Below are 72089 nucleotides of genomic sequence, written 5' to 3'. Positions count from 1 at the left end.
TACCACTGTACTTTCTATGGAGGTGCTGGGTCAGAATGACTCAGCAGTAATGTGCTGTCAGTTGATTGGCTGTCATCAGTTTAAAAGGGAAACCTGTCCAGCAGTAAGGTGGTGGCGTAGAAGAGTGTGGTCAGAGAGAGAGAGTTAGGGGTCTTCCTATTTGCCTTAAGGTGCAGCCAGGTACTCTGTTGGACTGTATGAACTGCTCGCGTATTATAGCCTGTAGATATCTGTATATATAGCTCTCAATAAATATACCGCACTGAAGAACCTGGAACTCTGAGCATTTCTGCTAAAGCGCCGCAAAGAATTCGTGACAGCCCTCACCCCCCCCCTCACCCCTTCCTCTGCCCCTGCCCAGCTCAATCACTGAGGTCATCTGCAGGATCATTTCTGGTTGTCCCCCTGAGTTGGTGGGGTTCATTTGGCATGGACATGAAACCGAGCCTTTGTGTCAGGGGCCGAATCCTGTGGAATGCTCTTCCAATATAGAAGAGTAGGCATCTTCTATAAAAGGAGTGGGCAGCCTTTTTGATTCTATGGGCTAGATTCTTCTTAGGATCAACCTCGTGAGCCAAATCTTACGGTGGTTGGGCCAGCCACCTGTCAACCATCAGACATTCCAAGGACATCAGGTAATTTAGTGCTTTGGTATTTTTCAGGGCAGGGATCCTGCTCAGTGCTGGGTTCCTGCTTTGCTCAGCACTTCAAAGTGTCCCAACAAACTTTTGACCAATCCCCACCCTTACTTGTATGACATCTGCAGGCAAACGAGGAAGCCACTGTCTCAGACATTTTAACTAACTGTAGCCTTAAACAGTGAGTGGCGAGAGCAGAAACGTGTTTTGGGTGTTCATCTTCATTTTTGTCTCTTGATCTTCCCACTCAAGGGAAACTGCATTGCCCCTAGACGAAATGCAAGCAAATCAATAGCCATTTCAGACACTGTTGTGTTAGTTAACAAGATATTTTATTAAATTAGGGCAGCTTGTAGCAGAGCTGTTCTTTGTTTTATAAATTATGGAACTGTTGTTTTCAAATTAAAATAGCACACTAGCTTTCTTTCTAAAGAGAAAATACAAGACCTTTATTTCAGCTGGCTCTGCTTAGCAGTCCTGATGACTCAGCCAAAGTGTCAGTCCATCTTCTCAAGGGAAATCATGCAGCTCAGCTGTTTAGTAATTGGGTGAAATAGTTAAAACAGGTTAACCTTTGAACTACTGATTCCAATTGCAGATGCCCCCTAACTTCCCTCTGGGGTTCATCAGACAGCTGATATCTCCACATCTGAGAGGCAAAGTATAGCAGTGGAGATTCCCTGCACATAAAAAGAAGTCTTTTCTACCCTCACTGCACAAAATAAGTGATGTTGGGCACTCAGGACTACTAACACAGTTCCAGGTGAGAACCCAAGGTAGACAAGTCAACAGTTACCCTGCTTATACCCATATTTGAACCATGTATCATATTAATCCTTAGTGGCTGATAAGGAGAAATCCTCCCCTTATTTAAAATGGTGCCCAGATGGGCACCCTGCTGTTATGAAAGGGTGCTTGTTGGTATCCCACCACTGCTGTGCTTTGTTTTCTACTTGTTCAGAGTGCTTGATATGTAGCCCACAACAAGCTATCATTGGGTGGATGTTTACTCAGTACATTTCTATTTTCCTTCCTCTAATTCTAAGTAGCAATATTCCACCCACCCCCAGCCAGCTGGTTTTAAAATGAGCATTTTAACATGTGTCCTCCCAGGTTCAGTCTCTCATGTTTTACACTCAAGACCAAGGGCAGCTCTACTATGAAACTAATGAAGCTTAAATTTCAGACCCCCTAATCCCAGAGGGGCCATGGAAGGGTCATCAGTCCACTTTGAAATGTTGGATCTAGTAGACCCAGTTTGTGTCAGATGACTCAAATTGATTTTTAAAAATTGTATATATTTTTCAACAATCCCAAAGTTTGAGAGTCAGTGGCACAGATGTTGTAAAGGTCATTGTAAATAACCCCATTGAAGAAGTTAGAAGTGGTTACCCAGACCTCATTGCTGGTTGTGAAGGGTCCCCCATGACAGTTCGAGCTTCAGTGCCCCCAAAATGTCTGTCCACCACTGCTCAGGACTATCCACTAGCAAAATAAATCTAGGACCTACACTTTATTGGGAACATGGGTTTTGGTCACCAGTGTTGAAGCAATAATTCTTCACCATCAACATCATTGGACTGGTCATGTTGTGCGGATGCCTGATGATCATCTTCCAAAGCAACTACTCTGTTCTGAACTTAAAAATGGAAAGTGTAATGCTGGTGGTCAACAAAAGAGGTTTAAAGGCTGTCTCAAGGCAAATCTTAAATAATGTAGTATAAACACCAACAATTGGGAAACACTTGCCTGTGAGTGCTCCAGTTGGAGAACAGCCTTTACCAAAGGTGTCACGGGCTTTGAAGACACTTGAACTCAGGACGCAAGGGAGAAATGTGCTAAGAGGAAGGCATGCTTGGCAAATCCACACCATGATCAACTCCCGCCCAGAAACCAATGACCCCACTGTGGAAGGATGTGTGGATCCAGAATTGGCCACCACAGGACTCATTGTTAAACCATGTTTATGGAAGACAATCTTACTCAGCTATGAGTGATCGCCAAAGAAGAAGACATACCCTTAGTATCTCCCTGATAATGGTTGGCAAAAGATATGTATGACATGATGTCACTGCATCTAATATTTCTTCTCTCCCCACTGCAATTCATTGCAGGTGAGGTGGTGGGAACGTTGAATACAAAGATGTCTCATCACAGGTTGATTTTTGCACGTTACAAGGAAGATGCATGGGGGTTGGAGGCAGGCATGTGTTTCTGTAGCACATACTTCACATTTCCTTATCTCAAGTCCCTGCTGTAATCATTTGATAAATTCTCCAAAGCAGATTATAAAATTTATCAGCTTTTATAGAAAGATAATCCTGACCGTTAACAACTCACCAAGAGGCTGTTGTCAAAAGCGAGACAGATGAAAGGTTGGAGTTACATGGATTATAAATCTGACAGGAAATGGTGACTTGCACATATATAAAAATTTGGATGGTTTAAAGAAATTTGTCAAATGGAATTATTGCCTACCTATCATACATAAGATCCCTTTTAAAAGCTGTTGATATCCTGCACTTTTCATATGACAGCATCCATTTACTCACCAACGCCTTTCTGATCCAATGTCTTATAACATATGAGAAATCACCAGAGTGAAATTATGGCTAATAGAAAACTGCCAATCATTGGCTATTCCTCCAACAAGATCTGACTACTTTTAAAAAAAAAAAAATCTTACAAAATATTGGATTATATTGATTTTCAGAAATGCCTTTTCTTCCCATTGTAAACCTTTCCAGGGAATTATTTTTTTAGCAGATAGTACGTAAAGCTATTTTTAAAAATACATTCACTTACTGTCTGATATATTCATATGTGTCTTACTGGCATTTCCCATTCAATCTAATCATATTTTATTAAAGTAACAACACTCTGTGTTGTAAATGCACAACCATGCCTATCGAAAGGCGTACAATCTCATATACTCTGAAAGCTGATCCATGCTCTATGAAAGAAGGTATATTTGCTGCATACCAGAAGATAAAAAGTGTAGAGAAATATCCATCTTCAAAGGTGTAGGTAGCATCTCCACAGCAAATGTCTCTGAATGTTTGAATATATGCATCTCCCCACTTCAAGCATTCCCAGTCAAAAGAAGAGTCATAAACAGCACTACTGTAATGCCTCATTTTGATTTTCAGATAAAAAATGATGAGGTAGGGTGAAATGTTTTCCTCTGTAACCTAATTGTTCACCTTTTTTAAAATTAATTTTTGCTGGCATTGTATCTTCTATCTGTTCCTGCTTTGGTGCCATCTTCTTCTCAGTTCTAATCTTTCTTCTTCCTTGGTTATTCACATAGTGAGGTCCCCATAGAAAATGGGATTTAGTGACATTACATCCATGAGGGCAAACCATTAAAATTGAGAGTCAGGGCAATGCTTCTTGGATCAGTCATATGGCACCACCTAGTGCATGGGTAGCCAACATGGTGCTATCTAGATATTGTGGAGACTACAATTTCTATCATCACTCATCATCAACAGTGCTGACCAGGGCTGGTGGAAGTTGTGTCCACATCATTAGGAAGAGATGTATCACATTGCATAACCTTGACATAGTAAATGTGATAACATCAGGATTGTCCTGTGTCTCCCAGATTGGGGTCCCAGATGAAGATAGGTTTAAACCAAGGCACTTGCTGTTAGGATGGAGGTGTCATATTTCAGAAAGCAATACTTAGATATCATTTACAAATCTGAGAAAAAAGTTGTTTTTAGCTTGACAATGCATTCTTTTGCTGATTAGCATTTTAAATTTAATTTTAAAAAATGCTGGAAGTACTGGAAGCTTTAACACTCCTAGGGCTTTTGAGGCTAGTATGGATTGAAAATCAAAATAAACAAGCTGACTGAGCACTGAGGAAAATTAATTATAGGGTGACAGTTGTGACTAAGGGTGAGCTGACTGAATCACACTCTGACACTACAACACAAAATTTTCGGGAGAAGAGTTTCTGTAAGATAGAAAATGGTTCAGTAGACTGATTTGAAACTTGGAAGTCTCGAGATGTATGTTTCAGGATGGTCAATGCCAAATTTAGAGTAAAAAGAATAAGGAATTGCTTTTTTGAATAAGTTTCATGACATTGAGAAACGGGGGGGTGTTTTTACTACCATTGACTTTGCTGGGACAATTTTTCAGGAACCTCTGTTTGGATTGTGCTCTTTGGGAAATGGATGATTGGTTTAGGTCAAGAGGAATATCTAGTGTGTGCTTTTATCTAATTGTTGTAGAACGTGCTTCTGTTTAAAAAAAAACTTATTTTTTTGGCCAATGTTAGTCAGTGGGGATTCATAAGGGTGTCCTCTGCACATGTACAAACCATCCTGTTTCCACAGGAACTAGGTTAAATGTGTGAGGAGTTAAATAGAATGTGGACTGAGAATGAGTGTCAAGCAGTGTGTGCCTCTCTGAGGGTAAGGAAATGACTGTGGGCAGGAGGTGAGAGAGATATGAAAGTACTTGCAGACCAAGCCTCAACCTTTACGTTCAGATAGGTAGGGTTGCCGTATGTCAAAAAGTAAAAATCAGGACCCCCCCAAAATTGTTGAGCTTTTTCTTCCAAAAACACTGTGATTTGCCTAAGATCCAAGACAAAGCACCACCTTTCCAAAATTCCCCCCGGACATCAATTCCACCTTCGAAATCCCGGTAATTTCCAGGGAAATCCAGGCGTATGACAGCCCTAACATGGGCCAAAATGTAAAACATTTTTAATCACCACCGCCATACTGTGGGGACTAACACCTGCCAGCAAATACTTAACCAGCACATCAGGAACATGGTTCCAGCTACTTCATACTTCTTTCGTTTTCAACTTGTAGAGACTATTTTGAAAATTATTGTGATAATTCAAAAGCATGAGACACACATATCTAGCATCTGAGGTAGAACGTTTTACCACCTCAGAATTCTCACCACATTCTCTTCCATGTGTAGATCAGGCATCACATGAGGAGGGTTAAGTCCAGAAATGACTGAGAGCTTATACATACAGTAATCCAATTTTAATTTTCAAATTATTTTCTCTCAATGATGCACCACCCCGAAATGAATATGATGTACAAGGGCTCCCTCTTTTTAAAAAATACAAAAAAGGTTTAGAAGGCTTCATAGATATAATTCAAGATATAAAGGTCTTAGATTTATATCTGCAATAAGAGTTGCCACAAGGCTTGTAAAGAAAATATGGTGTGGTTTTAAAAAAAAATTGAAATGCTGCATTCCACTCCAATAAAGCGTTTCCTCAACATTACAAATCCTACCAATACAGCAAAAAAGGAATATTGTGCTAGTGGAAAATTGGAAATGAAGTTACCAGGGAGGGACTGTAAAGAAGTCAGAGTATTAAGTGGAGGCTTCATAAATGTCCTTGCAATGGGAGGCACTGGAGAAAAAATATGGCATCTACACTAATGCCGGCTAAGCCTCAGTTCATCTAGATAAATCCAGGGCCTGGGGAGTCAGGCAGAGAAGCTGCAAAGCAACTGCATTGCTAGACAAAGATGGTGGTGAGTCATTTGTGAGCAATAAAAGAATCTGAAAGGAACATTCTGTGAGGTAATGGATGGACATGTTTTCTCGAGGGAACAGAGCAACCTTTACCAACCAGGTGCCCTCCAGATATTTTGAACTATAACTCTCAGCAGTCTCAGCCAGCATGAGCTCCTTGACAGTTTGCTTCACTTGTGACTCCCAGAAGCTGGTATTCAGAAGCATACACACTGGAAGAAGAACGTGGCCATCATGGCTAGTAGCCATTGATAGCCTTGTCCACCATGGGTTTGTCTAATTCTCTTTTAAAGCCATCCAAGTTGGTGTCCATTATTACATACTGTGGGAGCACATTCCATAGATTTACTATGCACTACCGGAAGAAATACTTTCTTTTGTCTTCCCTGAGTCTTATAGCATCCAGCTTCATTGAATGGCCCCTGGTTTTAGTATTATGAGACAGGGAGAAAAACCGCTTCCGATCTACTTTCACATCACCTTGAGTAATTTTATAAACCTGTATCATGCCCCTCACCTTACTTGCCCTTTTTCTAAACTAAAAAGGCCCAAATGTTGAAACCTTTCCTCATAGGTGACCTGCATCCCCTTGATCATTCTGGTTAATAATAATAATAATAATGTTATTATTTATACCCTGCCAATCTGGCTGGGTTTCCCCAGCCACTCTGGGTGGCTCCCAACAGAATATTAAACAGAATAAAACTTCAAACATTAAAAACTTCCCTAAATAGGGCTGCCTTCAGATGTCTTCTAAATGTCAGGTAGTTGTTTATTTTCTTGACATCTGATGGGAGGGCGTTCCACAGGGCGGGCGCCACTACTGAGAAGGCCCTCTGCCTGGTTCCCTGTAACTTCACTTCTTGCAGTGAGGGAACCACCAGAAGGCCCTCGGCGCTGGACCTCAGTGTCTGGGCAGAATGATGGGGGAGGAGATGCTCCTTTTATGGATCTTTTCGAACTCTACAATATCCTTTTTGAGATGGTGTGACCAGTATTATACACAGCATTCCCAGTACACTTGTACCACAGATTTGTATAACAGCATTATTATATCAGCAGTTCTTTTCTAACCAATTTTCTGATGATCCTTAGCAAATAATTAGATTCCCCCCCCCTACACACACACTTTATAACTGCTCTACACTGAGCCGACATCTTCATTGAGTTATCCAATACATCCTCAAGGACTTGTTCCCAGTTAGTCCACAACATCTGCAGGGCACCACAATGACTACCCCTGCCAGTGGTGAACTGATGTCTCAAAATAAATCATTATTAATACTAATAATAACAACATTATTACGATAAATAGGATAAAGATCAGTTCAAGTTTTAAATTTAAAAACACCATTTAGATTAATTAGAATCTAACCTGGCAGAAGTCCCCACATTAGCCTCAGATATAGATCTACTCTCATATTAAATTGTATCAAAAATTTGTGTAATTCCATGCTAGGTGCTGGGAAATGAACACATAAAATATAAATATCAGTGTTGAAATAGAAAATGCTATATTTTGAATATCAAATATTACTGAAGATAAAATATAGGCTATTGAGACACATCCTGACTGACTATTACCACATATTATGAGAATGTCTGAAGGAACCCTTGGCTTTTCAGTTACCATCTTCTTCAGTAACCAAGATCTGCCATCACTGAAGACACATAAAGTCTCCAAAATGAATGACTCTCTTTATTCATATCCAATCCAAACATTTAAAGAACTTTATTTAAAACAGCTATCTGGGGAGAAGAGTAAATGAATCTCTAGAGTGTTAAACTCCCATCTGCCTCATTTAGGCAGTTGATGGCCAATAAATGCTGGGAAAATGGATTCAAAATGAAGAAAAACTAACATAGCTTCTTAAGCACCAGCAGAAATGATATGGCAGCCATTTGCCACTGTTTGATTGGAGTAAGAGTTACACAGACTTTCTACAGGAGTGCAGCATGCATTTCCTTGCTATTTGTTGCAGGACTGTGACTTACAAACTTCAACAGAATTTATTTTGACCGTCCCTTAAGCAACAGTTCTAAGTATATGTACTTGCAAGGAGGTTCTGTGCTATACATGGCAGATTCTTTTCCCCAGGAGAGTAAAGTGAGAGAATTAATTCATGTCATTCTGCTGCTAAGAAGAAAGTGAAAAGGAGGATTCACATAGAAAGCTGTCCTATAAGGAGTCAGACCATTGGTCCATCTGGCCCAGTACTATCTACACAGACTGGGATCGCTAACAGACCTACTGGGAGATGCCAGGGACTGAACTTGGAATCTTCTGCATGCAAAGCAGGTGGCCCTTTCCTCTAATGTGATTAGGATTGGGCAGCATGGGACCAATCCATCCAAATGTAAGCCCGTTTAAGAACTATCTGTTTTACTGAGCATGTTAAATAGCTGCAGACTGGGCCATGATTTCAAATGGACAGGTTTAAATTTATATATTGAATTTTTTTCAGCAGTATCTTCAGTTCCTTCTGCCAACTTGTGCTCAGTGAAGAAGAAATATAAAGATAAGGAAGACAAATACTGTTGAGTTTAATCAGATATTGAATGTTTTAAATACCTGTGTTTAAATGTTTTCATTGAATTTTAATGTTTTATATTTCTGTAAACTGCTTGGAGGTTTTCTTTCATGTGTGTGTGTACTGGAAGGCATATCTTCCATTTTAACTGAAGTAATATCTTCAATATCTTCAATTAGAGTTGACCCACTCCTTGTTTTTCCTACCACAGATTCTGTACCTTCAGCAACAGCATGTGTTTGCAGTTTTATTGCATCAAATTATCCATCACAGATGTGAATGTTGTGGTCTGTAAGGGCTTAGAGAGATAACAGTACTCAGGAATATGAAATTCACCTTCTCGGATTTCTTACTTTTTTATTTTTAAAAAATGTACACAAGTAAATAAAATTCTTAGTAGCAACTGGAGCAATTTAAACTCCACTTTCTATTGTGAAATGTAGATTGTGTTCATTTATCCCAAATAAAGAGTTTGTCCCAACTATAGTGTTTATCCTATATACACCATAGAACCTTGCACACACCAAAAAACTAGATGTACCCCAATCTCCAAGTGGTGAGGGACTTCAAGGGTGCAAATATGTAGCTCATGTTCAGTTTCCTTGGAATGAAGGGTACTGCAGATGTGATGCATTTGTTCGTCCTGAACTGGGTTTTGCTACCCAACCCACTGCCCCCTCTTCTTTAACAGCTCATTGTTTTTGTCGATGGCTTTATTTCATTTCTTTTGCTTTCCGAGGAAATATATTCCTCTTTGCTGAGCTAATAACAATAAATAACACGGTCGATCTTGACTACTTGGAGCAGGGAATCTTCTTCACATAATATGCTTCATGCTTCCCTGACTCCCCCCCCCCCCTTACAATGCACCAAAAAGCTAGGTTGTTCCTTGTTTGAAAGAACAGCGATAATATTAAAATAAAAGACCTTAGGCATAAACATGGCAAAAGCAAGGAAATGGATGTCTTCTTACACATGTCTAATATCACAGATGCTATTGACCTCAAGCAAAGTTGATTGCTTTAATAGTTTCCCTGTAAATCTTTGCCTGCTTCCCTATTTACCAAATATATATATATATATATATATATCCATGCCTCTGTCATATAGGGGCTGTATATTCCTTTGGATGAAAGAACAGTGGTTTCTTTGAAATATTTCTCTTATTTACAAGTATATAAATAGGGCACAGAAGAAGCAAACAGGCATTCCTATTTCAGGCAGTAAGCATCATGTGCATCTCCTCCTTTGATGGCCCCCAATCCAGCTAAAAGCTTTCAGATCTCTCACTCTTTTCCTGCCCATTCTAGCTGCAAACCTTTTTGTTGGTCATGTGTATCCTCTTCATGGTCTCAGCCCCACCTGGCTGGAGAACAGCCCATTCAGGAAAGTTCCATTGTAACCAAATTAGAGGTAGTTAAAGGAATATGTGAGGATATTGTGGGGTCATGTGGACTAGCCCTCCACTAGTCACATCCCTACTAGTCATGGTATGCACTTGGCATGATGTGTGTTTAAGGCCCCGGTTCATAGTTACCAAGCACACAGCCAGCCACTATATTGGTGGCAAGTGGGAATGATGACATAGGGATGGATGCATCTGTCAATTTTTGTTGCTCTTGGTTTTTCATTTTTCTATTCTTAAGTTCAGTTTCCCCAATTTCCACATCTGTTTGCATTTTTTTTTAAATCCTCATGGGAATTCATCAATATATTTTTGCAAAATTTTCCAAATGCACACATTTCTGCAAGCATTCCCACTAAAATGCACACTTTAGAAAGCATTTTTTCCTGATATAATACAATTTACATTCATTAATATATGAGCATTTATGTGACACTTTCCCCCACAAAATGAATATTTTGAGCATATTCTTTGCTCAGCAAACTGTTACAAAATCTGGACACATGTGAATCTCAAAAGACAGTTACCGTATTTTTTGCCCTATAGGATGCACTTTTTCCCCTCCAAAAATGAAGGGGAAATGTGTGTGCATCCTATGGGGCGAATGCAGGCTATGGGGCGAATGCAGGCTGAAGCCTGGAGAGCGAGAGGGGTCGGTGCGCACCGACCCCTCTCGCTCTCCAGGCTTCAGGAAGCTATCCACAAGCCGTGGGAGAGCTGCACAACTTCGCCCAGCTCTCCCACGGCTTGTGGAGAGCTGCCTGCACCCCGAAGCCTGGGGTCACGCTGAGCTCAGCGCACCTCCAGGCTTCGGGCTTCGCGCAGCTCTCCGCAAGCCGTGGGGGGGGCTGCGTGAAGTCGCACAGCTCTCCCACGGCTTGTGGAGAGCTCCCTGTTCTGGGGGCTGGGGTCGGGGAAGCTCGGGCTTCCCCCGCCCCAGCCCCGCACATGGGGGGGGGAAATAATTTTTTTTCCCCTTTATTTCCCCCCAAAAAAACTAAGTGCGTCCTATGGGCCGGTGTATCCTATAGGCCGAAAAATACGGTACTTTTTGGTTCATGTATTGTTTTAGGAAGTGTGAACTAGGTGGGTTCATGCTAAAATGCAAACTGAATTGAATCCTTCCCCAATCCCTAACGCCTAACATGCACAGCCTGTGTTTTGTCGGTCCTCATTTGAACCCCCTTTTAACGTTGTTTCATTAAAGATCCTAATTCCCACCAGGTGAAACTTTAGCCAAAATCATAATGAAAGACCCAATAATAGTAGCAAGGCAGTAAACTCACAGTAATGTCTTCTGAACTGTGGTTCACATTCAACCGTCCTAAATGTACCTGCTTGCCCTCTTGAGTGGAATATTACTTTACATCAAGATTACAGTTTATATCTTATTTTCTAAATAATTCAATGGGTGGGCAAAGAGCAGCTTTATAAAAAGGAAGACACTGTCAAACTACACTTCTTCAACTGACACAGATATAATAATCGCAAGATGTAAGACCTTTGGAATCCCATGAAGCCATTTTCTGTCATACTGATTCACCTGAAAGAAAATCCTAAGTGCCAGCATCTCTCTTTCACTCTCTTAATATATTCAAGGTTAATATCTCTATGTACTTTCATTTTGTAGTGAGTATTAAAGATGGATTTGAGCTATGACATTTATTATTTGTAATATGGGAGTAACGCAGAACCTATTCAGACTTTAATAGGGCCAGTGGCACACTAAAACCTCTTCAGCCTTTCTTATGAAACAGCCAACTTTCCAGAATGCCAGCATTCACATTTCCACTTAGCAGAGATTCAAAATGGCAGCCCCTCTTGTTTTTCCCGTCTGCAGAAAAAAGAAGAAAGGCTGAACTTCTGTTCCTGCAGGAACAACAAACCTATACTTTCCAGAAGTTGTTGGACTTCAGCTCCCACCAGCCTCAGCTGGCATGGCCAGTGTTAAGGACCACAGGTTCTCCCTGCCTGCTATAAATGAACACTGCCACCATTTCAGGACCCCGATCAACTAAGAATATTAACTTATTTTCAGGCTACAGCAGCAGTGGATAAGGAGCGCCTTCTGACCAATCTTCCAGGGATCATGGGCCAGAAGCAAATGTGGGTAGTGCAACAAGTGTGGCTTATGCCTTTGGACATTCTGTTCAGGCAAGCAAGAGGCACTGTTGGAGTTCAAGCCAGACAAAAACACCTGAACAAAGCTTGAAGTAGGGCTGTTGACTGCGATGGCTAGTGGGAAAGGGTAACCTGGAGGGAGTCCTGAGGGTCAGATAATGAGGCCTGCATCTTTGAATACCACCCTTTGCTACTTGAGTTGTTCTTTGGAGTTTCAGGGGGACAACTTTTTTTAATGTTACTGTTTGTGTGCTCTTATTTTAATATGTAAGACACCTTGGAGAAATTTTTATTCGGAAAGGTGGCGTATAAAGGTTTTAAATAAATATCCTGTTGCATTTACCAGCTAAGTAAAGGGATGGGACTGGGCTCTAAATTTTGAAAATTTTGAAGTGTCTAAACTGAATTTGAAAAGGAATTTTAGTTGCCTGCTGAATCCTAAGTTTCAACATTTTGAAATATTTTCTGCCCATGCAAAAGTGGAGGATGGGAAGAGTTGGAAGTCGTGGTATTTGACTTCCAATTTTATTTTATTTTATTTTATTATTTTATTTTATTTTAGCAGAAGTCAACCTGCTTGCTTCTCTTCCTCTTAGACGCACAAAGCAACTCCTTTCTCCCTGAACTGTATGCTAATAACCTTTTTTTTTTTTCAATTATACTCCCTATAGAATATCTCTATTGTTTTATGTACGCAAGAAGTGTTGTTAAATTTTAATCTTTCTCGGCTCCACAGCAGGCAACTTAGAATCTCAGCACAACTGTGCATTCACTTCTCCTCTGTACATTCATAAATTCTTGCAATAGTAAAAGCTTCTAAGTAAGTTAAATATCTTTAAATCACCCTCTTCCCCCATATCCTTGCTTGTTTATTTATTTTGCTGCATGCCAGGAGGTTAGTTCCATTTCATTTTAATTTTTATTTATTAAGCGCTCCCTACATGTAGATTGCAAAATCCAAGCCTGTTTTGTTGTGTCTGGATTAGGAAAGCACCACCTGCTGATTTCTCTCCCCTTTCTCATTTGTGTAAAGCTAGGCGGGTGCTACATTATCCCAAAGGCAGACAAGACTTATCTGTCACTTGCAGAACTCGTCTAATGTATGTGTCAAGGCTCTCAAGAACACTGTCTCAGCGATAGAAATATAATGGGTAGGAATATGGATGGGTGGGTATTAAATTAAATGTCAACTCTGACCTTTAGAGGTCAAAGACTCAAAGGCTGGGGATGACAGATGCATTTTTGAAAGTCTTTCAAGAGATTTGACAGTGCACTGCAGAACTAGCTTTGCAGCAATGTGTACTCAGAGGAAAGTCACTTGAGCTCATTGCAGTCTCTTGGATTGCCTGGAAAAGCACACAGACTTCAATGAGCAGAGGCGGTTTTAGGGTGGCATGACTGGTGTGGCCGTCCTGGGTGCCACACTGCAGGAGGCACTACAACAATGCTCTAGAAGAGAACATTAGAGGCAGGGGGTTCTCAATCACACATGGCACCACTGAAATTTGAGAGCCCATAGTTCGCCACTGTACTGGGAGTACCATAAGCAGATTAGTGAACACTCTGACACACCTAAGAGGTTGTGCCAACAGGGCTATGTAATGAGAACTGCAGTTTATGGAGTTTTAAATTGTGGGGAAATGCACACAGCGCTGTACATGTATCAGAGTATATACTCACTCACCGCTTTGGCTTTTGGTCTACCTAAAGGTTAAAATCACTGCTTGCACACCAGTCTCTGTTTCCATCACCAATAAACCATTGCACTACACTTAAGAAGGCATAACGTGCATGTTCTTTCCTTGATAAAGGTTATCTCAATTTAGAAGAAGAAAAAGTCATGTAATACATGAACAATTTTTGTCTTTTCCAGTAATATCATTCCCAAGAAGTAGAGCTTGTGTCACCTTATGGAATCTCCATGACCTTAAGAGGATGCTATTGCCATCAAAATGCAATATTAATTAGATCAGTTTCAGCATATCTTATTAGATTTGGAACCACTACAAGTAAAGATTGCATGGCTTCAGGCAAAATCTGACAAACTATCAAATAGGTCAACTACAGAGTCTTCCCTTAGACCGCAAGGACTAATGTAGTGTTTGATCTTGATGGTGCCTTTTCCACAAGTGCTAATTAGAATAATAGTAATTTCAACCTTCATTTCAAATCTCCACCTTGGTTCAAAGGAAGGCCTTAGTTTGAATCTGTCAGCATACTTCTTAATTATGCAACCTGCTAAAAAGCTGAGCTAATTAGGAATTGTGTATGCCTATAGACACAAGCTGCATCAATGCATTCTCCCAAGGGGCTTTGTCTTTTTTTCTTTTCTTTTTTAACAAGATCATTTTCAGCTATAATTCGGCATGCACACACAAAAAGTGGTAAATAGGAAATTAGCAAACATTTAAGGCACACTAAGGAGCTAAACTGGCAGAAAGTGAGGAGGAATTAAAGAACCTTTTATTGAGGGTGAAAGAGGAGAGTGCAAAATATGGTCTGAAGCTCAACATCAAAAAAACGAAGATCATGGCTACTGGTCCCATCACCTCCTGGCAAATAGAAGGGGAAGAAATGGAGGCAGTGAGAGATTTTACTTTCTTGGGCTCCATGATCACTGCAGATGGTGACAGCAGCCACGAAATTAAAAGACGCCTGCTTCTTGGGAGAAGGGCAATGACAGGCCTAGACAGCATCTTGAGAAGTAGAGACATCACCTTGCCAACAAAGGTCCGTATAGTTAAAGCTATGGTTTTCCCAGTAGTGATGTATGGAAGTGAGAGCTGGACCATAAAGAAGGCTGATTGCCGAAGAATTGATGCTTTTGAATTATGGTGCTGGAGGAGACTCTTGAGAGTCCCATGGACTGCAAGAAGATCAAACCTCTCCATTCTGAAGGAAATCAGCCCTGAGTGCTCACTGGAAGGACAGATTGTGAAGCTGAGGCTCCAGTACTTTGGCCACCTCATGAGAAGAGAAGACTCCCTGGAGAAGACCCTGATGTTGGGAAAGATGGAGGGCACAAGGAGAAGGGGGCGACAGAGGACGAGATGGTTGGATAGTGTTTTCGAGGTTACCAGCATGAGTCTGACCAAGCTGCGGGGGGCAGTGGAGGACAGGAGTGCCTGGCGTTCTCTGGTCCATGGGGTCACGAAGAGTCGGACACGACTAAACGACTAAACAACAACAACAAGGAGCTAAACAGATTGTGTGGTGGAGGTAGGAGAATCTGTGCTGTTTAAAATGATTTAAGATAACTAAACCATCAAGTGAGAAATGATCATAATTCTCAATTGCGGTTTTTAAGAAAATAGGTATAGAAAATGTTTTGTTTTGTTTTTTAACCAGGGAAATGATAGAACATATTACTGCAGCAGACATAAAATGCCTGTGCATTTTATCATCCAAACAAGGATTTGGCAGAGGAGGGATTTCACTTTTTATTCTGAAACAATGTATTTAATTAAATCCCATTGAAATTAATACAATTGTGAGCCAAAGGGTTTCATACACTACAGATGTGCTCTATATCCATCTGACCCAAATTACAGCCTTGGAGTGTTCGTAGTGCACAGAATCTTCCCAGATTCTTCTTTCCATCTTCTAGCAAGAGATTTAAAGTGCATATTGGATTCTTGATTAAAATTTGCTAAGAAGCTGTTATGCTGTGAAGAGAAACTGTGTTCTACCAAAGCAGCTCTGCTCAACAGGGCTTTTTATCTCCTATTTGCAAGAACAACATCTTTCCTTTACAACCACCATAATAAAATAGTCTTCATTTCCACAACCTAAGAATGTGTGTGTTTAACTGATTATGCTGCTTATCAGGACCTAGGTCCTTTCAAAGAGTCTCACAATAAAAAATTATTACAAACACAATGAATGACGTTACCAATCTAATCATAGGAACCACATAGCAATTGGAAATATTTAAAAGCTTAAAAGCTAACATGGCAGCCTAAAAACAAAAATAGCACGGGGAAAACCCACCCCAAAATAGCAGATATAATTATTCCCAGCCTTTAACATCAAATATACTACTAATAAAAGCAAATTTAAAAACACCCCAGCTACCTAATCAAAAGAGGAATGAAAAAGAAATGTCTTTAGGACCTACCTAAAATAATACAGAATTGGACAAAGTATGTCTTCAGGTAGGGACGCGGGTGGCGCTGTGGGTGCCTAGGACTTGCCGATCGCATGGTCGGCGGTTCGAATCCCCGCGGCGGGGTGAGCTCCCGTCTTTCGGTCCCAGCTCCTGCCCACCTAGCAGTTCGAAAGCACCCCTAAGTGCAAGTAAATAAATAGGTACCGCTTTATAGCGGGAAGGTAAACGGCGTTTCCGTGTGCTGCGCTGGTGCTGGCTCACCAGAGCAGCTTCGTCACACTGGCCACGTGACCCGGAAGTGTCTCCGGACAGCGCTGGCCCCCAGCCTCTTAAGTGAGATGGGCGCACAACCCCAAGTCGGTCACGACTGGCCCGTACGGGCAGGGGTACCTTTACCTTTACCTTTATGTCTTCAGGTGGTCCTTGATGGTGGCAGAAGCAAGAGAGTGCTTTCTTTCTGCTCCTCAGTCCCACTTACAAATCCAAGATTGTGACTTCCTGATTGGTAGAAATGTATAAAACAAACACATAGAATCATACTTGCCCATTTTTTGCATGTATCTCTACAGTGACTTTCCAGAGGTTGGTCATGTTTGTTCTTTGTTATCTTCAAAAGAATTTTAAAAAAAGAAAAGGTTACTATTGTGAAATGCTTTTTTTTTAATAAGAACACAAAGATAGAAGACCTTCCCTGTTGCTTATCACCTATTATTTGTCCATCACCCACTTTGGGCTTCATTTAGTTATCACAGCTAGTGGCCCCTGATAAACTTCTCCCATTCCTTTCTAAAGGCATCCATAGAACAGGGATGACATTGTATGTCTATCAAGCTCCTTATGCATATCCCTACACAAGATGCCTGGGTAGCTGATATGATGTAGCAGTTAAATATCCGGAAAGTCTCGAAACTTCAGCACAAGAAGTCTTGTTGTTGCTGCTGCTGTTGTTGTTGTTGTTGTTTTGTATTTTAAACAAATCGGGAGTTGATAAATTATTCAGCCAGAATGAACCTTGCCAGCTCCCCCCTTGAACACAAAGCAAATTTGATTCAAGTTAAATGTGTTTTTGACTAATGGTTTCTGCCTGCATGATTTATCAGTGTAATGTGGACAGGGTATGGCAGCAGATTGGTACGGATAATTTTTGCATTTCTAGGCTTACGTTCTGCATGTCTAAGTATGGAAGTTTAGGGAATGATACATTTTAAAAAGATTGCCCAACTGGGAGGGGGGTCGATGGCGTGCCTTGGTTGGAGGGAATATGTGTGTCTTCCTCCCCCACCTTTTCTGAAAAGCAATAAAGGAGAGCGATTTCTTCTGTTTTCCTCAGCAGTGGAACCCATCTGTGGACTTGAGAGTTGAAAAATCAGAAAACACATTAGAGTTAAGCGAGACTATTAAATTACAAACCACGAAAAAACTTGTCATGCAGTACCATACAGAGAGGTACTGATGCACTTATGCGTTCATTTAAACAAGACATTAGACCACCGGCAAAGCTGTACAACTCCAAGATCAGAGACACTACACTCTGCAAACCTAAAGAAATTAGCAGCACTTTGACTACAACTGAGGCCTCACATTTGGGGCCAAACTGGACATGGCAATGAGAAATCTGCAAATGAATCACTGGAAAGTTCTTAAAAAAATTAAATGAAGCTGCTGAAATCCACCTCCACACACAAAAAAATTGGTCTGCAGCGCAGGAGCAAGGGAGTTAAGCCTTTTTTCCAGTCCAAATATCCCCCTATGTAGCTTCTTTTTTCTAGATCCTATGCTGCAGCCTTGATCTAAACAAATTTTAAATTAAAAAAGAAATATTAACATTGGAGATCCAGTCAGGCCTCCCCCAGCTTCTCATCCAGTTTTGCCTTAACTCTGAGGTGGCAAACCTACATCTAGCCAGCACCACTTCAGAATATCAGTGGGAGAATCAGATAGAATACATCTCCGTACCAAAACAGAAAACAATCCATGTAGAAAATAGTGTTTCAAGGAGTACGGTTCTAATCAAGTTCCTTCACAATATCCTATATTTCTACAAGCATAGAGGTTTTCTGAATGAAGGAGCATTCAATCGTTCCAGCCGCTCTTTGAGGTGAGGCAGCTCAGACACTGTGCTCAGAGAGAGCCATTAAACTTTGGCCAGGGCACCCATCAAACTCCAGATCTCAACAGCTCATTCAGGAAAACATAAAGCACTACAATTTCAAAGTGATACATTATATTGAATTTATTGAATTGATATACTGCCCTATACCCAAAATTCTCAGGGCAGTTTATATGGTTTCAGTATGTATTTGTTTAAACACATGGGACAAACACAGGTACAGTGGTACCTCGGGTTAAGAACTTAATTCGTTCTGGAGGTCTGTTCTTAACCTGAAACTGTTCTTAACCTGAAGCACCACTTTAGCTAATGGGGCCTCCCGCTGCCACCGCACCGCTGCTGCGTGATTTCTGTTCTTATCCTGAAGCAAAGTTCTTAACCCGAAGTACTATTTCTGGGTTAGTGGAGTCTGTAACCTGAAACATCTATAACCCGAGGTACCACTGTATATAGATAAGAAGTTTAAAGTGTGTACCCCAAAATAATCATCTGGTGCTTCCAGGTGACCTGGTTACTAAGTATTCATCCCAATTTGTTTGAAGGAAGGTTAGATGATGTTGACTCTTTAATGAACATTATCTTTGAGTTGTTTGCGGAGAGGCTAGATGATGTTGCATCAAAGCAAGTGTTATGCCACACTATCTAATGTGTTTTCCAATTGCTTTCCTTATCACAAGGAAGCATGTTGGGCAGAAGCAGGTTTGTTTGTTTGTTTGTTTGTTTGTTTGTTTGTTTGTTTGTTTCCCACCTTTTCTCCAAGGAGCTCAAGCCTCAGTACATGGCTCTCCCCCTCTTCATTTAATCCTCACAACAACCCTGTGAGGTAGGTTAGGCTGAGAGTCAGTAACTGGCCCAAGGTCATCCAGTGAGCTTTATGGGCTGAGTAGGTATTTGAACTTTTGTCTTTCAGCATCTTGTCAAACTGCATTCATCCCAATTCATCCCACTGGGTTGTGGTGCAAGGGCTCCAAATCACCTTTCATCGCGAAACCTGAATTGGCCAGTATGTGATTGACTTTCACCTGAAAATGGAACCGTCTGGAAGCGGCTATGCAGATCATTGGGGAGCTGTGGTTGGCTGCAGCTTCCTAGTGTAGAATTTGCTAACTTTGCCTGTGTACAACATGCAGAACAGCCCCTGAGGAGCTGCCAACACATAATAGATGGGTTTAATGGGCTTAAAATGCAGCTGAAGTTATTTGATAGCCACTGATACTTTAGCTTATGGTTGTACATACAGGAGCCAAAGTAAAGTAACATTGAACCATTTGTATGCTGATCTAATCAAATGTGAAACAAGGCTGGGATACAATCACATCTCCCACCCCACCCCCAGCCGCCTCAATTTCAACCCTTATTTTGCTTTGGTCTCATGCTTTCTATCTGGAGTAAAATAAATGTCCATCCGACACAAAGGTCTGCATAGAAAACTTGTTTTTCTCTTCATTCATTGTAACAAACGGGAGCCCTTCACTCTGCCTGAGCCCAGTCGATCAGATAAAAAAAGACTACATTGATTTTCCAGAAAAGAAAACATTTAAAAGTTCTGTTATCCTGAGCCTTAAAAAAAAAATCACTGTGAGTTTCTATTTTCTCTATCTCTGTCTGGCCTGTCAGATCTTATAATAAAATAAATGGGCAAGGGGAAAAAGGTTCTCTCAACCTCTCAAAAACTTTAACAAACCCAAGGAGTGTCATAGGGCCAGAGGGTGGGGGGAGGCAGGGAAGCTTAGTGTGGTGCTAGAAATTTGCTCTTGTGACATGGTGTCGGATGGCTGAAACGTCACTCTGAAACAGAGAGGCTATAGCAAATATCGCAGAGGTAATAAATAAATAAAGCTTACAACCGCAGCAACAAAATGCTCTCATGGCTGGATTGAAATTGATTTTGTATTGCGGTGCAAACCTAGCAATAACGGTATGTGTTTCTTGTTGTGTGAACCTCTGATATTGCTTCTGTCTCTTGTCAAGCTAAATGCTGCCCCTTGTTCCATCAGTGGCCCAACCTTAGCAACCCACCTGTCAAATTGGTGCATCGTCATCTTGCGCATAGTCATAAGCATCTTTTCTTCATGCTGACCTTAGAGAACTCATCAGCATGGACCCCAAGGACTGCCTTAAAGCTGTCTTTTGTGATTTTGACATGTCGCCTATATAGCATAGAAACTTGCCCTGCTTCCTATGGTCAGCTTCCTCCCAGTTAGTTGATTGTTGATCTGTGCCAGTGGTTTTCAACCAGTGAGCTGTGGCACCCTGGGGTGCCTTAATGATGGTCAGGGGTGCTGCAGGCAAACCTGGCCTCTGTCCCACTTTCCTTCTCTCTCTCCTCTGATGCCTTCTCACATCTCTGCCTCCCAAAGGCTTGCACAGCTGTTTGTGGCAGCAGCCCTGCCTACATGCTCTGCAGGTGAATGGTGGCTCTGGGACTGGCCAGGGGGTTGTGGCATGTGTTACATCAGTACAGTCAATTACAACATGCTTTACTTCCTAGAGTGGACAGAGACAGGGGGATGTATAACTTTCCTGTTCTCCCTGTAAGTAACTCAGCAGATGAGTGTCACTCTATAAAAGCAGAGTCACACAGCCATTTTGTCTCTGTTCGATTCAACTCTCAGTTAAGTCTCATCCATTTTGCTGTCTGCTGGCTCTCAGCCAGCAGCACTTGGGCCCATAAAAGATGTAACCTGAAGCTTAAAGCCTGCCTTCTAGGATGTGTACTGTGAACAACTTGTGAGTAAACTTATTGTTATACTTTTAAAGACAGACTTGTGAGTCTTTATTGTATTTTAAGAAGGAGAAAAGGGGACACCAGGAGTAATCCATCTGGGCAAGCCAAATTGGATTAGTCATCTTGTAAAGATTCAAACGAATCTATCAGCTAGCTTCTGTGAATATAGAGGGGATTCGCTCGGCTACATCAACTAGCATGAGCGAAGGAAGGAGAATACTTAACAAATATTTCCTTGCCTATTATCCTAAACATACCTACAGGGGTGCTGGTTGCCAGGAGCTGAGGTGGCCTCAGAGTAAGCAAGCAGGCAAGGGAGCCCAGCCAGCCAGTCCTCCAGCCCTTGCTCCTGGGAATGGACAGACAAGTGGGAGGCCAGGCAGGCAGGTGATGCACTGGCCTTTCTTGTGCTTGCTGTGTGCAAGGCTTGCCTGGGAGTTGAGTGCTTTTCCACCATGCAGGCCTGGCAGCGCCTGCTGTTGCCACTGCTGCTTCCCAAGGTAAGGTGCTGGCCTCACATTCACCTTTGGCCTGTCTCCATTGGGCTGGGGGCATCCTATTCTCAGGTTTCTATGGGGCAATGTGAGGTACCTGTCTTTGGGTCAGGGTGGGCAGCTCAGAGACCAGGGGCAGCAGCAGCAGCTGCCGAGGGCACTTCCAAGGAGTGGGGAGAAGGCTGAGGGAAAACTCCACAAGGGAGGGTATTCAAAAAGGGGTGAGAGGCTGCCACCTCTGCAGACAAGGGGTTCTAGCTAGGCTCCTGAGCTCCACAGGGGTGCCGCAGAAAGAATGTAGATGGTCAAGGGAGATATGGACTCAGGAAGGTTGAAAACTTCTGATCTATGCCATTGTTGTTATCTACGACTGCTTTCATGATTCCCATTCATCCCCACACAGCATAGGGCAGCTCACCAAGAAAGATCAAAGCCAAGATTAATCTACAAACCACCAGACAAAACCTCAAAGAAAGCAGGAATGTATCAGTCCAATCCAACTAGATGGCCCATAGATGGACACTGATTATGCAGGCAGCCAAGTGTTCCTTTTATGGTTGTGGTGGGGAACGCCAGGCCCTCTTGATTTCTCTATCTGGCCCCCTCTCACACAACCACCCAACTTTCTCACTTTCTCTCTCTCTCTCTCTCTCTCTCTCTCTCCCCCACAAATACATGCACACATCCACCCATTCACAGCATAAATGGCCAAATCTGTTTCTCCCGACTTGTAACCTGATGAAGCTTCTCCCATTCATCTTGCTCCCTGTCACTGGTTTTTCATTGCTTCCCCCACAGGGTTCGAAACATTGTACACAAAAATTGTGTAATAAAACAATGCAATTGACGAAGACCTTTCCGTACACACATGGTTCCATATATTACCTTCTGGGTTTCCCTCACCTTCTTTTCTTAATAATATTGTTCTTTTTTTGTGAAATAGCCTGACAATGTCTTGGTAACTCTGATATTAGTATACATTACAAATGCATTCTGGAAAACAACAACTCCAAAAAAAGAAGTATATAAATAACCACTGATCCTCTATCATTTACATCAAAGACTAGAATTTTATTAAACCGAGACAAAAAGACTTACAGCTTGCTCCAATATACACACAGGCATTTTTCTTAATTATTCCCGAAGTTTCAAACACCATCCTTCTCAATTTCCCTGGAGTATACAGACAAGAAGCAGCAACTTTTCTTTTCTCTCTTAAAGAATTCTCCCTGGCTTTTCATCTAGTATCAGCATCAGTGTCTCTGCATGCTGGTTCTTCCTATTTCCTGTATTCTCTGGGGGAAATGGTATAATGGCATTGTGCTGAATACGTTAATGGGACAAATATGCTGTTTTTAAATGAATGCTCAACTGCAATGAAAACCAACAAGCTCTCCTAACAATTTGCACCCACAAAAATATGTTTCCAGCATTGCCCACTTAGCTCCAAATAAACCCAAGATTTGTCATAGAATGACCTCTTGCTCTTCCTCAGTCACGTCCAGCTCAGACTCAAAATGAGGCCTACCTTTCACCCCTATTGCTAGCCTTTCCTAGGGTTGCCATACTTCAAAAAGTAAAATTCCTGACACCCACAAAGTTGTTGAGTTTTAGGAAACATCCAAAATTCTTGAGCTTTCATGAGGAAACCTAACCCAATCACTAACCCCAAAATAGTGATTTTGAGCTATTTGAGCTGTCTGCACTGCTTTTTCTACCATGTTGCCTTACATCCTGGTTTTCCCTGACATTTTGCCAATGTGGCAAAATTCCCACAATGTCATGTTTACACCAGAAAGCCAGGACATGTCAGGAATTTTCCTGATATATGGCAAGCCTAGCCTTTCCAGACAGTCATCTACAAACTGTATGTAACACAGACACACACAAATACAAGCAAAAAAACAAAACAAAACTGAGAGGGGTGAGGGGTGAACAATAGTAGAAGAGCTCCCTCACAGAAAAAGAAGAAGAAGAAGAAGAAGAGGAGGAGGAGGAGGAGGAGGAGGAGGGGGAGTTTGGATTTGATATCCCACTTTATCACTACCCGAAGGAGTCTCAAAGCGGCTAACATTCTCCTTTCCCTTCCTCCCCCACAACAAACACTCTGTGAGGTGAGTGGGGCTGAGATACTTCAGAGAAGTGTGACTGGGCCAACGTCACCCAGATGCTGCATGTGGAGGAGTGGAGACACGAACCCGGTTCCCCAGATTACAAGTCTATCACTCCTAACCACTACACCACAGACAAGCTGGCCACCCTGCCTGCCTGCCAAACTGACTGCATAACTTGAAGACACATTTTTATGTCCAGAAGCATTATTATGAATTTAAGCAGCTGTCTTATACTGACTCAGACAAATGGTCTGTCTGTCTCAATATTGTCTACATTGCCTGGCAGTGGCTCCCCAGGGTTTCAGACAGGAATCTCGTCAACCCTACCTGGAGATGCCAGGGATTGAACCTGGAACCTTTTGGATGCTCTACCATTGAGCTATATCCCTTCTCCTTCATTCAAGTTCCAGAGCCAGGCAGGCATAATGAGGGAGCCAGTAGGAGAGTCATCCTGCCATCTACTCACCTCCCACCTTCATAAAAGGGTTTTTTTCTTGGCTGGTGGGGAAGGTGTACAGGTTTTGTGTTTGTTTGTTTTTGCTTGAATAGCAGGATGGATGGAATTATAAGGGGAGGGGAAGGGCTTTGCAAGCATTTGTAAGCAACGCTTAAATATCCCTTGAGAAGCAGGAGTATTTCTTCATATCTGCTTTTCTCCCGTGCTTTGCTGAAGGCCAACTTGGAAGAGCATAGCTAAAAAACAAGATAAAAGATCTGTCCTATAATCCAGTCTGTGCAAGTCCTTTATCTTAATGAAAGATGATACCAACAGTCCTTCTGGACTGATTTTTCTTCCTTTCTTCCTTTTTACAACTAGCGGTCATGGCACATGAAATAAAGCTGCCAGCAGCCATGGCCTTTGCAGACAGAAGGAGCCTGTCTGAGGAATGGCCCACTGGAAGCCAAGAGTTTGAGCTCTATATAAACCTGGTCCTGCATGAAGAAGTGAGACTTATCTTACTATGAGCTGGATAGAAATAGATGTACTAGTGTGGAGCTAAGCACTGCTTCAACATTGCCAGTTCTAAGTATAGCTTTGGATGCCAACTGCTTCCCAGAATACATTGAAACATTGGAGAGAGAAAAATAAGAAGGACAAGGGTTAGATTCTTTTGTCACATCTTAGGAATTTTGATGGCCACATGTAATTTTGGAGACTTGGATGGTCCCCTGATCAACAAAGAACTGAGTATAGCGCAGTGGATCACAAGCTGAAAAGCAATAGCTCCAAGAGTTATAGCTTGGGTAACAGACACTTCCAAAACCATGCAAAAATCTCAAAAGAGTGCAGGTAATAAGGGGAAGGCCACATAAGGCCATCCCTACCATTAGGCACAGTATGTAACATCAGTCACCTCAGGTGGCAGATGCTAGGAGGTGAAGAATGGTTAGAAGACAGAACTGTGCCTGCTATGTGGTCTGCCCATAGGAATAGGTGACTATGTTAATATTGTTTTCTATCCGTTTCTCATAATTTCAATCTTAAATTCAGATCTCCATATTTCCACTTCATTGTCATTTCTTTAAAAAAAAACAAAAACTCCCCACTAAAATTTATCAGCATTTTAATGTGAATTTCTCCCAATCTGTGTATGCAATTTTGCTTAATATACATATTTTTGCAGAAAAAAAATCCCTTTAATGTTGTGCACCGCACTGGGATATTTTGATAAAGGGCAGTAAATTAATTAATTAATTAATTAATTTAAAAAACACTACTGTGCATTTTTGTATCCCATTTTCAATAAAATATGCATTCATCGGCACACTTCACCCCATAATGTGTATTCCTGTATACATTACTGGGCTGGGAAACCATACTGCAAAATATGGGGGAATGCACATTTTGAAGGATGGCTGTGTTTTGGTTCATGGACTGTCACAGAAAGTGCAAATTATTTGGGTTTGCCTTTCACTGTGAACTAAATTGAATTTCTTCCCCATCCTTATCTGTCATGAGCCCCATAAGCTAGTCTGTTGCATTCAGCTGTGGTGGATGACGCTGTTCCATTATCAGTGCTGAAGTGAAATTCAATTGCTAGTACAATTGTCTTCTATACGTAGAGTGGGAGGGGGTACCATTTTGTCCTTTGCTTCAGGCAGCAAAACTTTCTGGGCTGTGTATTAATGAAACAGGCTAAAGCAACTGTATCAATTTTAGCACCTATATACTCAGCATTCCGCACAACAGCATTCATAGCTACTAAGCTGTACTTCTGACCTATAGAATTCAGCTCTCCCCCCCCCCCGAAATGCTAAGGAACATAGTCCTTCCCATCCCTTTTTAGCTCCTCCCCCCCTTGGTAAGTGAGTCTAACTACAAATGTTCTTAATTACACAGCAGAGCATCACTAAACCATTTTAATGCCTTTGAAAACCATTGCAAATTGCTGGACTTTGTGAACCAAAAAGGAATCGCAAATTTAAAAAGTGAGGCGGGGGGAGGGCACAGTAAAAAGCTGAGCTTATGCAGCATAAAATGTACTTTGTTCGTTTCTTTGACAAGTCTAGTTTATTTTTAATTATTCATAATACTTCACGGTACACTAATACATGCTCTGGAGTATATTAGTGTAAGTGATGAAATTTTTGTAATACAAGACTGCACTACAAGCTTTCTGGCATTAAATCTTAGCCAAGTCCATGGGGGGTATTTTTGTGTGTGAATTAGCTAAGTGCAGATTATCAAGGTACTAATGGAAATGTCTGAGCATTTGTTAAATGTTGCCTTGTTAATATCCGAAAGCAATGCGTTTTGTGGGCTAATTAAAAGGAAGAAAAATTTTCTCTAACATTACTGCAACACTGTGTGTGTGTGTGTGTGTGTGTGTGTGTGTGTGTGTGATATTAAATGTTCTTTGGCTTGCTTTCTCATCACATTACTAAGACGTGATTCATCAGAGAAGCCCTTGGAGGCTTCTGCACATGGCAAGCTCTGCTATCCATGTGAAGCAGCTTGTCATGTGGATCCAGTGATTTTTAGCACAGCATCACTCAAAAGTCACACACATGCACACAATCCCACAACAACACCCCCCCCCAGGTTTCAGTTCACATGGAGAAAAGTGCTGAGATTTGCTAGCTTTTCGCTTTTCTCTTAGAATGTCTTCTCAGTACACCAACAGAGAATAACTGGCTATGAGTTTCCTCATTCCATCACCTGTGTTCTCGGTGGAGATGGCTGAGACTAAATCTGAGACTTTCTATATTCAAAACAGATGCTCCATAACTGACCCTTGATGTTGTTGAATGTAGTTTAAAAGGCCATTGCTCCTCCCTCAAAATGTTCTAGCAGAGCTATCCAGTATAGAAACAGCAAATGTCAATGGTACCCTTCCCGTGAGAGTTGGTGAGAGCTGAGACCATAAAGAAGGCTGACGGCCAAATAATTGATGCTTTTGTATTATGGTGCTGGAGGAGACTCTTGAGAGTCCCATGGATTGCAAGAAGATCAAACCTATCGATTCTTAAGGAAATCAGCCCTGAGTGCTCACTGGAAGGACAGATTGTGAAGCTGAGGCTCCAGTACTTTGGCCACCTCATGAGAAGAGAAGACTCCCTGGAAAAGACCTTGATGTTGGGAAAGATTGAGGGCATAAGGAGAAAGGGACGACAGAGAATGAGATGGTTGGACAGTGTTCTCGAAGCTACCAACATGGGTTTGACCAAGCTGTGGGAGGCAGTGGAAGACAGGAGTGCCTGGCATGCTCTGGTCCATGGGGTCATGAAATGTCGGACACGACTAAACAACAACAACAACCCTCCCATCACATGCTAGGCGGTCTCTTCCAGTACATTCTGCATGAGAAGTGACTCTATGATTTAGCAGGCAGCTTCCAGATCAGTTTGGAGTTAGATCATGCAGTAGGACATGAGCCTGTCTCAGTTGCTGGAATTTGGGGCACTAGTTCCCAACCCTGCTTCAAATATAGTTATCTTTAGAATCCTCAGCTCAGTGCAGATAACCCAAGACCACAACAATTCCCAAATACCAGTGCCTGCTGCCTTTATTGATTCTATAAATTAAGCTCTTCAGGATGGTGGTGATTCAACACAAACACATTTTTGCTTCAGCACTGGCCTCTGCCCACTCATGCTGTCAGCAGGAGGAGAGCATAAACCCAAGTGGATGCCATGGTAATTTGGAAATCTTGCTTATACAACATTGTACCAATTTGCTTTCTTTGTTTACAGCTGACTTTGCTCCAGCAGGGATCACAAGACGTTTTTTGCAGTGTGAGAGCTGGGAAGAAAGGTTCATATGAGCAGAGGAAATGGGACAAGGAGAGGAGAAAGAGAGAGAGAGAAAAGGAGGGCAAAGAACAACCTGAAAGTGAAGTAGAAAATGACACAAGACTTATTCCAATGCAAGAGAAAAGACAGGTTAGTTTTTACATCACCAATTTCAGATAGATAGCTAGATAATCACAAAGTAATCTTTGTCAAAATGACCAAGTTTGGATTCTTACGAAGATCCCCAATTTATCATAAAACCAACATATCTAAAATTGAACGTCGGTCTTTTTCAGACTGTAGTAGTTCAAAATGTTCAAGACAATGCAGAAAATGAAGCAAAGAGAGGTTCTTTTTAACAACCCTGTGTGGCACCTTTAAAACAAACCAGCTCAGGCCTTAATCCCCATGGACTTCAGAGGAGGCTTTATTGTGAGAGAAGAGACTTCGTCAGGCAAGCCCTCCTTCCACCTGCCTTGCCCCACCCTCCAGTCTCTGCTTCTAAATTTGTATTGTATTATTTTATGTACTGTGGCTTGCCATTGTTTTATTGATTATACTTTAGAAATTATTTATTGTAGCTGTTGAGTGGATTTGTGTTTAACTTTTATATGTTGATATTATTATTTTGTACTATTCTAATAATTGTTGAATGTTACTTTTTGATGTAGGTTGCTTATTTTAAAGTTTTGTTTTACCATCACATTTTTGTATTGCATTAGATTGTTATAAGTTGTACATTTTTTGTTTCTTCAGCTTGTAAACCGCCTTGAGTATTGTAAGATAGAAAGATGGTATACAAATAAAAAAGGATGATGATGATGAATGATGATTGTGACATGAACCTACAATGGACATTGTGACAGCAATGACTAAGGTAAGACAATTATGGTAAGTGCTAAGCATCAATAAATTTGCAATGTATAATTGTCTGCTATTCCTTTGCAAAGGAAGAGGATAGGTAGAAAACTAGAGCAGGTAGGGAGGTGCACACAACTTTTCTCCCAGTGGAGGCACTACTGTGACAGCAACAGTAAGGCACTTTTCAGTTTAGTTAGGTGATAATTATTTGTGAAACTGCAGTATCTTTGCAAGGAGGGAGGAAACCAGAACAACTTGTCTGTGGTCTCACTGACCATGACTACCAGGTTCAGTGACTGCCAGCTGCCAATGGCTAGGGCATCAAAAGTTGGAAGTGGCCTGGGCCTCTTGTCAGCACAAGAAGGGAAAGCAAGGTTCCCAAGACGGAAGAACCCTTGGGCCATGTTCAGAAACCCTGTTTAAAAAAACACTAGGCTAAAATAAACCAAGAAAATATGTTTTTCAATCCTAAAAAAAGCAATCCAACATTTGTATTAAAGGCAATCAACCAATTACAAGCTCATTGTTCTGTTTTGATTTCTCCCAGTTTCTCCTTTTTCCACTCTTTCCACTGTTTAGTTTTGCACATTTCCACATACGTTTGCATTTTTTTAAAAAAAGAAGTCCTCATAAAAATCATGTGTTGCTTCAGAAAGTGCAATTTAGGTTGCTTTTTCCTTAAATTAGATCTGAAGTAGTTTGCATATCACCCCACTTTCTGGACTGTTCTGAAAGTTCAGTATTTGTTCTAAATACTACCAGTTTTCTGCAGAGTATAAGCATCAATTACTAATTGAGGTTTCAAATTGATTTTGGGAAGAGAAGGAATGAGAGAAAGAATGCTTTCACCAAGATATAAACCCAACTTAGAGGCTATCCATATTTCCGCAGCATGAAATTTGGCAGTGGGGGAAAGTGTGTTTCATAAAATATTGTCCTAACTGCAGGATTGAGAGGGAAAGAAGTAGGAAATAATTTTCTAGGGATACCAGCTGCCAATTTGCTACTAGTACCAATCCCAAAACAGGAGGTAGAGAATTAGCTCCATCGCCTCTCCCATTAAGGTATTTCTGACCAATATTTCTCATCCCAAAACATGGAGGCCATTTCCCATAGCAATCTATCTCCCAGACACATTGACTTGACTGATGCTTTCCAAATATATTATGGATGGAAGTAAGAGAGATTAGATTGGGAGGGGGGGAAGGAACAGAACCTTGTTGCGGGGGTATAGGAAGCAGGGGAGGAGTTTGCTTTCCTTTTTGGAGAGAAAATAAATTTCTGCAGCTGCAAATTTATACATTGTGCAAGATGCCATATCTAATTCCAACTTATAGCATGATTTACATGACCCACAGCACATTTATGGGAGACAGCCAGCTTTTTCATGCCTTTGATTTTGGGGCAATTAGTTTTTAAAGCTGAAAGGTTTTTACTGTCCTTGATATAACTTTTGGCAATAAACATATCACATTTTTTAAAAAGCTAAAAAGTGAAACGAGGAAGGGGAGTTTGAACATGGATGCTCTTAAGCAAATCGCTTTCTCTGCAAAGCGTTGCAGCTTTTAAATGGCAAATCAACTAAATAAAAAGGAAAATATTCTGACAGTTCCCAGCTGAACTGCACCAAAGTATCTGGGGTCTGTAGTCTATACAAGATTTTTTAAAGTATACAGGCTGCCTTGCTGACACACTATTGTTCACTTGGGATCACTCAAGGGGGGGGATGGAGCAGTGATTTGATGTCATGAGACACTGACTCTGGCCAAGACGGTATCTCCCACTCTCCCCCTTGCAACACAGTGAACGAAAGCAGATGCCCTTTTGCTACTTCATTCAAAGTTGGCACCTCTTACTCCTAGACATCAGACACATACCCTTAAAATCAGCAATGTTTTCTCCCTTCCTGGTCAGTTCACAGTCCTACATCTGCCACTCCTTCCCAGGACAGCCAAAAGATAATACAAAGATACTGTTGCACTGGACCCACAGCTAGCAGGGGACTCAGACTCTGAGCTTTAATATAAAAAGTAGCTCTCCTAGAATGCAGGCACCCTTTGAAACAATTGCTTTCTGAGAAATGAGCTAGGCTGCTCTTAGCCTGCAGTGTTTTCAGCCAATGAGTGGAGTCAGAGCTATAATTGATTACTTTAGAAACTTATGAGTTCCACATAGCTTATAGAGAAGACCCAAAAAGTGGCTTCAAATGAACCAGATATCCCTCTCTCCAAACAGTGTTGCAGAAGGTTTATTTTGAGGCTAAGGGCTTATCCACACTTACCTTTTAGCTGGTTCTTTCCAGGCACAGGTTGCATTTTAAAGCTCTGTGTCTTAGCAGTGGCAAAGCCGCATGCTCCAGCACCAGGGATGGAGAGAGGCAGGTATGTGACTGGCGCACATCCTGGGGGTGTGGCATGCCACCCAAGGGGGCGTGGCATGCATCCTGGGAGCATGGCATGCCACCGCAGGGGCATGGTGCCCAGCGTGGTGGGGGGTCACGGCATGTGTCCGGGGGTGGCCGTGATGGTACTCCCCTCCCCGATGGTGCCGGGGGCGGTGTGCTCCCCCCACCTCCACCTTCCGCCAGTGTGTCTTAGCAGTTTTGTTTTTTCTCTTCCCCACGAAAACCCAGCAGGCTTAGTATGGTTGATGCTCCTCCTTTAAAAAAAAACTATTTTAGGCTCCAACACTTCAAAGAGGCTAGGGAAATATAGTAGTGGCTGCAGTTGCATTTGTTTCCTCCAGAGCTGCAAAGCACCAGGCTTCCTACAGCCAGCCATCCCCATTGCCATCTCTTCACCCCTATTAAACTCATGGCGGTGGGGGGGACAAGGTGGCATTGGAGAGCTCCATAAATGCAGTGCTTGGTCGTCACACACACACCCCAAACTTGGCATCAGCCCTAGAAGAGTGCATATCACATAAGAAAAACATGCGCCTGTCACCAAACAAGGGCATGGGAGAGAGAGATTATTATTTGGGAAGGAATATTAAACTTGTAGGGACGCAGGTGGCGCTGTGGGTTAAACCACAGAGCCTAGGACTTGCCGATCAGAAGGTTGGCGGTTCAAATCCCTGTGACAGGGTGAGCTCCTGTTGCTCGGTCCCTGCTCCTGCCAACCTAGCAGTTCGAAAGCACGCCAAAGTGCAGGTAGATAAATAGGTACCACTCCGGCGGGAAGGTAAACGGTGTTTCCGTGTGCTGCTCTGGTTCGCCAGAGGTGGCTTAGTCATGCTGGCCACATGACCACAAGGGAGCTGAGCGCCGGCTCCCTTGGCCAATAAAGCGAGATGAGCGCCGCAACCCCAGCGTCAGTCACAACTGGACTTAATGGTCAGGGGTCCCTTTACCTTTACCTATGAAACTTGTAAGCATTCTGTTTCCTATGTGTGGATCATGATTGTTCTTTTTGTAATACGATTCACATCTGCTTTCATGTGTGGATATCAAAGTGCATAGGCCTTAAACAGCAATGCATCCTTCATTTTTGTTACACCCAGCTACCTGGGTCAGCATTCCCCAATCTGGTGCACTTGAGATGTTTTGAACTGCAATTCCCATCATCATTAACTACTGCTATGCTGGCTAGGCCTGTGGAATTCATCCAAACATCTGGAGGCTGGAGAAAGCTGACCAAAGTGCAAATAAATAGGAGTGATTTATTTTTCTGAAAACCACGGTGTGTTGTTTATGAACATTGAAATGGCTAAAGCTCAGCAATGGAAACTGAAACCTATCAGGATGAGATGTGAGACTATATAATTGCAGGTTAGATGGTATTATTCAAGCCTCCCTGAATGCTAGGATATCTGACTGGCAGCTCTGTCATTTTCACCATTTAAGTTTTAGCCTTGACATCTTCTCCACCCCTTCCATTTATAACACTTCTTCAGATTTGATGGTATCTTTCATCTAACCATATAAACTAAGAGACTTAGAAAACCAGCCTTTCTAAAAGGAAAACAATAAATGGCTACAGGCAAATAAAATTCAAGATAACTGAAATCAAAGGCACCAGAACAGTAAGCCTATTTCTGATATGTAAAGAGCATAAGGAGAACATAGAGAGAGAAGCAGAAATGTGGTGGCAGACCCATTAATTCACTAGATCGAGCTGCTCTAGGTATGGCAAGCACCTGGGGAAGTTTGTTGAGGTGCCTCACATATTCAGGGATGGATATCAACCCCTGCCATTTTATACACATTGTATACTTACCCTATGTGAATCCTAGCTGCTGAGGGATAAAGGATCATTCAACCCATCCTTCAAAAGCCTGGTGCCTTCCAGAAGTCCTTGTTGGGGTTGATGGAAGTTGTAGTCCAAAACATCAGGAGGGCAACAGGACAGTGAAGCTTCAGTTAGCCAATGCAATGTTGGCAATATTGCCAGCTCAGATGACACACAGGAGAACACTGAGCCATGATACCCTTCCATCCCATTTGCTCACCTGTCTGGGGTATTTTGTCCTCTCATCCTCAGGAATGGTGTAGATATTGTGTCTTCATGTCTGAATGAATGAATCGATTTATTTCAGTCACTGACCAGAGTGCAGTGTTCATGTCTGGTATCCTGAGTAGCTGGAAGAGTTCTGGGAAGAGAGGCATTATCAACCAGCTCTTTGCATATGTGTTATGAGGCCAGGCTGTTCGTTGTCCTCAGTGATGTGGGGCAGAAAATTTCCCAGTGGTTTATTTCTCCATTTATGAAATTTTCTGTTTCATAAATTCTTTAGTAGTGATGAAAAAAAAATCCAGTTGCAATTATAATATTAACAAGTTTGGCAGTTTCCAAGCTTTCAGCTTTCCTTACTGAATACAAGTAAAATAAATGTGCTAAATTAGGTCACAACCCATAGTTCCCATTACCAAAGTTCCTGCTGGTGTATTCCAAGTATGCACAACATGAGGCCACAGAGAAAAAGTCCCGTGTCACACACCCTGTCATCTGAGTTATGAGCTCTGTTATATCATGGGATGGATGTGCCGTTATTGGGTGCCTCATCAATTTACAATTGATTTGCTAGAGGTTGTGTTCCAATTTGTTTTCCTCATTTTGTCAAGACTTCACTTTTATGGTTATATTAGCAGTCCCTTGCAGTTGGATAAATAAAAAGTCTTAATTTGGCCTCTAAAACTTGGTAAAGATGCCAGGCAAGTAGTCTTCAGTATGGTATTCCAAAGCTAGGGAGTATTGCTGAAAGGGTTCTATTGTCTGTGATGAGGCACCTCAAGCAGGGTCTCCAATGACAATCTCAATAATGAGCAGGTTCATTATTATAAAAGTAATCCTTTATTATAAAAGTAATATGTGTTTGTGTCAGGGAACTGCCATCAGTGCCGGAGGGAGAGAGCAAAATCCAGAGGGATTCCAGAGAGCATCCCAGGATTGGGAGAGGCAGCCCATCTTCTGGGGAAGAGAATCAGCGTAGCACCAGTGGAGAAGGGGGGCAGATGGGGGAAGCGGCGAGGCGATCCCATGACTCCTTGCCGGGGACCAGCGGGGAGAGTAGGGGTCCTCCGCTGCCTACGCCCTCCTTGCGCAGAAGCCTTTCGTGCAGAGAGAGTAGGAGGAGACTAGGTGTCAAAGAGCTTCTTTGCTGGAAGAAGTTTAAGAAACGCCCACTGACGGATTCTGCCAGCGATTGAGACAGCCACGGGTGAGTGGCTGTCCGGACAGAAAAGGTTCACTCAGGCAACCCAGCCAGGTGTTTGCACCGGCTTACGCACGAGCAACCCCTAGAACCCTGGGCCCTGAAGTGAAAGACGAGTTGTCCCGAGCACCCCGCCCGCGGTCGATGGATGAACTCACAAAGACTGTGCTTGCGATCGGTGTATGCCAGGAAGCGCGGGCTCAGGAGAAGCGGGAGATAAGGGCGGAACGTTTCCATGGCAACCGCATTCCGGAGATGCCGAGGGAGCCTTCCCAGGCGGCGGAGCCGATGGAAATTGATGGAGCGCGCGCGCGCAAAGTTTCAAATGCTGGTGAAGGCCGGGAAAGGGAGAGGAAGGAGTGGAAAACTACCAAGAAGTGTTTCCTCTGTCAGCGACCGGGACATTTTGCAAAGGTCTGCCCTCAACATAAAGCCTGGCAAGGCATGATGGGGGCTGCAGGCCACGACGAGAAGGGGGAGGAAGGGCCGGTGCCGGGAAATGACAAAGCCTGGCTGCCAACCAGCAGGGGCAGCAGCCAGGCCAGCAACCAATAGAAGTGCCCCAGCCTGACCCTCCCAAGGCAGCTATAGCCATAGAGGTGGTGCTAGAACTCCCAAACGGGCACCCCGTCAAAGTGGAGGGGCTGCTAGATTCTGGCAGCTCGTGTAATTTCTTCAGCAGAGACTTCGCTCTGGAGCACCAGCTCCACCTGTTGCCACTAGATTTTCCCTTGCAGGTGACCCCCATCGTTGGCAGGGAACTCCTGGGAGGGGAAATAACACACCAGACACTGCCAATGCGAATGAGTGTCTCCAGGCACATGGAAACCATTGCCTTTCACATGGCCACACTGGCAGGACCCCCAATAATACTGGGAATGAGCTGGCTGGCAATGCATGACCCAGTGGTGTCATGGCATCAGTGGTCGCTCACCTTTGGGTCAGCTTACTGCTTAGAACACTGTCTGGAAGGGAAGGAACCAAGAATGACTGTGGCCAGGGTGGCTGGGGTGGCCCTGGAGCAAAAAAAGGAGGTGCCACCACAATATGCTGATTTGAAGGAGGTCTTCAGTGAGAGGGAAGCAGACAGACTGCCCCCCCACAGTTACCGGTGGGTAAGCTGTATGCCATGTCCGACCGGGAGATGCAGGAGTTGCGGCAGTTTATTGACAAGAACCTGAAGAGAGGTTTCATAAGGGAATCAAAGGCGGTGGGGGGTAGTCCAGTGTTCTTTGTGGACAAAAAAGAGACTAATCAGCCCAGATTAGTCATGGATTACCGGGCCGTAAACCTGGTGTCAGAACCCATGACTTTCCCAATGCCCAGGATTGACGATATTTTGACACGTGTGAGGCAGGGGAAGATTTTTACCAAGCTGGACCTCAGGGGGACATACAATCTGATTACGATAAGGGAGGGGGACGAATGGAAAACGACCATGTTCACCCCCCTGGGGGCTTTTGAGTACTTAGTTATGCCATTTGGATTACAATCGGGGTCCGCCTGCTTTCAAGCCTTCATGCACCATGTGTTGGGGCCCCTGCTGTACAAGAATTGCGTAGCCTTTTTGGATGACGTCTTAATCTATTTGGACAATGAAACGCAACACGTCAGAGACATCAGGGAGGTGCTACAGAGATTGAAGAAGCATCAGTTGTGGGTCAAGCTGGAAAAATTCCACGCCAGGGAGGTCGAGTTCCTGGGGTACAGGTTGTCAGACAAAGGACTAGCCATGGATCCAGGCAAGGTGAAGGCATTGCTGGAATGGAAAGCCCCCCAAAACAGAAAGGATGTGCAGAGGTTCCTAGGCTTCAGCAACTTCTACAGGAAGTTCATAAAGAACTTTGCTCACTTGACAGCACCCATAACGGATTGTCTTAGTAGCAAAAAGAAGTTCATGTGGACAGAGGAGGCACAGCGATCCTTTGAAAAACTGAAGAAGGCGTTCGCCTCGGAAGAGCAGCTCCTGCACGTGGATCCGGAGAAGCCCATGAGACTGGAGACGGACGCGTCTGACCGCGCGATTGGAGCGGTACTTTTGCAGCCCGGGGCCAAGCAGAACTGGAGGCCGTGTGCCTTTTTCTCTAGGAAGCTGAGCAAGTTGGAGCAAAACTACACGGTGTATGACCGAGAACTGCTTGCGATCTATGCGGCATTTCGGCGATGGAGACATCTATTGATAGGGGCGCGGCACAAGATCCAGGTCCGAACTGACCACAAGAACTTGGAATACTGGCAGACCGCGTGAGTGCTCAACCAGAGACAGATCAGATGGTCCCAGGAGTTCGCCAAGTTTTTTTTTTTTTGAGATACGATACGTGCCGGGAGAGGAAAACGTAAGGGCAGATGCTCTCTCCCAGAAACCGGAGTACATGGAGGGAGAGGGGCCACCAGAGACCCGGCACGTGTTCCCCAAGGACCGGTGGGTGGGTGTGGGAGCGTTGGTTGGGAAACGAGAACTGGCAGGGCTCACCAGAGACAATGAGTTTGCTCAGACAAAAATCAGGGAACGCAGGGATGGAAAGGAAGACAATGGAGAGTTTGAGGAAAAGGAAGGGCTACTGTACTATAAGGGGGCGCTGTATGTACCAGGGGAGACTTTGAGGGGGAAGGTACTTAGACAACTCCATGACAACCCAACAGCTGGGCACTTTGGACAGCACAAGACCATGCTACTTGTCACCAGGCAGTTCTGGTGGCCAAAGGTGAGGGAAGACGTACGAGAACATGTACGAGGGTGCGACCGATGCCAGAGGGCAAAGGGGGAAAGGGGAAAGGGCTGCCCCCGTGGGGCTACTGGAACCCTTACCTACACCGGAAAGGCCCTGGGAGGCGGTGTCCATTGATTTTATGACAGATCTGCCCAAGTCAAGGGGAAAGACAGCGGTCATGGTAGTGGTCGATCTACTGACTAAAATGTGCCATTTCGTAGCTTGCTCGCATGCAGCAACGGCAGAGGAGACAGCCAGCCTGTTTGTGGATCACATTTTTAGACTGCATGGGGCTCCATTGAGGGTAATTTCGGATCGCGGGAAACAATTTACTTCCCGGTTCTGGCGGAGACCCATGAGCTTGCTACAGGTCGAGGTGAGTTTCTCGACGGCAAGGCACCCAGAAACCAATGGACAAGCAGAAAGAGTGAACAGTATACTCCAGCAGTACCTACGCTGCTATGTCAGCGAGAGACAGAACGATTGGGTAGAGAAATAAGCTTTGGCTGAATCTGCGTACAATAACACTGAACACGTGTCCACGGGAATGAGCCCTTTCATGGCCAATTATGGGTGTCACCCCAGGGCCTTCCCGGGGCGGGGGGAGGAAGGATGGAGTGTACCTGCGGCTGAGCAATTTGTGGAGGAAATGGAGGCCTTACACCAGCAACTCAGGCTGAACTTGGAGCGGGCCAAGGAAATTTACAAGAGGCAGGCGGACAGGCACCATCGGGAGGGGGAGGCCATACGGGTGGGAGACCAGGTGTGGTTGTCATCCCAAGGGTTGCCCCTAAAGGGAGGGTGCAAGAAGTTGCAGCCTAGGTGGCTGGGGCCTTTTGAGGTAATACAGCAGTTGAACCCAGTGGCGTTTAAACTCAAGTTGCCTGACAGCATGAAGATACATCCGGTGTTCCATAGGTCCCTACTTTCACCTTACAGGGAGGGGCAGGAATTCCCGGGACGGGAGGGTGGGGTTACCACCCACCCACGGGTAGAGGAGAGGGAACACTGTAACGAAGCCATGGAAATACTTGATTCAAGGTGGCGAGGTTGCCGGGTAGAGTACTTGGTAGCCTGGGAGCGGGAACCTAAACACTTGGGTCCCTGCTGAATCAATCACTGACGGGTATCTGGTGGAAGAATTCCACGGTTTGTTCCCAGATAAGCCCAAAACATTAGCCAGATTCTGGGAGGAAGAATTTGGACCCACAGACGATGAAGGGGACTTTGTGGGTTTTCCTGCCTCCGAAGAGGAGGGAGGTGAGGTGTCCGAGGGAGAAGGTTCAGACTGGGAGGTTCAACCAGCGGGAAGAGATCCAAGAGGATGGGAGGCTGGTTTTGAATCCTCAGAAGATTATGACAGTTCCTTCAGGGAATTCCCCACATCGTCGACCGAGGAGAGAGAGGAGGTTGTATCGGAAGATCGCAACAGGGATGGGGGGGTCCTGAGGAGGAGGTGGATGTCAGGGAACTGCCATCAGTGCTGGAGGGAGAGAGCAAAATCCAGAGGGATTCCAGAGAGCGTCCTGGGATTGGGAGAGGCAGCCCATCTTCTGGGGAAGAGAATCAGCGTAGCACCAGTGGAGAAGGGGAGCAGATGGGGGAAGCGGCGAGGCGGTCCCATGACTCCTTGCCGGGGACCAGCGGGGAGAGTAGGGGTCCTCCGCTGCCTACGCCCTCCTTGCGCAGAAGGCTTTTGCGCAGAGAGAGTAGGAGGAGACTAGGCGTCAAAGAGCTTCTTTGCTGGAAGAAGTTTAAGAAACGCCCACTGACGGATTCTGCCAGCGATTGAGACAGCCACGGGTGAGTGGCTGTCCGGACAGAAAAGGTTCACTCAGGCAACCCAGCCAGGTGTTTGCACCGGCTTACGCACGAGCAACCCCTAGAACCATTACAGTGTGCATATATATGGCAGAATTGCGTACAAGAATGTATATGTTAGAGGAAATGTGGTTTAAAATGCTGACGTATTTTCATGGGGATTTTTTTTTTTTAAAAAAAGAATGCTTGCAAACTGATGCAAAAAATGTAATGAACTAAGAATAAGATGAGGAAAATGAGAAATTTAGCAAAACTGAAACTGACAGATTTGCCCATGCCTAACTCTCACCCTCTGCGATGCAAAACAAGAATTGCTATTTGCCCCAACAAGAGGAAAGTTGGCAAAGAGGAAGTGGAGCCAGAGAAGATGTAATTGCTTATCCTTTTCCTACTATAAAGTTATTACAGATTTCATTTCTGGGTCGCTGCCTGAGAACCTTAATCATGATAGCTTCCAGAAAAGGCATCATTTTGGCATTACTTTCCCATTTTTTCTTAGCATTTTAGGCAAAGATATTACAAATAAATGGCTTTAGAACAGTCATTGGTACAGTGTATTTTGCACTGGGCCATGCTGGGAGTGCTATCGCTACAGAAAGTAATCACCAAAAGCAGGGTGACCTCTCAGCTCCACTCTTTAGATTGTAAGATGCTCTAGCTTTGGACATCAAGATATCCATGTTGTACGTGTACTGTAATACATTCTGGTTGACTGTCTCTAAATCCAAGGTCGAAAAGACTCTGCAAGCCACATTGCAGCACACACTGCCTGCCCCTTGGGGGAAAGGAAGGAGTGGCCTTGGACAGAAAAGACTGCATCCGTTTGTCTGCATTACAGAATTAATGAGCAGTGGAGTGGCATCCAAGAGCTCCTGCCAGCCTCCAACATAATCAATTACTGCCTGTGTAGCAAGTAAGAGACCTGTTGAAAGAGTGAAGCTTGGACATTCAGGGGAATAAAAAAAGACCAGCGTCTTGACAAAAGACATCATGAAGCGAGGCTATGATTGCGCTTCAGCTCCCGACTGTAGAAAGAAAGCGGAAAAGCTCAGCAGCGTGCTGGCTAGATTACAGCCCCCGATAATAATGAAACTCCACCTTAGCTTTATATCTTTGTTCGAAAATCTTCCTGGTTAGGATAAGAACCTCACTGCTGGTCTCTTTTCTCAGCCAATTAACAGCTCATTAATTGTCCACCTGCAGAGCTTCAAACCTCAAATCATTTTTATCTCGATTCTTCACATATCACACAGATTAACAATGACCGCTCCCCACTTAAAACGGGGGGCGCCTTTTGCGTGGACGCGTGCAGCCCTGGATCTGGAGTGGCCCCATCAGCATAGGCTTTGCCTTCCCTCAGGTGGGATACCTGGAGGTCCCCGCCTACCCCAGTGAGTTGTCCAATCCCACCTGGGGGAAGCGTTGCCAGGGAAACCAGGCCAGGTAAGGGGAGGGATTACCTGCCCACACAATAGAGGGTGGATCTCAATTGGTAATCCTCACTTGGCTTGACTCCAGAGGTAGAATTAGGAAATCCAACCACAAAAGAACCGACCAGCCCCCAGGCATTCGCCTGCGCGAGAAGTTGCAGGAACGCATCCTTAATGGGGAGTTCGTGGATTTGTTTGATCTGCTATCCCCTGCCGCTTCGACAGCCCTAAAATCTAAATCCGCCGAGCAGAGGAAAAAAGATAAAAAAGTGAGTGTTGAGCGTACCTTTCGTAATTGGCTCACTGCATACACCACTTACATGGGTATTATAGTCGCTAGTTACCCTGACAGGGGTTGGCACCTGACCAACTACCTACTCATCATCCTAAAGGCTGAAGCCATGTCTGGGGGGGAGGCGGCACTCGCCTATGACCAGGCATTCAGGGAACGGGCGGCAGTGGACGACACAGTTAGATGGGATATCAAAGATGATGACGTGTGGTCTGAGTTGGTGTCGCCGCTCTTCAAGAAAGGGCCCGACAATGTGAAGCAGTCCAAATATCAATCCAAGGCCCCCAAGAGATCTTGCTGGGAGTATAACAACGGCTCCTGCTTCAGAGAAAAATGTCGATTTGCTCATGAATGCGAGCGCTGTAGTGGATCTCACCCCACCATGAAATGTTTTCGGGGGAAGAAGCTTTTTCGAGGCTCCCGCGGATCAGGCGCAGGCACATCTCAAGACAAAAGAGAGGCCGGAGCCTCTTCAGGCTCCTCTGGCGCTCAGCAAAGCAAAAACAATGCCCGCAAATAGTGCTCTCCTTTCCCTAGCCCCCTCACCCATATCTCTATCAGCAATGCTGCCTTTGTTACACCAGTACCCCAATAAAGAGGCAGCAAAATACATTGAGGAGGGCTTTAAGGAAGGCTTCCGCATCCCAGTGGTAGGCACCCCCTCATGCACCAATCCCCCCAACCAAAAGTCTGTCCGAGATATGCCACACATTGCCGAGAAGATTACCAAAGAACGCTTGCTGGGGCGAGTGGCAGGTCCCTTCACAGAACCTCCATTTCCTAACCTCATAGTGTCTCCACTAGGTATTGTACCTAAGAAGGCCCCAGGCGAGTTTCGATTAATACATAACCTTTCTTACCCAAAGGGTGGGTCAGTAAATGATGCCATTCCCCAAGAACAATGCTCAGTCAAATATGCATCTCTTGATCAGGCAATCAGGCTGGTTAGGGAGTGTGGCCCGGGCGCGCTCATGGCAAAATGTGACATCGAATCAGCCTTCCGTCTGTTACCAGTCCACCCCAGGGACTTTTGGTTGCTAGGTTTCAAATTCCAGGACCAATGGTACTTTGACAAAGCTATGCCCATGGGCTGTTCCATCGCATGCGCTGCATTTGAAACCTTCAGCACATTCGTGGAATGGGCCATGAAACGCAGGTCAGGGTCCCACCGCATTACCCATTACCTAGATGACTACTTTTTCGTCCAGCCAGCGGGCTCAGACGCGTGCGCTAGGGCGCTGGCATGCTTCATTCAGCTGGCAGCTGAATTGGGCATCCCGTTGGCAGCGGACAAGACCAAAGGTCCAACCACCGTCATCTCATATCTGGGTATTGAACTGGATTCTGTCAGCCAAACCTCTCGCCTGCCCCTGGCCAAACTCGCCATGTTGAGGGAATTGATAACTAACATGATGGCCCAGAAAAAGACCACGTTGCGTCAGGTCCAGACACTCTTAGGAAACCTCAACTTTGCATGCAGGGTTATCTCGCCCGGTCGCGCCTTTTGCACACGCCTAGCCCGTCTCACGGCTGGCGGTGTTGCCCCCCATCACCACATCAGGGTCACCCACTCCATAAGGGAAGACCTCAAAATATGGCTGACCTTCCTGGAAAGTTACAATGGGGTGTCCTTCTGGCAAGATTGGCTGCTGCCTAAGGAACAGCTACAGGTGCACTCTGACGCCTCTGGTCGCTTTGGCTTCGGCGTCTACTTCAGGGGTCACTGGTGCGCGCAGCCTTGGCCGACATCTTGGCATGAGGAGGGCATTACACATGATTTAACTTTCCTTGAGTTCTTCCCAATCCTAGTGGCTCTCTGTGTTTGGGGGCACCTCCTCAAGGACACCAGGGTGTGCTTCTGGTCGGACAACCAGGCGGTGGTAAGAATCATTGCGAAGCAATCCGCAAAATCCAACAGGGTAATTCGCGTGCTCCGTCTCTTCGTGCTGGAATGTCTGAAAAGTAACATCTCCTTTTCTGCGCGGTTCATCCCAGGCCTCAATAACGACATTGCAGATGCCCTGTCTCGCTTTCAGATGGAGCGCTTTCGCGACCTAGCACCCGAGGCCAATCAACTCCCAGAAGCCTTTCCGGAGGACCTCTGGGAAATTGGACGGGAGAAGTGACAGCAGGAGTTCTGAGCGCCCTTGCACCATCAACGCTGCGGTCCTACACCAGAGCATGGTCCCAATTCGAGGGGTTCAGAGATAAGTTTGGCTTACATCGCAGGCGTACAGCTAAGGAGTCTGATGTTCTAAAATATTTGGTTCACCTAAAGCGTAGGGGCATGGCCCTCAAAACCATCAGCCTGCACAAGGCCGCTATCCCCTACTTAAGCAACTGTTTTTGGCTCCCAGACCCCTGTAACACTTTCCACGTAAGGAAGCTTATTGCAGGGTGGCGTCGCTCCCACCCGCCCATTCCAGATAAGAGGAGGCCAGTAACCATAGAAATCCTCCAGCTGATCTGGGATGCGCTCCCCAGTATTTGCTGGTTCAACTATGAGGTCAGGCTCTTCAGGGCAGCCTTCTCCCTGGCCTTCTTTGGTGCACTCCGTATCGGGGAGTGCATAGGGGGCACATTGTCACCTCATCGCAGGGGCTTGTCTCTGGCTGATATCAACCTTGACAGACACATGATACAAGTCAAAATCCAAGCCTCCAAAACCGATCAACTAGGTAGGGGTTCCATGCTAAGTCTAGCCTCCTCCCCACACACTGGACCATGCCCTGTCACGGACACACGCAAATTCCTGAAGGTACGTCCTCCGGGACCAGGCCCCCTCCTCATTCATGCATCAGGCCGCCCCATGACCCGTTGCCAATTTGTCTCAATATTGCGTAAGGCCATCCATGCTTGTGGAGGCGACCCGGCACAATTCTCCGGGCATTCATTTCGTATTGGTGCAGCAACCTCGGCAGCTGCGAGCGGCCTCCCGGCAGAACACATAAAAACAATGGGGCGGTGGCGTTCAGCTGCCTTCAAAGGCTATATTCGAAACAACCAGCAGACACTGACAGATACCATATAATCCTTTCTTTCAGGCTCAACCCCCAAACATGTGTGGATCTTCGGCCACAGCATAGTGCATTGGGCGGCCATCCATGCCACTACTGGTCCAGGTGGAGAACATCTGGGTCTGCAGCCAAAGATCTCCATTTCCTGGTTCGGCCAACGTGGAATGAGATGGGATGCCCTGCTCCCTCGGTTGCGTCACGAACTTGCGTTCCGCCATCCGCCAAACGCGGTTGTGCTCCACCTTGGCGAAAATGACTTGGTCGTGCAAAAAAGCATAATTCTGATCAAAACAGCGATCGCGGACCTGGAAAGCGTACATGCCGCTCACCCCAACTTCATGATTTTCTGGTCTGAAGGAGCTATTTCGGCCCAATGGCGTGCACCTATCGGACCGTGGTAACGAGCGTTGGCTGAGCGACATCAGGCATGGCCTGATTGACTGGTTGGAGGATGGCAAAGGGAATTTTCAGATGTAGGTAGTCTTGGCGGCGAGACCGCAATCTTTGCGGTCTCGGGTGGCGGTATCAGGCCTTGGGCGGAATCCTTTAGTCCATCTTCCTCTTTGCGGCGGCGATACCAGGGTTCCCCGTTAAAGGGGTTTTTGAAGGGAGGCTTTGGCCGTACGCCGAAAGGTCGTCAGTGCTCTCCCCTGCGGCGGCGTAACGGGGGCGGCTATCTCTGCTTGAACATATGTTCTCCAGAGCCGGCCCATCCCCCACACACACAATGGATAACCCTGATGCTCCCTAGGTCCCTGGCTGGGGACTAGGGAGGGAGAACGCCCAATGCCTGAGCCAAGGTCTACCCACATTTGAAATTTAATAAAGTTGTGGCCAATTTAATCCCATAGCACGTTGTCTAGAGTCGTCATTCCACATGACGGGGGGGACCACTCGGGATCTGGGGACTCCGCCTGTCCACGCAATGACCGCTCCCCACTTAAAACGGGGGGCGCCTTTTGTGTGGACGCGTGCAGCCCTGGATCTGGAGTGGCCCCATCAGCATAGGCTTTGCCTTCCCTCAGGTGGGATACCTGGAGGTCCCCGCCTACCCCAGTGAGTTGTCCAATCCCACCTGGGGGAAGCGTTGCCAGGGAAACCAGGCCAGGTAAGGGGAGGGATTACCTGCCCACACAATAGAGGGTGGATCTCAATTGGTAATCCTCACTTGGCTCCAGAGCTTCTCCCACCCTACCCACCCTCAGTTAATGTCTTCTTTTGCAGGTTAACTTTTCTTCATAGGTTTTGCAGGTTAACCTGTCTCCGCAGGTATGCGGGCGCTGCTACGATAAGGTCGCTGTTAAAGGGCCGGAAAGGAATTTCCCTGCATTGGCAGGTTTCACCTTTCCCGTAGCAAAACGTCACAACTTTGGCGGTATCAGGCCTTGGGCGGAATCCTTTAGTCCATCTTCCTCATTGCGGCGGCGATACCAGGGTTCCCCGTTAAAGGGGTTTTTGAAGGGAGGCTTTGGCCGTACGCCGAAAGGTCGTCAGTGCTCTCCCCTGCGGCGGCGTAACGGGGGCGGCTATCTCTGCTTGAACATATGTTCTCCAGAGCCGGCCCATCCCCCCCGCACACAATGGATAACCCTGATGCTCCCTAGGTCCCCGGCTGGGGACTAGGGAGGGAGAACGCCCAATGCCTGAGCCAAGGTCTACCCACATTTGAAATTTAATAAAGTTGTGGCCAATTTAATCCCATAGCATGTTGTCTAGAGTCGTCATTCCACATGACGGGGGGGACCACTCGGGATCTGGGGACTCCACTTGTCCACGCAATTACTACTGCCGGGGTGTTTAAAAGTCTCATCTTCCCTGCATATCTTAAGGCCTTCTCTGCTTTTGGCTGTAGTCATAGCACTGGCTATGGTGGGATTAATTCGTACTGGGAGTTATCAGGGATCATTTCTGTAGTGCCTGTGAGGGCATTTTTTGAATTTCACACACTTTCACAGCTGGCAGAAATTACTTATGAAGGTTGCAATCCTGTGGACACTTAGGCTGCGTACACACCGTTCCTTTAAAGCATATTTAAAGGACATCCTTCCCAAAGAATTCTGGGAACTATAGTTTGATAAGGGTATTATGAATTGCAGCTACTAGAGTTTCCAGGTTTCAGTGAGGTGGCAGTACCCCATTTCCCAGCCTCACAAATCCCGGGAACTGTAATTTGCTGAAGGTGCTGGAATGGTAGCTCTGTGAGGGGAAACTACAGTTGCCAGTATTCTTTGGGGGAAGTAATGTACGTAGTTTAAATGTGAATTGAATGTGTTTTAAATGTAGGGTGTGAATGTGAGCAAAGTCTGCAAAATCACTCTGGCTTTCTGGCTGACTCCTCTGTGAAGGTGGACTCAACCATAATGCAGCCTAGTGAGACATCTTCCTAAAGCTTCCTTAGCAGGAAAGTGCTTCAGCCAACAGGAAAGCAAAGCCCCATTTTTCCTCTGCTCTCCAAATAAGGAAATTTCTGGTTGGATTCATCCTACCTTGATGGGCCCTTGCCAGCCATGGTGTCACTTCACCAGATACCACTTGCTTCTGCTGTGAACCTCAAACACCCATAGATGAAGAAATTCCCCCTTCCTGTGGTTCCAATACTTTATGCTTTCTGGCATGCTGAAAAAAGACTACTGTCCTGTTGGTCTTTCTGTCACACTTAGCTTTCTGTCACACTTCTTGTATTTTACAGAATGGTTTCCTGCTGCATTGTGCTTGCTGCTTCTTCATGCTTTATTGCCTTTAACTTTGTTAGTTGCTTTGAAGGCCCACCAGCTGAAAAGCGTCCTAGAAATATGAATATTAATAAACTCTGCAAAGGAAAGGTGCCCACTGAGCACAGTTATGGTTTCTCTCAAGAACGCTGAGAAGCGTAGATTTATGCGAAAGAGTTCTGCTGGTGGTACTCAGCTCCATCAGTTAACTTCAATTCTCAAGAGGGTTTTGGGGGTTTTTTCAGGAAAACCACTGCAATAAATCTGATTGACTCATAAGTATATATGAGCAGCATTTTTAGAACCTCCTAATAATCAGACTCATGTTCAGACTATGCACGATGTGGAGGAAAATGTTTTGCTCCCTCTCTTATTATTAATAGACCCTGGGGTCATCCAGTGAAGCTAAATGGTGGGAGATTCTGGCCAAACAAAAGGAGGTACAGTACTTCTTTAACAAAGCACATTGTTCCATCACAGGATGCAGTGATGGAAGTCACACATAGAATCCAGCTTGCATGGCTGTTGTCCTTAGCAAAATTACAAGGAAAAGAGGTCTGAGCTGAAACAGAGCCATTTGCAGTGCTATAAACAGGGCCACCCCAGCCCAAGACTGTTTGCTGTTGAAGAAAAACAAAACAAATGATGCTTCCCCATACATAATACCCAAGGCTAGCCAAGTTATTCTGGCACCTGGGATCGAACATCCCACCAGCTGCTAGCATCCTGGATGGGAGCTAACAATCTGCTACCCTTTCATAGTAGCCGCCTCACTCTGCCTCAACAATATTTGAGTGGGCAGGGGTACATCCCTATGAAGCCCATCCATTTCTCTATCTTCCAGTAGCACAGGATAATGAAAAAGGGAGAATCCCTCTGTTGCCGAAGCAACCAGCTGACCCTTCTTATCTTCCAGCACCACACAATAGAAGAACAAAATTGCATGAATATTTATACCAGAATCATGATTAAGTACACGGGGGAGGGGATTTAGGGAGGTGATATTCAGCTCAAGCTTGCTAGGATGTGTGTTAAACTTAGGTCACATTCGCACCAGATATTTTATAGCACCTTAACAGTCACAGAATCATAGCTGTCAACGTTCCCCGCTTTTTAAAGGGAAATTCAATAATAATAATAATAATAATAATAATAATAATAATAATAATAATAATTTATTTATACCCCGCCCATCTGGTTGAGTTTCCCCAGCCACTCTGGGCAGCTTCCAACAGAATACTAAAATACAAAACCTATTAAACGTTAAAAGCTTCCCTAAACAAGGCTGCCTTCAGATGTCTTCTAAAAGTCTGGTAGTTGTTTGTCTCTTTGACATCTGATGGGAGGGCGTTCCACAGGGCGGGTGCCACTACCGAGAAGGCCCTCTGCCTGGTTCCCTGTAACTTGGCTTCTTGCAGCGAGGGAACCACCAGAAGGCCCTCGACACTGGATCTCAGTGTCCGGGCAGAACGATGGGGGTGGAGACGCTCCTTCAGGTATACTGGACCAAGGCCATTTAGGGCTTTAAAGGTCAGACCAACACTTTGAATTCTGCTCAGAAACGTACTGGGAGCCAGTGTAGGTCTTTCAAGACTGGTGTTATATGATCTCAGCAGCTGCTCCCAGTCACCAGTCTAGCTGCCACATTCTGGATTAGTTGTAGTTTCCGGGTCACCTTCAAAGGTAGCCCCACATAGAGCACATTGCAATAGTCCAAGCGAGAGATAACCAAAGCATGCACCACTCTGGCGCGACAGTCTGTGGGCAGGTAGGGTCTCAGCCTACGTACCAGATGGAGCTGATAAACAGCTGCCCTGGATACAGAATTGACCTTGTTCCGAATAGGATTCCTCGCAAGAAAAGGGGAAAGTTGACAACTATGCACAGAATCTTAGGAACTGTCATTTGTTAATTTGGAGACCTGTCACAGAGCTATAATTCCGAGTACCCTTAACAAACTACAATCCCCAGGTTTCTCTGGGAGAAGCCATGGCGGTTACTGTGGTGTGTGAGTGCTTCAAATGTGTGGTGCTGATGTGACCTTTGTGAGACTAACTTCTGAGTAAACTTATATAGACTTGAGTTGTACGTGAGCAGTCGTCTTTAAGCTGAACTCCCCACTAACAGCCTCTCACAGGCCATCTAGCTGGCAAGTCTATTGCAACAATATATGAATAATGTATTTATTATGGAATATTAAGAAGAATATAGGTTAATAACATCTCTGCAAATACAGTCAGGAATAGTCACATCCATCATCAGCAAATATTCACCCTTGAGCCAAACTACAACAGGACACACAAGACAAATGACAAAGAACTGGTCAAGTTCACACTTAGAAACATGATAAGTTGTCATACAGAGGGTTGAAAGCAGAGAAGATGATTTATTGATCTGATCTAGATTTCATTTTTGTTTAAAAGATAGAAAGTGAAGGCAATGCTGGGCCTTGCCCTGCTAAGACAGATGTAACTAGTCCGCGAATGTCTCTGTTCAAAGGCTGAGGCAAACAACCATGCAGGGTTATCGGATACATTATTATTATTAACAACAGCAACAACAACCTGTCTTTTTTTCAGACAGAACTCAAAGCAGCATACACAAATTAAAATAGCACAGATAAAATACAGAAAGCTAAAAACATATAAAAGAAAATAGTTTAAAAGTTATTAAACTATAATAGAATTAAAACAATATATAAATAAATCTATTAAAATACAGATAGTGAAAGCGCTTGCCTTAAAAAACAGTCAGTTCCCAAAAGTCTATCAGAATAAAACAGTTTTCATCTGCTGGTGGAAGGACAACAAGGAGGGAGCCAATCTAGCTTCTCTTGAAAGGGAGTTCCAAAATCTGGTAGCAGCCACCGAAAAGGCCCTTGAAGACCCAGATATGAAGGGCCTGTTCATATCTGCATGATCAGTGTGTAATTACAGCATCATCAAACAGCCATTTTGATTCTTGCATGGCTGAATGAGCCATTGATGATCAAGTCAGTCCACACAGTCCTGTTTGTTACCAAGCAATGAGAAACAACCAGCCATTGTGCACATACAACAGACCTCGTGGAGAATGTGGACATAATCCTTTCCCAAAGAGGGAATTGTGCACCTTTCCCAGTCATTTCCCAAGACCTGTTGGAGATTATCCATGACAGCTGGAGAATACAGAAACCTCAGTCAATATATACACATTTCCCAAAGCCTGTTGAAATTTATGTAGATTGGGGGGGGGGCAGAGTGCATAGCTCCCTCTTCATGGAAAGATTATGTCCACATTCTCCATGAGCTCTGGTGCATGTGCACAATGGCTGGTTGCTATGCACATTAACAGTGTCCTCACACTCTCTCGCTCTTTCTTTGGGCTGTTTTGTTGTGATACCAGAGATACCACCGGTTCTGCAGAAGGGACATTTTCACTGTTACACAAGCAGGCAGTGGCACAGGTACACCAAGGACATAGAATTGTAATAGAATCATAGAACTGTATAGTTGGAAGGGGTCATGAGAATCATCTAGTATAACCCCCTGCGAGGCAGGAATATGCAGCTGTCCCATACGGGGATTGAACCTGCAACCTTGGTCTTATCAGCACCACAATCTCACCAACTGAGCTATCCAGACTGACAACATGGTTTCTCTCTGATCTAGCTGTTGGTAGGACTGTCTCTCAATCTTTTGAAACCTGAACACAAAAGGAAGAGGAGATAGGAATGGTCAGATGCTGGGCAAAGTACAGAATTTCTTAGAAAGCCTCAAGGCCATCAGATATGAGATGTCAAGAAAAAAAACATTTCTGAAGTTGATGACCCTTTAAAAAAAATAAATCCTTGAGTTAACAACTTTCATTTTAGCTGCTTTGTTCCAATATGATCAGACTCCATGTGAATTCCTTATTTTTTCTGACATTGCCACCTGGATTTGCTTTTATTAAATATTAGTCCATTTATCTAAGGAAAATATTAAATTCCTTCCCTAGCAAATCCTCCAGAAGTGGAAAAGAAAACTGCATGAATTAGAGAGGTTATTGTTCTTCTGGGGAATCTCATCATTGTTAAGCCTCTTCCCAATCCACCTTTCATTACTGGAATAGTTTTCTTGCAACTGGCAGGGCCAAGAAAAGGAATGTAAGTACCAGTATGTTCCACATGTGATTGTCTCCACAGGGTGTTTATAGTAGCTTCCAGCCTGGCAGAGGTCAAAAGGTGATGTGGATGATTTTATAACCAGAACTCTTTCAAGTTTTATAGTATTGCTGGTACCTTTCAGAGCTGCAGCAGGAACAAAGATACATATAATATTCACAGTGTGTATATATATATATATATATATATATATATATATATATATATATATTCTTTTTTTCTACTGATTTATATTACTAGCACCTCTTTTTTTCCGAGTGTTTTTATGATCAACTGTTTAATTAAAAGTTTTTCACAAAATCAATAGACAAAGGGGGTGGGACACAGGATGGGATGGGTGTGAGATGCATTTCAATATTTATCAAGGTGTTCATTGAAAGCGCATAGGATATAGAGGTGGCGTGGGATCAGAGGAGCAGGCCCTACCCTTTATCCTTTGCCATCATCAAACATCAGAAAGTGACTAATAAGACTTTGAGCATATATTCAGAAACAGCTGAGAAAGTGGGCCAGTGCTGCAGAGGCACATTCCAGATTTGCCACTTGCCCAGATGGAGCAGACGCAGAGTGGTGGCATGTTTGGGGCAGTGCAAGTGCACGGGCAGAGCACTGCATTGGCTCCACTGATGTGCCTGACCTTCTCACCATCCTGCCACATCCCCACACAATCCGGCAACCCTGGTGTCTGCAGCATGACTCCACAGGACTGCCCCATCACCCTGGGCACTTTTACATATATTCAGGTTGCCATATGTCTGGAAATTCCCAGACCTATCCTGAATACTGTAGTTGAAAGCAGTGTCCTGGCAGAAACCGGCTAAATGTCTGGGGAAATCTGGATGTATGGCAAGCCATGTTGGCAGTGCCCCTTTTTGTAAATATTAGTTCCAAATAGTTCAAAAACAGCTATTCTTTTTGCAGTTTTGCAAAAAAAAACAACTTTGACACCCTTAGTGTCCAGATTTCACTTTCTCACAACCCTAACATATATGCATTAAAAGTTTTATGTTGGGTTCAATCTCTTGGCTTCATTGCTGGCACCACCAGATTTGAGAAGCTAAAGCTGCAGAAAAGTCCTGGGAAATTTGTTAGGAATCCCTATTCACCTTCACAGAACTGTGGTTCCCAGAGTATCCAGTGTGCAACTATATAGATTCTAGCTTACGGGATAAAGGTAAAATTGATGTTCATTTTTCCACCTAGCTGCTTTTGCCCATGGCTAACTAGCGGTCCCCAGAATGGGATATGCTAACAGTATCCAGTAGTGTCTCTTGTTTACTTCTGATGCTATTATTACTATTAATATTACTACTATTACTATTACTATTATTACTATTCTTCTTATTAAGCCTCACACTCTTCCTTCTTTTTGCCCCCACCCTCCCAGGAGAGAGTGTTCTTGCCATACTTTGCTGCGTGACCACAACGTGTGACTGTAAACATGCCCAGGCGATGGCAGCAATAGAATCCCCTCATTTATAACAATTCACCAGTTCAGATGTATTTGATTTGGTTAAAGTGGTTCAGTGAAGTTGGTTTGCAGATCCTCCAATTTGTTATCTTTAATCAATACAACCTGTTTCCCATAATCTTGTCCTCAAGTCTTCTTTCTGGTGTGTTTGCAAAACTATTTCTTCCCATTGAGCTTTATGATTTAGAAGACAGTGGTGAATCTAATGACCCCTCCAACTCCAAACTCCTTTAGAGATACAGAGAAAGGGATTCCAAGCCAGCCGTCATTCTGCATCTTCATTCTGAAGAGCTACTTTCGAGTTCTGGATTAAAAAGAATGAATTTCCTGGACAAAACTTGATGCTGTGAACATCACCGTGCTGCCCTTTGAAGTTATTGCCTTGCATTCCCCATGCACGTGTAAGAGTGCATGCTCTTTCTTCCATTTCCCTCCCTTTTGCCCCTTTCCCAGTGATTAATATTGTCATTTCTGCGTGGATGGTTTTCCAGTTCTTGTCAGATATGTATCTCTACAAACCTTGTTTCATTGCCAAAATAATCTCCATATCTCCAGCATGACCTTTTCTTTGTCACAGTTAGGGGAGAGAGGAATCAAAGGGTGACAAAAGGGTCTGTGTGTCTGTGTGTGTGTGTGTGTGTGTTTGCTCTTATCTAACACCGAGTGCTTTCCTTTCTATTCATGAATCGTTTCTTCATTTGAAAATTCCTTATTGTTGCAACCTATAATGAAAAGATCCATTTTCAGACACCGTGATGTAGTCCCATTTCAATCCTTCTCAACTTTCAGCTGACACACTCCATCCCTTTTGCAATTTCTTGCAACAAAAAAGGAGCCTCCTTGTGTTATATCAAAGCAGAGTCTTCCCATGGAGCAATTCATTTGGCTTCTATTAAACCTGTCATTGTAAATGTCACACATACAGGTTCATCTAAAATATATAGGATCTCTGATCTTTCAAAGACTTTCCTGTTCCCTCTGCTCATGCTGCTGCCTGCCAGTTAAACAAACTCAGGTATGAAAAGGATGTTAATCCCTTCCCTAGTTCCCTTTGACATGTGTCTAATAATAGATGCGTAGGTGTGAAGTTGAGCCAGGGACCCTCCTGCACCTTTAACAGGAGCGAGACAGACCGACAGCAGGGTAGGCTTCTTGCAGCAAATAGATGCCAGTGATGGGAAAATCTTTGTCTCTTGAGCTGCCAACTGTTATGTGGTTGTTGAAGGTACAAGAGCTCTGCCACCGCTGTAGAGGACATTGCCATCCCCATAAATGGAAATGGAAATAAAAGCTGAAGGTGATCCACAGCCTGGATGGAGTTAAGTGAGATTGAGGCTGAATCCTGACAAGACAGAAGCTCTTTGGGTGGGTGGTCCGAAGGTCTGTAATTTGGGCTACCCATTATTGATGGGGTTGCAGGTTTGTAGCTTGGAGGCACATCTCTTGAATCATCATCATCATCATTGGAGGCACAGGTGGCTTTGAGCTGGTTCACCACTTACAACCCTTTCTCCACAACGATAGCCTTGCCACAGTGCTCTGTGCACTGCTAAACCACCTGACAGATGTCTGTGCTGTTCTCTGTGCAGGGCTGTCATTGATGATATTTCAGAAGTTAGCCTGTGAGCAGCTCCTGATCAGGAACATATGACACCAGTTCTCAAGGAGCTGCATTGGCTTGCCTGTGTGCTACCACACAAGAATGAAAGTCCTTGTGATGGTGTACAAAGCTCTAAGCAGCTTAGAACCTAAATACTTAAAGGGGTGCCTCCTCCCATACCAACCTGCTCATGGTTTAAGATCAGCAGGGGAGGCCAGGTTAGCAGTGACACATGGCCATGACATCTTCTATACGGCTGCCCATGAAAGGGTCTTCTCCACAATAGTGCCCCATCAGGAAATACATTCCCCTTACATATTTTGTTGGCACTGACACTGATGAGTTTTCAGTGCCAATTTAAAATATATTTGCTTAACCAGACATTTGGTAACTCGTTTTCTGTGAATTTTCATGAGCCATATGCTGCTCTATCTAGCTTGTCTATCTTCTACCCTGGATCTGTTTATTTGTATTGCTGTGTTGCTAAAATGTTGTATTTTAGTAAGTGCCCTGAGCACTTTGTGAGGAAGGGCAGGTTAGAAATATTACACACAGAGAGAGGGGGGGGACCTCAGTTTTCGAATGTAATCCATTCCAGAATACCATTCGAGTTCTGAAACGTTTGAAAACTGAAAACTCAATAGCCAACAGCTAGACCTCAGGATCTTGCACTCAGTGAAAGCCACATGGCATGTTTGACTTCCAAGGTGTGTTCAAAAACCAAAGCATTTACTTCCGGGTTTACAGCATTCAAAAACCAAAATGTTCATCGATGGAGATGTTCAAAAACTGAGGTACTACTGTATACACACACACACAGAGAGAGAGAGAGAGAGAGAGAGAGAGAGAGAGGGAGGGAGGGAGGGAGGGAGGGAAGGAGGCGGGAGCTAATGAATACCAGGTCACTTCTTGATAAGTGGGGGCATTTGCATCAAAGAGTCATCAGAGAAGGTGACACCCCCAACTCAAATACAGGTAGATATAAGTTGTGTGTGAAAAAAGCAAGAGTTGGCAAATGGGAAGAGACAAAAATCCTATCTGAGCATTCAAGGCTTCACAACAGGGCTCATGACACAGGATGTCAAGCCGCACTCACTTGTCCAGCTGAGTCATGTAGCTGGTGCTCAGTCCCATCCATCACATCCCTGTCACTCAGTCCCGCCTGCCACCTTCCATGCACCAGAGATGCTCTGTGTGAAGGAGTCCACTCTGCATACACAGGCTTACTACATGCTTTACAACCCTGTAGCCCAGAATTATATATCAGAGAGGGAGCCTACATTTGTAGAGCAGCTAGCCCACTTCAGACATTTCCTTCTAACATTTGGAAGATGAGAGGGCCTGGGGATGGGAACATGAGGGAAAGGACAGAGTAGTAAGCATAGCCTCACTCTCTCCCGCATGAGATTCTAATCACATGAGGAACATAACACTCAAATTGTGTGTGAGTGTGAGAGAGAGACATAGAGAGACCACTGAAGGGACCTTGGGGATTCAGAATATCTTTCTCTGTGGATCTGGTGTGCTCCCTTGTTGGGGTGCCTCTGTGCCTCCACTTATGCTCTAGTTGAGTATTTAATGCAAATATTTGTAAATAATGCAAATATTTAAAAGATGTGTTAAGTCTCCTGTGCTTTCTCAACCAAAGAAACCAAACCCAGGAGTGTTCCCTGTGGATCTTGTCGTCATCAATGGGAAACTGAATAAAAGTACTGATTTCTTCTAACTCACAGTCCCCCTCCCCAAAAAAGCACCCTAAATTTTATTTGGATTTTCAGGTTTATAATTATCCACATGCAAAACCCAGCAGTGCCAGCGAGTTCCCACCAACTGAATAGGTTGATTTCTGCTTCGCCTCTGTCAGAAACAAGAGCTTATTTTCTTAAGCATCCTCAGTGAGCAATAGGAAATCCTTCTATTTTTAAAGCAGATTAGTTCTGCTTTAATGAGCAACCAAATCTTCTGATATTTTATTTAATGCTCTGAAGTCTTTATTACTTTTCACCATATTACTGTAACCACCCAAAGGTTTCAGGAAAATTAAGGGAAATTGCTGTTTATTCTAATAAATGCTTGACTTGGCAATCCAATAAACACTGTTAATAAGCTCAGGTTTAAGTCATCATTGGACTAAAACCAACAATATAATTAGCCGATGTACACCTCAGCTTTTAATCACAGCACCATCACTCAATAAAGTGCAAATGAATTTAAACAGTCATTGGAATACAGTGTCTTTAGGGGAGGAAATGTTAACACCTTGAGTCCTAGGCCTCCAGAACACAAGGCCTACATGCAGCAGGTTGACAACAGTTCCATGCCTATTTGCTGTCCCTGCATTGATTGTTTGCGACCTAGCCTACACAGGACCATCAACCACCTTACACTGTATTTATTTGTTGATTCATTCATCTTATTCATAGCCCACATTTTTCTCCAAGGAGCTCCAGATGGCATACATGGTTCTGCGCTTCCTAATTTAATCCCCACAACAACCATGTTTGTTAGGTTAGTCTGAGAGGCAATGAACATTAAGTATAATTGATTAATTACACACTGAAATGGAAAATAACTCCGCATGTATATTGTTAAGCATGTTATGGAAACTTCAACGGAAGCTAAACTAGGGTTGCAGAGTGCCTAACAAGTTGGTAAGACTGTATCTCTGCTGGCTCTTCCCACGAGGTGTTTAACTTAAATCACACGAGAAAGGATTTTATTACAGCTCTGCACATATGTTAATCGGGAGGCTTCCATTTTGTATGAGTGAGCTCTTTGTTCCAAAGTCACCAAAGAGGAAGGACTGCTAATCTCTCTCTCCAGCTTGAGGTTTCAAGCTAAAATGCAAGCTGTTTGGGAGAGGCAGGACTTCAATTCTAGCTCTGGATGAATATATTTCATATTTTTAAGATGTTTTCCTTGTGCTGGGATAAGCACATGATATTATGCAACTATCTGGATGTAACTTTATTTTGAAGCAAATTCTGCTACTAAAGGTTTTGAACCATGTTTTTCGACTGGACCGTTTTTATTTCAAGAAGAGTCAGTTTTTATTCATCCTATTGCATCCAAATGCACAATATTAAAAACCTCAACAGTGACTGGCCCAAGTTCACCCAGTGTGCTTCATGTCTGTCTGGGGATTTGAACTCTGGTCTCCCAGCTGCTAGACCAACATTCTAACCACAACACCACACTGGCTCTGTTCTGCATCATTATTTCTCTCCCTAAATTCAAGGGCATGCCATAATGTCGGCACCAGTTTTTCCAACCTGTTGCAGTTGTGTTGCACAACCTATTTACATCTCAAATGTCCTGAGCTTGTGAATTTCTGGGTGAGTGAGAGCCTTTCTGTTCATTTGTTATCTGTTGACTTTTGTTGCTTGCCTCAGCAAAAAATAAAAAAAGGAAGGACGATAGGAAGAGAATTGGAATCTGGAGGTGCAGTGAAATCACAGGTAAAAGAGATTCAAGTTAACAGAGCAAAACAGTTAACAATATTGATTGGGGCTGATGAGAGTTATAGTCCAAAACATTTTGAGGGCATTAGGTTGGGGGAGGCAAGGGCAGCACTTTGAGAAACTGTACCTGCCTATATTACCTCTTCTGCAATACTGTCAAATACATTAGCTATACAATACATAGACTAAAGTCAGCCATCTCTGTTTTACTATAAAGTGTTTATGATTAAAATGTTTAAGGTATGCATTTACCTTGAAATACCTTCATTAATTGTGAAAACAGCCTTTTCTGCTGCTGACTAAAGGCAGATACATCATGGTTACTGTGGGAACCAAGAGGTAAAGGATATTTGTGAATAACAGGTCTGTTCTGGATCTAATTGTACATAATAAGCTGCCTGTGACCCTTCTTGTTGAGGAGTAACTGACAATGCCACCATCCCCTTTTTTGGCATGAACTGTTTGGATTTGATATCCCGCTTTATCACTACCCTAAAGAGTCTCAAAGCGGCTCACAATCTCCTTTCCCTTCCTCCCCCACAACAAACACTCTGTGAGGTGAGTGAGGCTGAGAGACTTCAGAGAAGTGTGACTGGCCCAAGGTCACCCAGCAGCCGCATGTGGAGGAGTGGGGACACGAACCCAGTTCACCAGATTACAAGACCACCACTCTTAACCACTACACCACACTGGCTAGGTGTTTGCAAAGATTTGGGAGGCTTAATAGAGCCCTGACAATGGTGCGGACAGATTACCTTCTGAGCTAATCCTTTGGTTAATTTATTTGGTAAAGATAATCACTCTCTTTGAAGTTTTTTAAAATCATTTTAGAAAAACAAAAGGTAATAAATAGGCAAATTTTACAGTGCAAAATTTACCCCACCTTACAATTCATATAGAACAGAAATTCTGTCTTTTTAGTTCTAATTTTTTTTAAAAAAAAGAGTCACAGGCATTATGGGGAGCAATGCTATGACAAGTTATGTCAGGTTGACCAGTTTAGGGTGCAGCAGATTGCTGGCTCAGCTAGCTGATTCCCAGCTCAGTTGGGCTCAGCCAACATTAAGTCCCCAACCTCGGCTTAGCAGAAGGTACACCATTGTAACTTGCCCATCCCGACTCAAGGAGGATTTAGCCAGCTCACCCAAAGTTGGCTAAGTTGAGGCAAATTTAAGTCCCCCAAAAGGGTTGTTCCAGGGTGTGGCAGGGATAGAATCAGATTGGGGGGTGTAGACTGGAACCTAAGCCCATCATGAGACCTAGCAACCCAACATACAGCACTATTTTAAAGGCTTGTTTTCCCACACCCAGAATAGGCATTGTAGCAGCAGCTCCACTGCTAAACAGGGTTTGAATCTAGGGTAACTTAAGCAGACATAAACTTATACTGGCTTGTTTTATGCCAGCTTCTTGTGCATAGAATTGCTCCCTGAATGGATTGCATTTTATTTTTCTTCTCGTTTCACCATTAGTGGTAGTTTTCAGAGCTTTTTCAGCTAAAATTTCATCACAGGGACCTTCCAAAGTTTCACCGCATATGTCAGTAAATACAAAATAAAAATTATGGTCTTTCTTCTGGTTTTTTGTTATCTCTTGAATATATTTCAACAAAATCATTTGTGGTTCTTCTGGTGGGCCTGATCTTGGTCCTATCAGTTGTCACACTCATTTACCAAACAATTTGATTTTAGGACAATCTCACCCAACATGCATATATGTTCTTTTCAGAATTATTAGGAAAGGGCAAGCTTCTAATATCCAATATGAACCTCCCTTGAACCTGGAATCCATTGTCAAGAGACTGCAAGAGTATGCTAAGGATGAATATTTCAGAATCTGGCATCCAGCTTCACTTCAACAGCCTGATTATTCTGCTCTGAGATGTAAAATCAATGCAAAGCAGCAAGGCACCCAAGCCTTCTCAAAGTCTAACGTAACCACACGCATCACAAGTATTTTTCTGAGGGGTGAAAAAGTCGGTAGATAGCAGTGTCCTATGTCATATTGCCGGATGACACACGGCATCATATTCCTTTCTATACAGTGGCACAAGTGCTCAGAAGTAATGGAGAATGTCTCACTTCATGTCAGAGAAAGCAGTGAGCAATTTATCTGCTGAGCATCATACATTTAGCTTAATGGCTCTGTCATGGCCCTCATTGCATCTGACATCCCAGCCAAAGTATGGCTTTATTGTGAACCAGGTCTTTCTACTGTCTGCATGCCGAATAACTAGCACATCAGCATCCTGTTAAAAGAACAATAGAGAACATATGAATTCTGTTCTTCGTCTCCTCCCTCCAATTCTGCAAGCAGTTCCACTCCAAAATTTCACCGAACAGTTTTCAAACCAGGGAGCTGTGAGAATCTTTTAATTAAGCAAGAAAGATAATATTTCTCTGCAAATATTGCAATTTTGCCAGAAGTACTGTAATTTTATTTAGAGGCTTCTAAAGCCTGCAGTGCCATGAAATAAACTACTGACAATTTAAGCCTTCCTTCCTCTTTTTTTGGGGTGTCGATTCTATTATAATGTAATAACTTCAGAAACAAGACTACACTACGTCTCACATCAGAATACACATATTTCATAACTGAGGAAAAAACTTTACAATTCGGGGTGTTTCTTTCTGGATTGTGGAAAAAATGGGTAGGAATTCTAGAAATTTGTTGCTAGACTGGTAGAAGCAGACAGTGATTAGGCAGGAGCTACTTTGGTACTCAAAGCTGGAAACTTTGAACTTTGAACATTGCCTCTTTTTGCAGCACGATTTGAAGTCCTTTATTTTGTCTGTCCTGAATCCGGGGGTGGAGGAAGGTGACAAAATGCCGGGTGATACTCACCGTGGGGCCTGCAGGGCACCCGAGCCACGCGTCTCTCCTGGGAGTGACGCGGTGGCTTGGGTGCCCGCAGGCTCCGCACTGCCCCAAACGGTCCACCCGCCACCTCCCCCTCTGTGCTGGTCCAGGGGGGGGAGGTTACCGTGGGGTGAGGTCCAGGACCTGAGTTGAGGGTCGGCAGACAGTCCTCCTCGGGCGAAGCGGGGTCCACAGAGGGAAGCCGGGCAAGGACAGGAACTCTGAGGGAAACAGGACTGGATGCTGGCCGAAACAGCTCATCAACGACGTTGCTCCCACAACCTGGGACCGGGCTGACTGGCCTTTATCTTCTCTGAGGCCAGGGGCGGCCCCGGCCCCCAGGAGACCTGCCTCTCCTGGCCTTAAGGCAAGCACTCTTCCTGGGAGAAACCAGTTCCCTCCGCCTCTCTGCCCTGAGCCTCTGCAGTTCAGGAGAGGCTGAAGGGTTACTGGGCCCAGGGGGAGACTCACCTGTAGGTACTGAGTCCTCAACCACCTCTGGAGCCAGAGTGGATTCACCTGGTTCCTGCTCCTGAGGATCCGGCACAGGTGCAGGCGCTTCAGAATCAAGGCCCTGCCCCAGTTCAGTCGGCCCTGGAGGTGGGGACTCCTTTGCAGGCTGGGATTCCTCCGGTTCAGCCTCTGAATCGGATTCCCAGGCCATCACACCCTCAGCTGTAGGGTGGCTGAGTGGGAGGAGGCAGGCGGACTCCTCAGAGGCCCCATGGAGCTCACCCTGCCCCGCGGGCAGCTGACCCCTCTCGGCACAGGGCACGTGTGCCACCCCAGGTGCCCGATCGGCTTGCTCTGCCACTGCCTGAATCTTCCAACAGTTGTGGTGTGTAAGATTAGTCATCACTCCTGGACTGGCCTTCTGACTGCAGTGGGGCTTCCATTTACCAAGAGACAGATGAGACAGGGTGGCAGCAGGAGTAGATGGAGCACTGGGCTGAGGGATGCAGCAGGGCAGTGTGGCAGCAGTACTGCACCTCACACATTGTAACTGCAGTGATGATTATGATGTTGATGATGTATTAGATTATGGAAGTGATAGTCTGGTCCAGAGGTTGGCAAGGTTTACCTTGCCTGGGCCAGTTCACTCCCACGGATATCGCTCCGTGGGCCAGATTGCGTCTGAGCATGAGTAGATGCAATTTCCGGCACGGCAGAAGCGAGTCCCCACTCCGCACTGTGCTGGTTTAGCACAGCGCACGGGGACTGGCCGAGTGGGTGGCTGAGGTCGGGGGTGGCTCATGGGCTGTTTAAATAACCCCCGTGGGCCACTTGTGGCCCATGGGCTACAGCTTGCCGACCCCTGGTCTGGTCAGCCTGGAATAATGTACAATGGTCAGGAATGATACAGAAGTTTGGATGGCCCACCCTTGCCCTACAGTCTAAAATCCCAAATAGGAGATACTAGTACTTAGAAATGAAGCTTCAGAGGTGTTCATGTACACGTTCATAGATGCTCCTATTTATACATGATCATACAGCTGCTGAAATCTGCCGTTTTCTGAAACTTAAAATAGGATTGAAACCTGGACTTTGGTGAAACTTTGCTCACATTGAGCCCCATTCTTGAAAGTGTGCCATTTATTTAATCTCTTTTTTTTTCTCTCTCTCCTCTTTTTTGTTTTGCAGAAATCCATTACAGAGGGAGAGTTATTTACAAGGAGTCCTGGCAAAGAGTCCGGAGAAAGCTGTTAGCCAAAAATAGTGCTTAATAGCAGGATGCATAGAGCTGCCACAAATGCCTTTGTGGAAAGTGCTACACACAGAAGCAGGGCTGTTTCCACCTCCTGTAAGATTTATAAGCTGAGCTGTCAATATGAGACTTTTATTAGGGTGGGTTCTCATCCTTTATGTCAAGCACATTAATGGCTTCTTATCCCTGAAGTTTCTAATCACCCCTATTGGAAAGAAAATTTATTGCTAACCTATTAGTGCTATTTTAATGTCCCAAAAGCATATTATTTGTGCATTTGAAGATCAACCATCAATAAACTCTTCCCCCACCCGTTGGGACAGTTACGGTACTTAATGGGATTAAAAAGAATTAATCCATTTGAATTAAAATTGAGTGGTTATATTTAATCTCAACAAACATTCACAGAAGGTTAATGTAAACTGTTTATATGTAATATGATCTAGATTCCCTTCACATACATTTGTGCCATTCTTAAAAGATGAATTAGGTAAAAGGTAAAGGTACCCCTGCCCGTACGGGCCAGTCTTGACAGACTCTGGGGTTGTGCGCCCATCTCACTTAAGAGGCCAGGGGCCAGCGCTGTCCGGAGACACTTCCGGGTCACGTGGCCAGCGTGACATCGCTGCTCTGGTGAGCCAGAGCCGCACACGGAAACGCCGTTTACCTTCCCGCTGGTAAGCGGTCCCTATTTATCTACTTGCACCCGGAGGTGCTTTCAAACTGCTAGGTTGGCAGGCGCTGGGACCGAGCAGCGGGAGCGCACCCCGCCGCAGGGATTCGAACCGCCGACCTTTCAATCGGCAAGTCCTAGGCGCTGAGGCTTTAACCCACAGTGCCACCTGCGTCCAGATGAATTACTAGGTCTAATTTGTGTTCATGGCTGCAATAACACTTAGGTTTATAACAGTGACAGTACAATCCTATGCATGGCAATTCAAAAGTAAGGCCCATTAAGTTTGATGGGGCTTACTGACAGGTACTGTCACCTAAGGCTGTAAATCAGTACCCACCTACTTGGGAGTAAGCTCCCTTGAACTTACTAGGACTATAGGGTTGTGTTGTAAGGGTGCAGTCCTTAAACACACTTACATGGAAACAGATACTATTGAATTCAAGTAGATAGGGTTGTGCTATAAATAATGCAATACCTGATGGGTGTTGGAATTTTGAGGTCTCCCATAAACGACACTGAAAAAAGCAGAAAACCCTCCCCTTTAGCACACTGTAACCCTAACCCAACATGGTACCCATGCGCACACCACAACTCCCTCTGACTCTCCCCAATCCCCTGTGTCTACTAAGGCCCACTGGCCCTCCCATTTGTAATTAAAATGTTTTTGAGGTGCTACTTCTTAATTGTGGCAGGTGCTGGGCTGGTCATGAAGCGGAATGCAAGCATCCAAGCAGCCTAACCTTTTCCAGGTTATTTGGGAGGAAAGATTGCTCACTTTTTCTTTTGTATGGTTAGGGAGTATTTTGCATTACCTGATTTTTTAGTTGTCTCTTTTGTTTTGGATCTTTTGCCTGTTGCTTGGAGGGGTAGTATGAGCAATGCCAGTTTTTCTCCTGTAGAATGGGTATTTCATGGTGCCCACGATAGTTATTTAGATTTCCCAGACCCAAAAGCTTTGGAAACCCATGCTTTAACCATATACAAAAAGTATATGGTTAAACCAGTATTAAGGTATTAACATTGTGCATTGTATAATACTGTGAAATATCTATGTGAGCATTCTAATCCATATTAGTGATTGTCAAAGAACTAGCAAGTGATATATGTTTTCAATTCTTAATTGGAAAAAATGGATTTGTTCATTTGAATGTGCTCCTGCTTCATTCTCCCCAAAACTTCTCAAACTTCCCATTCTCATACTTCTCAAAAATGAGGCGATTGGCACAAAGAAGAAGTTGTTGAAAGTCAAAAGGGTCAAAAATCTTCAGAATGTCTGAGGGTTATTCAAAATCACTATAATAGAACGTCAGCTAGAATGTATCCCACAGATAAGGAAAGGTGCTACCAAGTCCCAGAACAGGTCAGCCTGGTTAACAAGCAGAGGCAAAGAAACTATCAGAGGCAAGAAGATTTCTCTCAAAAAGTGGAAGTCTTACCCAAAGGACGATGACAAAAAGGAACACAAAATTTGGGGAAATAAACTCTAGCAGGCAATAAGGGGTGCATAAAAAGGTATCTGGTAATCCAATCCTATACACGTTTGCTGAATAGTAAGCCTCCTTGTGTTCAGTTGGACTTACTCCTAGGTAGCTGTGTACAATAGGGATGCAGAACCTGTGTCCCTCCAGATGGTGTTGGACAACTCCCATAATTCCTGACCATTAGCTATGCTGGCTGGGGTTTATGAGAGTTGTAGTCCAACAACATCTGAAGGGACACCCACCTGGTTATAGGATTGCAACGTGAAGTGCCACATCAAACATCATGAGAACGACTTTCCAAGTAAATATGCTTAGAACTGTACTGCACAACACATATTTAAAGGGGTTATCCTCCTCAACCAGATGTTTTGGACTATAATTTCCATCAGCCCCAGCCAGCACTGCCTGGCACCAATGGGAGTTGCAGTACAAAATATCTAGAGGAAACAAGCTTGGGGAAAGCTCTTAAAATAACCACTGGCATGTTCCACCAAAAATGAGGGCAGCAGTCCTTTATAGCACTTGCCTCATAAGCATTGAGGGGTAAAAAAAATCTCAAGATCTCCCATAGCTATTGTCCCATTGCTTCCATTAAATAAACACAACTGTTCGGCAAAGGTGTAATGAAGCAGTTTATGTCCAAGACGAGAGATTTCCAGGTCATCCGGTCTTGTCCCTCGGTACTGCAGGGATCTAATTATATATCTGGATGTGTTCATCCCATGCAGACAACTCTGTTGTCACTTCATGCTGCTTTAAGATATTCAATGACATCCAGACAATTTATTTGTTTCTAGTTGCCGTTGGAAAATCCATCCTGTCAGAGTAAACAATGATGCTCCTCAGAGTACAGTGCCTTTTCAGGTTCTGAGAGGACGAAAACCATTCTTTGGGGATCATTCCTCAAAGCAGACAGCCGATCTACCTGACTGAAGTGACAGCAAATGATGAGAACAATCAGGGAGCCTCTTCTACCCCCCCCCAACTCCTACCTCCAGGGATGGGAAACCTGTGGCACTCCAGATGTTGTGGCACTCCAGTGCCAATCATCCCAGATGATTTGCCATACTGGCTAAGGCTGATAGGAGTTGGAGTCAAACAGCAGCTGGCTGGGGGGAGTTCCCCACCCTTCTCTAAAGACAGCAAGAAGTGTATATCCTGGGCCCTCTCTGTCTCCCACTCTCCCCATCATTCATGTGCATTGCATGCAAAAGGGTTGCCCCACCGCCCAACATGTGGAGAAGAACCAGACAACATAAATATTTTTTTGGATCAAATAAGGCCATGATTTTATTGATTACAGATCTAAGAGGTTTGGCATAGCCATTGGGTATAACCATTAGACATCCAGCCCACCTGCTGGATGTGTTGCAGGGATGTCCTTTAACTTACATCAAGTAGGGACATCCCTGCAGGATCACTATTTATGTGGAGGAAGACTGTGGCTATAAGTGCTTTCTTGAGCACTTGTGAGAAATGACTTTTAGTTTAATGTGACCCATCCTCATATATGAACAACAGTCCAGTCCCAGGAGTCCTAAGCCAAAGGTACCTGCAGAGGTCCTTCACAGGGCACAGCTCCTCTCCATCAGTAGCTGCCAACCTTATTATGGAACCCTTCCCTAGTTGGTCCATCAGACTCTCCAAGTGCTCCTATTTTCTAGGGATGTCCCTGGTTTAGAGAAGCTGTCCTGGTTTCTGATTTGATCCCGGAATGTCCTCTTTCCCTTAGGATGTCACTATTTTCATCAGAGAAATGTTGGAAGGTATCTGACCCCTGAGCCGTCTGAAGGCAATCCTGTACAGTATAGGGAAGTATTTTTCTAAAATGTTTAGTGTCTTATTATGTTTTTGTATATGTTGGAAGTTGCCCAGAGTGGCTGGGGCAACCCAGTAAGATGTGTGGGGTATAAATATTTAAATTATCACGATGGAATGGGACGTCCCTGTTTTCATTGGAGAAATGTTGGAGGGTATGAGTCCATTTTAGAAAAATGTATTCTGATGGCCACTGAAGATGGACATAGAGTAACGTCTTGCAGTAAGAGGCCTTTAGCCAGGCTTCCTCAACCTCGGCCCTTCAGATGTTTGAGACTACAGTTCCCATCATCCCTGACCACTGGTCCTGCTAGCTAGGGTTCATGGGAGTTGTAGGCCAAAAACATCTGGAGCGCCAAGGTTGAGGAAGCCTGCCTTTAGCTGAGGTGGAAGGATTGTTCTCGGAAACACATTCACTGATGCACAACCCCAAAGGAGTTGGAGACGAAGAGCAGCTGGAGGGCAACAAGTTCCCCACCCTTCTCTAAAAAAAGCAAGAAGAGTATATCCCGGGCTCTCTCTGTCTCCCACTTTCCCCAGCAAACACATCCATTCCCTCAGGTTTTCCCTTCCACAGTGCGAATGTCTTCAAGTAGGCACTTTCTCCTCCAGCAAGTTCTCCTAAGTCAGCATGCTGTATAGGTTGGGTACACTCACAGGAATTTTCCTTGCTTCTGATTAGTGCTTTCCAATTTCATGTGCCTTCAACCATTACAGATACATATTGTACTGCTCTGCAGCTCAAATCACCAGGGCTTTTTGTAATTGAATGTCTCTCCTATTTCTCTTTTGATTATCTCTCTGAAAAGAAAACTCTGTAGCTAAGCATTGCCTTTGTTTTATGCCATGGCTGCTCCATCCGGCCAGTGGTATTAAGTTTAGAGGCATGTTCGTAAAGTGTGTGTGTGTGTATGAGTCTGCATGCCCACTTTTCTGCTACCAATAGCTCTGAGCTCTGAACCAAAGAGAGGTGTGTGTGTGTGTGCGCGCGCACACACACACACACACACACACACACAATGCCTGCATCTAGTCTGAATCTGCACATTATTACTATAAGAAATTAAATGAATCTACATTTTCAAGATATGCCAAGAGGATATATTCCTTTACTAAGTTTGCTTTAAAAAGTCAAGGGTGGCTGTTTGTTAATTATCCTGAGATTTAAAAGAAAAAGAAAATAACTTCAATGATTTTTTTTAATGTACAGTTTTTGAAATTTAATCTTGAAAATATACAATTACCCCAATGAAATATTATTCCTTGCCACTACAAAATGCCTCAGTATTTTGATCACAGCAATAGTGGAGTTAGATCTTCTAGGCTTGGCCTTGGGAAAAATAAAAAGGACTTTTTTCAGCGTAACATAGGCAGACTTTTCGTTCAGCAGAAATTTCGAGAGAGGCTGGGTTTCCTAGCAAATGGACCTATTGATTCTTGTTCCTTCCCTTTGTGAACAAGTAAATGCCCATTGCTTCTACAGGAATGACTTTTCTATTTTTCTTGCTTCTACTCATGTTCAGTTTTGATGGTGGTGTAATATTTTAAAAGGTGATTTCAATTCAAGGCAGGGAAAAGCTGAATGAAGAGCTTTTGCAGAATCCATTTCTTTCCCTCTTTTTAAAAAACCCAAACAGGCTTTCCCTAATTCTGTGAAGAGCGGGCATACAACATAGGCGACATAGAAAAATCCTGTGTAAGAACAGCTTAATTAGAGCCCAAGGGACATGGGGAAATTTCTCAGGTTGAGATCTGAACACATCAACCATCTCCCTTTAGGAATGAAAACTGGGATTGTCTCAAATTGGGGATCACTCCAGAGTTGCCCATTTCTGCTGAAGTAAAAAATAAATGTGCCTCAACATCTGGGGTAAACATTCACTTACCCTGAGTTTGGCAGTTCTCTCTTATTAGCCAATGTCCTTCTCAAGACATTGCTACACTTTACTGCAAGCACAGTTTTTAAATGCATGCTTACCCTTTCAGCTGTGGGGAGATCCAGATCAGTACCATGGTGCAAACAATACATTTGCAAGCAAACAGCAATGTTGAGAGACAAAAACACAAGAACGAGGAAAGGTTAACCTCCCTTTCTCTATGTCGTGGTCTCGATTCAGGTCAGGGGACCCACAGCTGCTTTTTTGAACAACAAAGCACTTTAAAGTGTGTCCTTAACTTCATGTGTACTTTGCCCTTAATGAAACCTTAGGCTGGCATAGGGAGTTAGGTATTTGTGTAAGCACAGCTCTACAAGGAAAGTGGGATAGATTGCACTTAATCTATGTATAAAATAAACTCAAAGGAGGTGAAGGTGGGCCCAGCGGCTTGCTCCTCTTGAGATGCATATTACTGTTATTAAAAAGTTAGATGGCACTCCAGTTTTGCAGTTCAAGATGAAGCATCATTGGTTCCCTGGATCATTTCACAGGTTGCTGGGTCATGAGCTCTCAGCCTGCAATTGACTGTGTCTGAAATACCTGCATCATCCAGTCACCTTTATTAGATATATCTGCAGCACCATATTCAGGCTAACTGCCTTACAGGTAAGGAGTCACTGTCCCTAGTTTGAGACCTACAGCACTCTGTCCAAATGGTCATCATGAGTTGGTGGGTCCTCTTCCTTTTAGTGAAGCCAAATAACAAGCATCATGCCATTCCACTCCCTGGAGAATGGGAATCCTTTCCAAAACTCTATCTGCCAAGGAACCCCCTGCACATTTGCAACTGAAATTCATTGTGCAATGGAGCATTCCAATGGTTTTCTAAGTTCATAATGGGCACCAGCCATTTCTATTGTGCCATATTGTTGCCTTGCTTGAACGGAGAGTGTGTCTTGGGAAATAACCTCCTGCAACTCCACCTTGGTGGACACATGATTGGAATTAGGGTTCAAAAGAACCTACAGGAGTAAATTAGCTGTCCAAGGTCTGGTATGTTCTCTGCTTGACTCAGACTTGCATGATTGGACACTGCCTGATTCCTCCACGATCCTCACCGTGAGTGACACCACAGCCTGGGCAGAGTCCTGAGGGCTGTATAAAGAGGCCTGGAGAGTCCCAATTGACCTCCAGGCTTGAAGATACCCACTCCTGCTGTATACAGTGACTGGTATTCTCACTGAACCTGATATACCTCCAAGAGACTCCAAGAGACCCTGGAGCATAGTTTTAAAGGCCCTGGATTATATGGTCCCACGTTCCATCAGACTACTAGGAGCCTATCTTGGATCTTGATGGATTGAGAATGGGGAACCCTAGGACAAGACTCAGTTTGGGCAGTCAGGATTCCTGCCCTGAAACAAAAACACCACACCCAATTCTGTGAAACAACAATATTCTCCCAGGAATCAAAACAAGTGATTTAGCACTGTGTCAAATTGTAGTTATTCCTACATTTAGCAGTTCAGCTTTACTAAGTATCTTGTGCTTCGTAAGGCACTTTTGGTGCTGTATGAGTAGGGGCTTGATAGTTCCAGCTAGAAGTTACATCTCAATGAAAGCTCCAGTTGACTGTAATGGTGGAGAACAGGCATGGCCAAACTTGGCACTCCAGCTGTTTGGGGACTACAATTCCCATTATCCCTGACCTCTGGTCCTGTTAGCTAGGGATGATGGGAGTTGTGGTCCCTAAATAGCTGGAGGGCCAAGTTTGGCCATGCCAGGTGTAGAAGAAACTTCATGGTTTATGTTTTTAAAGAATGCTGTGCTGGTCTACAAGTATAGCTTCTACCCACAAAGTATCTCTCCACTATTAAAATTATAGCATCTCTGTTTTAATTTTATAACTCAGTGGTGAAATCCATATCCATTAAAGTCTTCCCTCCGTTAAAAAAAACCACCCTAAAGTCATATCTGGGAATAATTTTTCATGATTCCACCTTTAGTAAAAAGTTCACAGTGTGTATAATTTGCAAAATCCATTAACTTCTCTCCCGTAAACACAGGCATTTGGGCATCTTGATGTCAGCATTGTCAAGAGCATCTTTAATCATTTATTCAGATAACTTTGTGGGACACAGAGGGTTTGCCAGCAATGTACCATTTCTGGCTGTTCTGCTCACAGAACTGCACAGAGTCACACAACTGGAAAATTAGCCAAGTGTCAGCAGGTGTTAGTGGGCGAAGTTACAAGAATATATAGCCTCCACATTACAGTGTTTCTAAACCTAACACAGTCCATTGTAAAAGATCTACCAGCCTCAGAGGGAAAGGAAAAAATAGCTCTGAAAGGAGCTGCTGAACAACAGCTATAATGCAGATAACCCTGGGGTGATACTGGTAACTGTCAGGACTTGAAATCAGCAGATGAATGCTCTGTCCAAAACAGGACAATATGCTTTTACTTGGTTGGGCTCCAAAAGACAACTCTCCAATAAAAGCATTGGGTGGGGGATGACTTTGCCCCAAACCATTATGCTGATCAATAATCTATTAACTCTAACCTTGCTAGCACTGAAAGTTAGTACGATTTATGGCCCACCAGTCAAATAATTATTTATCCCCCCCTAAATTAGAGTATGGTAAAAAAAAAATATTAAATAGGGAGATTATCAGTAAACAAAAAAAAGGAAACAGTTAAATTTCTTGACAACTTTCCGATTGAACTTCATCCACGGCATTTGTCCTTTTCTTCCAACTCTGCAGATGGATTGCATTATATTTCTTGCAGTTCTGAGGACCATCAAGTTGTGCTTTTTATTTTGTTTACTATTGATTATTAAAGCAAGGTTATTGGTAGAAAATAATTTGGAAAGTGTGGGTAGAGCTGAATCATCCTGTTTTAAAACTTAGATAAGTTTGTGGCCATTCCTCAATGCAGTTTTGGCTTTGTTGGACAAACTAGAGGAAACCAAAATTAGTGTAGATATTTTCACTAGTGGACATTTGAAATCATAGGGTTGATGCCATACAGATATGGTTTCAACTCAAAAAGGATGTTGTAGGACATTATAAATAGTTAAAGCTATGGTTTTCCCAGTAGTGATGTATGGAAGTGAGAGCTGGACCATAAAGAAGGCTGATCACCGAAGAATTGATGCTTTTGAATTATGGTGCTGCAGGAGACTCTTGAGAGTCCCATGGACTGCAAGAAGATCAAACCTATCCATTCTTAAGGAAATCAGCCCTGAGTTCTCACTGGAAGGACAGATCCTGAAGCTGAGGCTCCAATACTTTGGCCACTTCATGAGAAGAGAAGACTCCCTGGAAAAGACCCTGATGTTGGGAAAGATGGAGGGCACAAGGAGAAGGGGGCGACAGAGGACGAGATGGTTGGATAGTGTTTTCGAGGTTACCAGCATGAGTCTGACCAAGCTGCGGGGGGCAGTGGAGGACAGGAGTGCCTGGCGTTCTCTGGTCCATGGGGTCACGAAGAGTCGGACACAACTAAACGAATAAACAACAACAGGACATTATACAACTGGAAACACTTCAGAAAAGGGCAACCAAAATTATCACGAGGCTGGAACAACACCCCATGTGGAAAAGTTACAACATGTGGCACTTCATTGCTTAGAAAAACAGGTAAGGGGGACACAATAGAGATATATAATATTATGCATGGTGTGAAGAAGGTGGATGAGGAGATGTTCTTCTACCTCTCTTGTATTAATGAAACCCTGGGGCATCCAATTAATTTAAATACTGGACAATTCAGGATAGACAATAGAAGGTACTTCTTCACACAACACATACTTAAAAAGTAGAATTCAGTGCAGCAGGATGCAGTGATGGTCAATCAATTGGACAACTTTAAGAGGTTAGACAAATTCATGGTTGATAAAGCTATCAATGGCTATGCTTTTGAACACCAGTTGCTGGAAAGTGCAGGTGTGGAGAATCCAGCTGCAAACTGGTCCTGCTTGCAGGCTTTCCATGGGCATCTGACAGGCCACTGTGAATTTGACATGCTGGATTAGATGAGCCTTTGATCTACTGCAGGATGACTCCTCTTTCATTCACATTCAAATCCTGTTCAAGATTTTAATTGGTGAGTGGGTTCATATGGGAAAAGATAGTCCCTCGAGTATCCCAGTACCAAATATTGCAGTCACAAGATATGGTTTCTAGCACTCCATTCTGCATTGGAATTTTGAGGACCCGGAATCCAACCTTGTAATTCTCACTGCTCTCCAGACAACAATACCAAAACAGCTTAAGAGCTTCAGCAGAAAGCATCTGCTAGAAGATGTCAACTGTGACAGGTCAACAACCTACCTTAACTTAGAGGATCAGGCAGGTTGCCCAATTTGCATAGTTAGCGTTGATGACTGGCAATAGAACTCACATACTAGACATCAATGCACAACACGCGTGGTACAAATTAAGTTCATCTGTTCACATTCTTGTGTATGTACTGTACTAGTCACATAATTT

The 72089-nt window shown here is 44.0% G+C and overlaps 1 long non-coding RNA gene across 1 annotated transcript; it reads left to right on the top strand.

The window, feature by feature from the left end:
- The first annotated feature begins 27970 nt into the window (after positions 1-27970).
- Positions 27971-62179, top strand: LOC307216160. Its single transcript, XR_013838961.1, has 3 exons — positions 27971-28155; positions 28762-28882; positions 61677-62179. It is a non-coding gene; the product is annotated as an uncharacterized lncRNA (long non-coding RNA).
- Positions 62180-72089: the final 9910 nt, after the last annotated feature.

The sequence above is a fragment of the Podarcis cretensis genome, assembly GCF_951804945.1.
Source record: "Podarcis cretensis genome assembly, chromosome: 5".
Taxonomy (NCBI): Eukaryota; Metazoa; Chordata; class Lepidosauria; order Squamata; family Lacertidae; genus Podarcis; species Podarcis cretensis.
Note: the sequence above shows the minus strand (reverse complement) of the source record. Positions and strands in the feature narration are given on the sequence as shown.